Source organism: Panthera leo, chromosome B2 (assembly GCF_018350215.1).
Source record: "Panthera leo isolate Ple1 chromosome B2, P.leo_Ple1_pat1.1, whole genome shotgun sequence".
Classification (NCBI taxonomy): Eukaryota; Metazoa; Chordata; class Mammalia; order Carnivora; family Felidae; genus Panthera; species Panthera leo.
The window spans coordinates 32,149,911-32,210,858 of NC_056683.1; the positions used below are offsets into that span (position 1 = coordinate 32,149,911).

Consider the following 60,948-nt stretch of genomic DNA (forward strand, 5'->3'; position numbering starts at 1 on the left):
GGTGACAAGGGCCATCACTTCATATATATTACTAAGTTACTCTGGTTTCACTGAGAACATCCCAGAAAAGATTTTCCATATAGGCTAGGCAGTGGAAATCATTCTTTCTACCAAAAATGAATTGTGACAATTAACAGGACAGACTTTCAAAAAAGCTTTTTCAATGTGATCTGACCACTGTCAGAGGGTGCCAGTCACCTACCAACACCACTCTCTTCTTTCCTACTAACAGAAACACATTTGTATCCAGGGTGACAAAGTGCTCAGCTAAAAAGGCCACATCTTCCAGCCTCCCCCATAGCCAGGGCTGGTTGGTTACAGGAGAGTTCTGGCCAATGAAAGCCAGGAGTCACTAGACAAGGCTTCCAGAAAGCTCTTAAAAGTCCTGTTATTAAAAAATGTGACACTTTGTTAGAAATACGGAATATTGGGGCGGCGCCTGGGTGGCTCAGTCTGTTAAGCATCTAACTTCAGTTCAGGTCATGATCTCACAGTTCGTGAGTTCAAGCCCCATATTGGGCTCTGTGCTGACAGCTCGGAGCCTGGAGCCGGCTTCAGATTCTGTGTCTTCCTCTCTGCTCATGTTCTGTCTCTTTTTCTCTCTTTCTCTCTCAAAAATAAGTAAAACATTAAAAAAAGAAATATGGAATCTTGGGCCCTACAGAATTGGGATCTGCATTTTAACAAGATCCTCTGTTGATTCACATGTGCATTTAAAGTTCTGAGAAGTGCTACTTTAAGGGGAGTTTAGTTAGCCTCCTCTTTTTTCCAGCTTGGAATGTGAAGGTGGTGGCTGGAGCTACGGTGGCCATCTTTTGACCATGATGTGACCTCACAAAAGCCACATGCTAAGGAAGAGAGTGAAAAAAGCAGGAGGAGACTGAGGCACTGATGACATCATGATCATGGAGCCACCACACTGCCTGGAACTGCCTGCTCCAGATTTTTTTTTTTTTTAAGTAATCTCTACACACAACGTGGCACTCCAACTCACAACCCCAAGATCAAGAGTCCCATGCTCTGCTGACTGAGTCAGCCAGGCACCGCAGCTCCAGACCTCTTTAACACAAGGGGAGTAACCTCTACCGTGTGTACCTACTACTGACAAGGAACCACTCCAGATGTACAGACTAGAAGAGATATCAGAAAGCCCGAAGCAAGAAAAAGGCACAGTCAACCGTTACTGGATCATAAACCATATAGAATCTTTTCATTTCAAGTTAATATATACAGGCACATGTAAGTGTATGAAAATTTCCACAGGATGGAAGTATATACATCAACTGGGGAGCCTGGGTGTCTCAGTTGGTTAAGCATCCGACTTGACTCTTAATTTTGGCTCAGGTCATGATCTCACGGTTTGGGAGATTGAGGCCTGCATTGTGCTCTGCACCTGCTTGGGATGTTCTCTCTCCTCCTCCCCATACTCCTCTCTCTCTCTCTCTCTCTCTCTCTCTCTCTCTCTCTCAAAATAAACTTAAAAAAAAAAAAGTTCTCATCACAAGAAAAAAATTTAAAAAAAAGTATATGCATCAAAATGCTCAGAGTGTAGGTGGTGGAATTAGGAGTAAATTTAATTTTCCTTATACCTTCTGTTATTGACTGAATTTTTTACACTGTGCATGAATTTTATAATAAGAGACATTGTCTAGAAAATACATGTACCTTACACAAAAGGACACCTTAACATGAAAAAGGGTACAATATTGAACAGGATAAAGAACTGCCAGGGTGCGGCACCTGGCTAGCTCAGTCAGTGGAGCATGCGGCTCTTGATCTCCAGATTGTGAGTTTGAGTCCTACGCTGGGTGTAGAGTAACTTAAGAAATAAAATCTTAAAAAAAAAAAAAAAAAAAGAATTGCCAGGGTGCTTGGCTGGCTCAGTTGGAAGAGCATGCAGCCCTTGATCTTAGGTTGTGAGTTCAAACCCCACACTGGTGGCGGGGGCGGTGGGGAGTCGGGGGGTGGGGAGTTAGAGACTATTTAAATAAATAAATAAACCCCTAAAAAAAAAAAAAAAAAAAAAGAATTGCCTACTCTTGGGGGTGGGAATGGGCTACCAAGAAAATAGTGAATAAAGTGAGAGAGACCTTGCTTGACTAATAATGACAATGGGCTTCAAACTGAGTATAATTTGCACCCTCTCTACTCCTATGGGCCAAAAAACTCCCAGGTCACATCACATACATTTTTAAACTTTTTTTAACGTTTATTTATTTTTGAGAGAGACAAAGACAAAGCATGAGCAGGGGAGGGGCAGAGAGAGAGGGAGACACAGAATCCGAAGCAGGCTCCAGGCTCTGAGCTGTCAGCACAGAGCCCAACACAGGGCTCGAACCCACAAACTGAAAGATCATGACCTAAGCCAAAGTCAGACGCTCAACCGACTGAGCCACCCAGGTGCCCCACATCACGTATATTTTTGACTAAACATCTGTTCACCAGCTTGATTAATTCCTTGGTTTTCAGACTCTACTAAATTAACGTCTGGCTATATTTCAAAATAACATGATCCTCAAGAGGCAAAGAGCAGTCACACCTGAGGCCCACGTACATGTGTCCACTTCAGAGGCAGCTCAAAAAACTCTTGTACAAGCACAGTAAAACTAAACTAAGTACAGCTTTCCAGAATCCTCCCTTTAAGGGGAAAATGTTCAAACACACATTTAAGAAGCACTGAAGCATCTTATTTTGTGCACTTCCTTCTTACTGGACTCTCTACACTCTACATATAAGAACATTTCAAGAATTTAAAAACCCACTATTTAAGCTGTCTTTTGAATACAGCTAAGTTAAAATGTGAATACAACAATCCAAATAGGCAAAACTCACCCTAAACTAAAACTATAGCACAAGAGAGTGGCTCAGCAGAGATTACCATACTCATCCCACACAGTGAAATTCATTAATACCCAATACCCTACTTCACTAGCACAGAAACTCACAAGGGAAGGGATTTTTTTCTTATTTGTTCATTGATGATCTCAAGCATCTAGAACAGTACCTGTCACATATTAGGTGTGGGGGGGAAATGTGAATGACTGTATATAGCAATAAACAAAGTCTTCACTTAAATTAAAATATTACACACAGGGGTGTCTGGGTAGCTCAGTTGGTTAAGCATCCAACTTTTGATCTCAGCTCAGGTCATGATCTCACTGTTCCTGAGATCGAGCCCCAGCACAGAGCCTGCTTGGGATTCTCTCTCCCTCTCTCTCTCTCTCTCTCTGCCTCTCCTTCTCCTCTGCTTCTGCTCTCTCTCTCAAAATAAGTAAATTTTAAAAAATTACATTCAGACACACATTAAATCAATTTGCAAATGTCTCCAAGAGAAAAGGATGTTGAAGAGTTTCCCACTAATCTATGCATTCACCTAAGAATATAAAGCTAATACAATTTTGTTAATCAAATACTTAGGTGTTACAAACACATGGCAATGAGATGTAAATTATGGGGAAAAGAGGGCAAGGTAGCATGTATACATGATAGATATCCATGTTAGATGTTCAGGCCTCATCCATGGGGATGAGATGACAGGCACTTAGGTCCCTAGGAGTGGCAGGAGAGACAAGATAAATCACCTGCAGAACCCACACACCACAGGCTAGCTCTAAAGGTGAGGATGAGAAGACTGACACACATGATTTAGGCTTTGTGTTTAATGTAACTTGGAAAGCTATGATGCAGACAACCTGATTCAAACATCTTCAAATGTGTATTAACACACTACCACGTAGCTTGCTGATGCTGGTTATTAAGATCAATGCCCTTTTTTTGAATTCTATGACATAGTTTGACTTTCTATATCCTTTTTATAGGGAAAAGATGTGTGACCAACTTGCAGAAATAGTCTTGTTTGCTTGCCAGATATATTTCTCATTGTAAATTTGCATGCTGGCTAATTATAACAGCTTGAAAGTTACATAAATGTCCAACAATAGGGAATCAGTTAAGAATAAAATTCATTATAGTGCATATATATATATAAGACTACACAGCCATTAAAAAACATGATGTAAAAGTAGAGATTGCCATGGGAAAATGTCCACAAATAGAGGACATTTAGAAAATCAGGTTACAAAACAGATGTATCAAATAATCCCGGCTATGTTTAAAAAACTAAATAGGAGAGAAAAAAACCTGGCAGAACCTTACTAAGCATGGGGTTGTGTCTCAGGGTACAGCTAAAGACGCCTTGTTTTATACTGTAATTTTGTAAATTTAGGTCTCATTTTTCTGCATTTTCCAAACTTTCTATAATGAAAAATAATTGCTTCTATAATCAGAAAACAAGCAGCAATAATTTTGTTTTTCAATTTCATTCAGATGACCTTAGGCAAGTTAATCAACCTCTCTTTACCTATAAAAATGGGGATAAAAGGACTCCTGCCTTTAGGTTACCAGGACATGTAAATGCTTACAACAATCCCTGGCAAGTGGGAGTTGCTCAGTAAAGGTTAGCTATTAGCTCTGAAATTCTTGCGAGTATGCATGTGTACTGGAGGGCCAGGCCTGTCTCACGGGTAGGGTAGAGCCAGCCTGAGAAGCCAGCAGGCCTCTCCATCTAATTCCACAACAACTAACAAAGGTAGAAAGGGAAATTAAGGGCTGAGTTCACAAATTCCCAAGTCTTTAGACACCAGGGAAAAAAAGTAAATGTGAGTGAAGCAGCTGGGAGGCTGACAAGGAGCAGGGTGCTATGGCTCTGCAGAAGTGGCAGCGGGAGGGGGGATGCTCCTCAGAAGTACCTCAATTTGGCCTATTTTATTAATCTCTACAGCCAACATGAGGCTCGAACTTAGAACCCTGAGACAAAGAGCTGCATGCTCCTCCGACTGAGCCGGCCAGGAGCCCCATTCCACTTATTTTAAAAGCCTGCAGGGGTGCCTGACTGGCTCAGTCAGTTGAGCGTCTGATTCTCGATTTTGGCTCAGGTCATGACATCCTGGTTTGTGAGTTCAAACCTCACATTGGGCTCCACGCTGTCAGCGTGGAGCCCCTTGGGATTCTCTCTCTCTGCCCCTCCCCACTCCCATGCTCTTTCTCTCCCTCAAAAGAAATAAACTTAAAATTAATTTTTAAATAATAAATAAATAAATAGCCTGCACTGGCCTAACAGCCCCCATCTACCCTGTAGCTGCCCTGATTTGTGCATTAAAGTATCCACAGAAAAGACCAATTTAAAGTGATAGGAATTTACAGGTTGTTGTACGCCATCCCAGTCAATGCTCCTCTTTCTTCAGGGTGTTCACAACTGGGTTTCAAGTTGTCAGTGTTCCCTCAGGTAGGATGTTGTTAAAACACCAGCAATGAACAGGTTTGTTTGTTTAAGTAGGTTCCATGCACAACACGGGGCTTGAACTCATGAACCCAAAATCAAGTCACATGCTCTACCAGCCAGGCACCTCAACAATGAACAGTTTCTATGCTCACGTGTCAGTCGCTGTTATCAATGACGGAAACCAACTGTATAACCAACCTGTGGTAAGAAAGGGATTCCAGGGTTGGGGACGTCTGGCTGGCTCAGTCGGTGGCACATGCAACTCTGATCTTGGAATTTTGAGAGGTCCACGCTGGGTGTAGAGAGATTCCTTTAAAAAAAAAAATCTTAAAAAAAGAAAAAGAAAGGGATTCCAGGGTTACACAGTTGAGGGGTCCCGTAGGTAAGTTAGTCTGACTGCTTCCAGCCCAAATGACCAGGGAGGGAATTCAGAGAGTAGGAACTAATACTGGACCAAATGTAATCTGTCCTAGAATTTCAGGGACCACACGATTTATTGTCACAATGGGGATACTTTTTTTTTTTTTTTTAATTTTTTTTTTAATGTTTGTTTATTTCTGAGACAGAGACAGAGCACGAACAGGGGAGGGGCAGAGAGAGAGGAAGGCACAGAATCTGAAGCAGGCTCCAGGCTCTGAGCTGTCAGCACAGAGCCCGACGCGGGGCTCGAACTCAGACTGTGAGATCATGACCTGAGCCAAAGTCGGACGCTTAACTGACTGAGCCACCCAGGTGCCCCAACAATGGGGATACTTCTTACTTCTGAGACTGGAAAGGAATGCTATTAATAATTCCACCAGAGGGGTGCCTGGGTAGCTCAGTCTGTTAAGCGTCCAACTTAAGGCCAGGTCATGATCTCCCGGTTTGTGGATTTGAGCCCTGCGTGGGACTCTGGGCTGACAGCTCAGGGCCTGCTTTGGATTGTGCCTCCCTCTCTCTCTCTCTCTCTCTCTCTCTCTCTCTCTCTCTGTGCCCCTCCCTGGCTGATGTACTCTCTCTCAAGAATAATAAATATACTTTAAAAATAATAATTACACCAGAGGGCGCCTGGGTAGCTCAGTCAGTTGACTCTTGATTTTGACTCAGTTCTTGGGATCCACATCAGGCTCCATGCTGAGAGTAAAGCCTGCTTAAGACTCACTCTCTCTCCCTCTGCCCCTCTCCCCTGCTGGTGTTCTTTCTCTGTTAAAAAAGCAGGAGGGGGAAGAGGGCTGGCACCTGGGTGGCTCAGTCGACTATTGACTTCAGCTCAGATCATGATTTTATAGTTTGTGAGATCAAGCACTGTGTTGGGCTCTGCACTGACAGCGCTTCTCTCTTTCCCTCTCTCCTGCCCCTCCATTGCTCGCGTGCTCTCTCTCTTCGAATAAATAAACATTAAAAAAAAAAATTGGAGCAGGACATTGGGTCTTGACTAGAAATGTCTCAAACAAATTGGGACATGTGGCTACCCAATTAAAATCATAGTGTTCCCTAAGGCCTAGGGTAAATTCCACTCTTCACTTGAAAACTATCTACTTTTTTTTTTTAATGTTCATTTATTTTTGAGAGAGAGACAGATAGAGGGCGAGCTGGGGAGGGGCAGAGAGAGAGAGGGAGACACAGACTCCAAAGCAGGCTCCAGGCTCTGAGCTGTCAGCACAGAGACGGGGCTCAAATTCACGAACCACAAGATCATGACCCAAGCCCAAGTCAGATGCTTAACCCTGAGCCACCCAGGTGCCCTGAAAACAATCTACTTTCATGGCATTTAGAAACCACTCTCTTCAAACCACTGTGTACTAGTAAATAACCCAGTAGACTTATTTAAAGGGTTTACTACCCACAGAGGTTTGGGATCTTCCTTTCTGGAATGCTTGGATTGAAAGCCAAGAGGCTCTACAGCCAGAATGAGGACCCTGGGTCCCAGAGTTGATATACTGAAAAGCGTTTCAGAAGGCAGCAGTGATTAGTTGATCTCTCAGTTACTGGTCCCTCCCTAGATCCCTGACACCACATCAGCCTCAGGGAGGAGAGACTAAGAGGACTACTCTGAGCAGCAGCTCCACATGGACACAGCAGGGTCAGGAGCTGTCCCACCAGCCACGCTGTTCCCTTTTCCTTCTAGGGGTCATAGGTCGGCCACTGGCTCAGAAGCCACCAGTGCAGTAGTGACAGGAGACCGTGATTACAGGCCCAAGACCATGTCCATGGTTGAGACCAGCTAGGACTTATATTTCATGTGCGTTCTACCTAACAACTATCTTCCAGATTCTACTGGAAAACAGAACTACATTACATTCCCATGGTCTGTTTGATAATTATCCTATTCAGCTCTTTTCCTTTCTATGTTGTGAATTTTTAGCTTCTCAAGTTTGCTCTCTTTTCCCTCCTCCTTTACTAATTAACAGAATTCCAAGTCTGGCTTTGAAACTACAGACCTTCCCACCTACTGGTGAAAAAAGTCTCAGCTAGATCAAAGGAAAAAATATTTCTCTGTTCTCCTACAGCGGCAGAAAAGCACATACTATTCAATGTCGCAAAAGTGTTCTTGTTAAGGTTGTTTTTAAGGAGTCCTTCAAGACTCTTGGACTTCAGAGATTGCTACCACATCCTGGGAAAGCAGTCTTTAACTTTTAAAGTCTGTAATTCTGACGGACTTACTTAATTTGTAGTCTTGGTAGCACTATTTAAATAGATATGCTAGGTTTTTTGGCTCACTCATGACCACAAAGTGTGTGATTTTTCATTCTTAAACCAGGAGAGGATCATTATTAGCAACCTTCTCTACTCATAAGAGCATGGAAATAAAAATGAACAACAATGGCTTTATTGGATTTCGGTGTTTTGGTTTTTTTTTAATGTTTGTTTATTTTGAGAGAGAGCGGACGAGCTGGGGAGAGGCAGAAAGAAAGAGAAAGGGAGAGAATCTCAAGCAGGCTCCATGCTCAGCACGGACAAACCATGAGATCACGACCTGAGCTGAAATCGAGTGGAACACCTAACCGACTGAGCCACTCAGGCATCCCTTATTGGATTTCATTTTCAAATAGAATTTGACAATCAAATGTTTAAATTAATTTTATCAGCAATAAACCTCCAACTACTTAAATGTCTGGTGGTTGAAGTTACTCTTTTTGCCCTCAGCAAATCTCTAAGAGGAGTGACCCCAGCTGTCTGGATCGGAGGGAGTACATCAATCCTATACTAGGACCAGGGCTCACTCACTCAGCAACCAGGAGAGTAGAACAGGAATGGGCTCCTGGCCCTCCAAGCAACTAGGAAAGGTCTTCATCTTCTAGAGGCAAAATGGTCTGTCCTGTCAGCATAACTTTCCAGTCTTCTTCCTATTCCCTGGGATGAGAGGTCCCTATGATTTCACTAAGGGGACAGAGGGGAGAAAGCAGGGTTGGAGGTCCCATTGCCCATCACCCAGACACCTTTTCTCAGTCCAACCTCAAAAGAGGGGCCACTGGATTCAGACTGGGACTTATTTGAATATGAGGGTTCTGAGAATTTGAGGGGATCCAGATCCAAAGTCCTGTTTTCTACTCTGCCTCCATTTCCAAGCAAACATGAAGATGCAGATTCTAAATAGGACACATAAAAACTGTAAATGCTAGGGGTGCCCGGCCAGCTCAGTCAGAAGAGCATGTGACTCTTGATCTCAGGGTTGTGAGTTCGAGCCCCGCTTTGGGTATAGAGATTACTTAAAAAATAAAAAAATGATTAATTAATAACATAGGAAAAAAAAACAAACACCTGCAAATGTTACTACACTCTGCTCACTTAGAAATCCTAAGTCCACGGGGAACTGAGGAAGGTGGAAAGGAATCCATCTTAAGCCTTCCTTCACAGTACCTCTGAACCAGAGTTCAGACCTGGGAGAAAAGGCTGCATAACATTGGTAATAGTAAAATAAACCAAAAATAAATAAGATAAAGTAAGACAAAATAAAATTAAATTTAAAAATAAATAAATAAATAAATTAATTAATTAAATAAAATAAGGGGGCGCCTGGGTGGTTCAGTTAGTTAAACGTCAAACTTCAGCTCAGGTCATGATCTCACGGTTCATGAGTTGGTTCCTGAGTTGGAGACCCACATCAGGCTCTGTACTGACAGGGCAGAGACTGCTTCGGAACCTCTGTCTCCCTATCTCTCTGTCCCTCTCCCACTCTCGTTCCCTCTCTCTCTCAAAAAAAAAATTTAGAAAAAAATTAAATTAAAAAAATAAAATAAAACCAGGAGAGAACTTACTAGAATGAATCTATATTCTTAACAAAAGAATTCAAAAGCCTTTAGAATTACTATGTAACAGGTACAAGTTGCAGGCAGAGCAGGACAGGGGCTCCTAAGGCCTTCCTGCACTCACCACACTATGGTTCTTTATCCAGCCCAGATACACAAGACCTCCCCACTTTCCAAATGGCTTATCACTTCAGTTTTATAGACTGAAAATCCTATTCACAGGCAAGGGAAAAGAGTCAGCATGTTAAGGAATCAGGATATCAGGGCAATTCTTTGCTGATGAGCCCTCTAATTTCATGGCTGCAGTCAAGCTAACTGTCCTCCTCTGTTCCTGCCTCTTGGCTCCTTCCCACTGGCTCTAGATACTCCATTTGATTCCTTCTTTCCTCTCTTCTCATGACCAACTGTAGACTTTCCAGCTTTCCACTATCTTGCTGTCCACTCTAACCTAAAAAAAAGCTTAAAGGTTTTTCTGCTAAAAACCACAGAAATACAGAGAACCGGCAGTTAAAGCCTGGTCTGTGTTTCTGGTTTTCCTTTTTAGGTGATATTCTGGGAATCCCTTTTCTTTTCTTTTTAATATTTTAATTTTTGAGAGAGAGAGAGAAAGCTTGGGGGAAGGGCAGAGAGAGAGGGGACAGAGGATCTGAAGCAGGCTCTACACTGAAAGCAGAGAGCCCAATGCGGGGCTTGAACTCACAAGCTGTGAGATCATGACTTGAGCCAAAGTCAGATGCTTAACCAACTGAGCCACCCAGGCACCCCTGGGAATCTCTTTCCTACCACACTTTCATTATCAAGGGTGGATTTCAACTCCATCCCATTCATACATACTTTCTCCAACACTTATACTGGGGGCCTCCTTTTTTAACAAAATATGGGGGGCTGGCAAACTCCAGATTGGAGTCTTCCACCTTAATGCCCCCCCATTTAATATAATTAAATCATTCTGATACAGGGTTATAATGACAAAAGGAACTAGACTCATTTCACATATTTGGGGGAAGCTGGAGGAATATGCTCTCTCCGACAGACAGAACCTACTCTGAGGTGTGGATGGGCCCAGTGGGCAATTCCTTTTTGTGTGTCTGGGATGGAAAGATGACAGTGGCAGTGGGCATTCACCCTAGATACCTACCAGTCAGTCCCAGGCCTAAGATCCTGCTGTGGGAATGCTTACACAGAACTCCAGGCAGGAGAAAGGCAAGAACTGAGAACACTTAGAAAACTGCGCAATGTTAATGAATCTTGGGGTCCTGAGTTTCAGCCCCACATGGGGGTGGGGGGGGTAGATTTTACTTAAGACAAGAAAAGAAAAGAAAGAGAGAGAGAGAGAGGAGAGAAAAGAAAAAAGAGAAGAAAGACAGAAAGAAAGAAAAAGGAATCTCTTGCCTCAGGGCCCAGCAGCACGTCAAGGCTCTCTCTGTCAAAAACACTGGGAATTAGGACCTGTACAGCTCCATCCAGCAACACTTGCATCAAAAGAGGGCTTGGCATACCAATAAGGGACATTTCAAGCCTTCCGTCTGGCATAAACATAAATACTATAAATTAGAAATAAATAAATACTGACTAAAACCAAAACCCAAAACAGAAGAAGCTTGAGCTCAGCTATTCGGAAGGTGTGAAGCCCTGGAGGCTCTCCAGACCCTGAAGCGTTCCACCACACACGAGCGGGGAAATGTGGAGAAAGACGGAGCCACAGTTAGTGAGAAACTGCAGTTAAGCCTTCCAGTCAGACCAGTCGGGTCACAGGAAAGTCCTTACTCAGCGCGCTGGTGTTTCCCTTAATTCTTCAGCATCAGTCCGTGTAAAGAGCCTTCTGGGTGCAGTCCAGGCGATTCCACTCTTCGTTTCTGAAGCCCACGTCCACATCATCGAAGGTCACCGGCCCCTGCAACAGGAGGTTCGTGCACTATGGTCCGGGGTCATCCCAGCACCTGCTCCTCGAAGGAGAAGCAGGGCTGGGAACTTGAGAAGCGGGGAGAGACGCGCTGAGAAGAGGCGGTCGGGGGGCACCGAGAGTGGCAGGGCCCGACGACCCCGGGCAGGGGGAGAGACAATGCCGAAGTGGACCCCCGCGAGGGGGCTCGGGACCTGCACCCACTCACCTTGGGCGCTGGGGATAACAGAAAAGTAAAGTACACACCATCCACCCTCAGCAACAAGCTTCCGCCCCACACTCAGTAGAGCAGCAAAACTCCGCGCGCCCAGCCCTCCACGCATCCGCCTGAGCCTCGGGCCCCGCCCCTAGGCAACTTCGTGCCCTCTCTAGGCTGCGCGGAGGACCTTGCGTCTCGGTGGGCCGCTCCGTAGCTCGCTTGGGGAGCGCCGGTCCCGGCTTGGACCGGAAACATGGCGACCCGGGCCTCGGCGATTCTGTGAGGCTTGGTCCCCTCACTCTTCACGTTTCACGCGAATCATTTTTTTTTTTTTTTTAACTTTTTATTTATTTATTTATTTTTCGATGTTTATTTATTTTTGAGAGAGAGAGGGAGAGGGAGACACGGAAGCCAAAGCGGGCTCCAGGCTCCGGTCTCTGGAGTTGTCAGCACAGAACCAGATGCGGGGCTCCGACCCAGAAACCGTGAGACCATTACCTGGGGCGAAGTTGGCCGCTTAAGGGACTGAGGCACCCAGCCGCCCTGCGAATCGTCTGTAAAACTACTTTTCCCCATTGTATTTCCTAGTGGACCACTAAAGAGGAAAAAAAAAAAAAAAAGGCAGTGTCACCCCTAATATAAGGAAATGACCACTGTTACCATTTTAGAGACTTTTACTCCTATAATTTTCTACATATAGTTTAATATTTTTGTGTTTTTGTCATCTCCAATTTTCCTACTTGATTTTGTCACGTAAGCGCTCGCCCCTCCTTCCCACATTGTGATACCCGTTGTAATACTACGTTGACTGGATTATCATCGCTTATTTATTCATTCTGTATCAAATCACCCACACTGAGCCCAGGAATACCAGCCTTCCACTGAATAGCACCACCGAAGTGGGTCTCAGCCTGTCCTTAGGGAAGTGCTGTGAAGCTTGTTACCGTTTTCACCCCAGGGGCCGTGCTCTTGTTACACAGTCCCTCTCTATAATCACTCAAAGGAGGACATTTTTATGGTCTTGGTATCAAGAATAGAGCAACGGGTTAGTTTTGGCCTATGGACCCAGGGAGTTTTGAATTTGAATTGAGCTGGTTGTTAGAAAGCTAACAGCAAATCTTACCAAAGGATTAAGGGGACCAATAAATGCAAAGGTGACTTTCTACTCAAATCTGTTTATTCTCAGAATGCAGCCGGCTTCCATGTTTCTAGAGATAACATTCTTGCCTAGCCTAACAATAAGAAAATGTTGGTTTCCTTATTTTGCAGAATCAAGGTTTCAGTAGAAACCAGCCAGAACCGGTTAAGACAGCCAGCCTTCTCTTTGAGCATGCACCTGTGTCTGATGGATGAATATTTGATACAGAAGGGTCTAAAACCCCACCCTCGAATCATACCAAGGAGGCCATTCTCTGATCATAGAAGAGGCATACAGAAGATATGTGAAGGTACAGCCAATGAAATCACTTCAATCCTTCCCTTACTTAATAATTACCTTTAACTGATTTTGAAATCATGTAGCTCCTTTTCCCTATACCCAGATCCTTTTTCATTTACCTTTAAATATCCCTGACTCTCCCCCTTTGAGAAGAGGAATTTGAGGATTGCCCTCCCTTCTCCTTTGGTTGCCTCTTTTCTTTTCTTTTCTTTTCTTTTCTTCTTCTTCTTCTTCTTCTTCTTCTTCTTCTTCTTCTTCTTCTTCTTCTTCTTCCTCTCCTCCTCCTCCTCCTCCTCCTCCTTCTCCTCCTTCTTCCCTCCCCCTCCTCCTCCAACTCCTCCTTCTTTTTTTTCAAGTAAGCTGGATGCCTAACCAGGGGCTGGAACACACGATCCTAAGATCAAGAGTTGCAAGCTCCAGCTCATCCTGAATAAACCCTTTCCTTGCTGCATACTTGATGTCTCAGTTGATTGGCTCTGCTGCACATTGGTCCTATGAACCTGGGTTTGGTCACAAATTTGGTGAGCCAGCCAGGAACTCTTTGACCTTGGTTCAGTGGCCCCAGCTATTAATGGGAGTCTGGTGGTGAGTCTAAGCAGCTGCCTAGGCTCTTTGTCCTAGAGACCTTACTCTGGGGGCCCCACCCCACTTCAGCTCCACTGACCTTCAGGTGCTTAATTTAACTCTTGTGGCAAAGGAAACAGCTTTTGGTTTCAGTATGGACAGATATCTCTTTGGTGAGTAACCTCAGTTACTCAGGTCTTATTTCTTCCTCCTATTTGGTGGCCTCCAAATAAGGGGTTTTAGTTTGGCTCTCATAGCCTTTTTTTTGTTGCTTGATTAAGAAAAGGTTGACTGGGGGCGGGGGGGGGGGGGGGGGTCGGTGCCTGGGTGGCTCAATGTGGTTAAGTGTCCAAGTCTTGATTTTGGCTCAGGTCATGATCTCGCAGATGGTCATGAGATTGAGCCCTGTGTTGGGCTCTATACTTGATGTGGAGCCTACTTAAGATTCTCTCTCTCTCTCTCTCTCTCTCTCTCTCTCTCCCCCCTTCTGCTCCTCCCCCCCAAAAAAAAACAAAAACAAAAACAAGTGGAAAAGAAAACATTGGCTAGGAAGCCATTTGATTCAGTTGGTGAAGCCCTGACTTTTAGAGTGGAACTAGAGAACCTTTGTTCACAGAGGTACTCTTGGCTTCATTTGGCTCATTTGTTGCTGCAGCTTTTGGTATCTTTGCATTAAACTGGCTGTGTTCTAATTGGAAAATAAGAAATGACAATTTGATCCCTGCATGCAGCCCTTTGGGCTATATTCTCCAAAATTGGACAATGTTTAGTTATGAATCTATGAAAAGGAAAAAGATGATCTTTTGCAACAATGCTTGGCCACAATATTCATTAGACTCTGGAAAAAAATAGCCAATTAATGGATCCCGAAAGTGTAATACCATCTTGCAATTAGATTTGCTTTGTAAAAGGGAAGGTAAGTCTTTTTTTTGCTTTTGTATCAAAATAAGCCAGCTCAGAGAAGATGTAAAATTCTACTCCAACAAACCAGTAACAATAAAAAGACTGTGTTGCCTGATCCTCACCAGGGAGAGGAGGATGATTTATTGATTACTTGAATTAAACTCCTGTACAGCTCTTCCACCCTATGGGGGCACTGGAGCTACTGTCCCTTCTCAGCAGCCCCAGTCCCAACAGCCTGAGCCCCTACAGGGCCCTAAACCAGGACCCTCAGCCTTAGGGGGTCAACAGGTAGGAATGGTCTCCCCTTCTCATACCCTGACTCAATTTGTTCAGGGAGCCACTCGTTCCCAGGGAAGACAAAATCTGCTAAGGCAAGTCCCAATTGGAGGCTTAGATGCAGTGGGGATAACCTATAGGAATGATTTGGGTCCACTCTTCACTTGAAATTTTTTTTAATGTTTCTTTATTTGTTTTGAGAGAGAGAAAGGGAGAGCACAAAGAGAGGGACAGAGAGAAAGGGAAACAGAGAATCCCAAGGAGGCTCCGAGCTTTCAGCACAGAGCCCGACACAGGGCTCGAACTCACAAACCGTGAGATGATGACCTGAGCTGAAATCAAGTGTTGGACACTTAACTGACTGAGCTACCCAGGCACCCCTGAATTTGTTTAATTGGAAAAACAGCATGCCTACTTACAGAGATGACCCCAAGAGGATGGAAAATCTGTTCCCATCTATTTTTGTCACCCACAACCCCACTTGGACAGGTGTACAAAATTTGTTAAATATTCCCTCATTTCTGAGGAATGCCACATGATGCTAGGAAAGGCTAGGGAAGAAGTTAACTGGCTACATGCTAAAACTCTCATAACTTCCTAAGAGCTAATGCTATACTGCCCACTCCTACTGTGGATCCCAACTGGAACATCAAGGTGGAGACTGAGGTAAGCTTGAACACTATCACGGTGATATTTTAGGTGGATTAAGAAAAGGGGTCCCTACTCTGTGCAAAAGATTTTTTTTATTTTGGTGTAGTCCCAATAGTTTAATTTTACTTTTGTTTCCCTTGCCCGAGGAAAACATATCTAGAAAAATGTTTTTATGTCTGACGTCAAAGAAATTACTGCCTCTGTTTTCTTCATGTCTTATGGTTTCAGGTGTCACATTTAGGTCTTTAATCCATTTTGAGTTGTTTTTGTACAGTATAAGAAGGTGGGGGCACCTGGCTGGCTCAGTCGGTGGAGCATGTGACTCTTGATCTCGTGGGGAGTTCAAGCCCCACGTTGGGTGTAGAGATTACTTACAAAATAAAATCTTAAATAAAAAGAGGGGTGCCTGGGTGGCTCAGTCAGTTAAGCATCCAACTCTTAATTTTGGCTCAGGTTATGATCTCAGTCGTAGGATCAAGCCCTGTGTCGGGCTCTGTGCTGACAACCCACAGCCTACTTAGAATTCTGTCTCCCTCCCTTTCTCTCTCTCTCTCTCTCTCTCTCTCTCTCTCTCTGCCCCTCCCCAGTTCATTCTCTCTCTCTCTCAAAATAAATAAATAAACTTAAAAAAAAAAAAAAAAGGAAGAAAGCATAAATGGAATGAAGACCCTTCAGACTTTCTTGAAAGAATTTTTGAGATCCTGGGTCAGCGTAGCCATGGCGGCTGTGTCCTTTCCACTTGTGTCCGCCGACTGCCTGTGGCCTTTGTGCCGCTGCCCCGGGTCCCCATGCTGGCCGCAGTCCGGCTGCTCAGCAACACCCTGTACCCGCGGGGGCCCAGGGGAGGCCTAGGTTTCCGCGTCCTGCCTTGATGCCCTGCCTCAGTGCTCACACAGGTTCCAATAACACAGTTGTGCCGCCAGTAGAGCGATGCGCCCACTTTGACATTAGAGGGAAATCAAGGACCGTGTTCTTTACATCTGAAACTCTATGACAAGATCGACCCTGAAAAGTTCTCGGTAAATTCCCACTTTATGAAAGACCTGGGCTTAGACAGTTTGGACCCAGTGGAGATTATCATGGCCATAGAGAACGAATTTGGGTTTGAAATCCCTGATACAGATGCTGAGAAGTTAATGTGTCCACAAGAAATCGTAGATTACATTGCAGATGAGAAGGATGTTTATGAATAAAATATCAGACCCCGTTTTTTCACTGAGAGAAGACTCAGAAGATGCTGGCAAGTGTCTGGAAGTGAGAACGCATTTTGGCATTATTGCTGCCTTTGACAGAGTAATTCTGTTTAGACTTGTATTTAAATTGCCTGTTTTGCCCTTTGAAAATAAATCTATAAAACAAAAAAAAAAAAAAAAAGAATTTTTGAAAACATTCAATATGATGTTTTTTGGGCAAAATGCCCCAGCCATTCAAAAGAAACTCCAAAGGCTGGAGATGCATTAGGAATATCTGTGTCACAATTGGTTGAGGTTGCTTTAAAGTTTTTAACAGCAGAGACCAAGTGCAAGAAAGAAAAGAGCATTAGAAAATGAAATAGCAGGCTACCTTGCTGGCTGTTGCCCTAATTCAAGGGAAGCCAAGACCAGACTGAGGACCACGGAACAGGTCGAGGTCTACCCCAGAGAAGAAATTTGAGTTCCTTGGACCCTAAAGGATGCCCCAATTTGGGGCTTCAACAATGTGCCTATTGCAAAGAAGAGGGCCATTGGAAAGAGGAATGCCCCAAGCTCACAAGGTATCTTGAAGAGACAGAGCAACAAACCGCCTGTCAGATGCCTGAATTGGCTGGTGACCAAGAATGAAGGGGCCCAGGGGTTCCTTTGAAACTTGGAAACCTGGGGGCGCCTGGGTGGCTCAGTTGGTTAAGCGGCCGACTTCGGCTCAGGTCATGATCTCACGGTCCGTGAGTTTGAGCCCCGCGTCTGGCTCTGTGCTGACAGCTCAGAGCCTGGAGCCTGTTTCAGATTCTGTGTCTCCCTCTCTCTGACCCTCCCCCGTTCATGCTCGGTCTCTCTCTGTCTCAAAAATAAATAAACGTTAAAAAAAAAACAAAAACTTGGAAACCTGTCATCATTTCCCATGAGGAACCCTGGGTAACAATGGAGGTAGAAAAACAAATTTACAGACTTGTTGATTGATACTGGGGCCACATATTCAGTACTGAACTCCTGGCTCTCTCTGCTACCAAATCAAGCCATGGCTATAAAGCGAGTCTCTTACTAAACCTTCTTACAACCACTAGCCTGTCAAATGGGGCAAACTCACCTTAAACGTAGCTTTTTGTATATGCCTGAATGTCCCCCTTTTACTGGGATGCGACCTATTAACTAAATTGAATGCTGAATTTACTTTAGCACCTGCACATCGATGTAAAAGTACCACCAGAGCAAGCTTGTGCCTTTCAAGCAGAGGTACCACATCAAGGTGGAGAAGTCCTATAAGAGCTGCCTGAAGAAGTTATCCAAAAGATAAGAATCAGATGTTTGGATGGATGGGAAGCTGGGGCGAGCAAAATCAGTGACACTTGTGTATGTTAAATTTTGTGATGGGGTAAAGATTCTGAACTTCAGTACCTATCAAAGGAACAAGCCAAAAAGGGGCGTTCAGCCCATTCTCTGTGCCTTCTTGGAATTTGGCCTCATCAGCCCTTGCTAATCCCCATACAATTCACCTATTTTCCTTCTACAAAAATCAGGCATCCAAGACTGTTCACTTTGTGCAAGATTAAAGGGCCATGAAACAGACTGTGGAATATATCCACTCGGTGCTACCCAATCTATATACTCTCTTAAGAACCTCTCTCTCTACCCCCCTCTCTCTGCCCCTCCCACTCTCTTCCCTCTCAAAATAAATAAATAAACTTAAAAAAAAGTTTCTTAAAAAAAAAAAAAGGCGGAACTCATTGCCCTAACAAGGGCCCTTCATTTAGGTAAAGGAAAAAGGATAACTATACATACTGATTCTAAATACACTTTCTCAGTGATTCATGCACATGATACCTTATTGAAAGAAAAAGGGTTGTTAACTATAGGAAATAAAGAAATTAGACACACCCAAAAAGTTCTAAACTTAATAATTGCAGTAATGAAACTGAAAGAACGAGCAGTAGTTCATTGTCCAGGGCATCAGAAGCCAAGTAATTATATAGCTCAAGGAAATAATCAGGCTGATCAGGCCACCGACCTGGTAGCCCATATGAGGACTCCAAACCCTCTATGATGCCTTTAGTGGCAGACATAGACTTAACTAAATACCAACCAAAATATTCCTTGTAAGACCTAAGAAAAGCTAGGGAATGGGGGTTTGGGCAAAATGCTGGCATGAAAGTCAGCTGGAAATATAATGAAAAAGGAATATTCCTTATTCCAGAACATATTATGGAAAAAATAGTTATATTCACCAAAGCACCCATCATGGATGAGATGCTACTCTTCAGTGGATCCAAAGGTAAATTGTGGGCCCCAAACTCCAGATAATTATCCAAAAGATAGACTAGAAATGTGAAGTTTTGTGCTAAGGACACTCCTAGGACTGGGCCCCACCAGTTCTAAAAGATATAAAACTTGGGGGTGCTGACTGGCTCAGTCAGTAGAGCATCCCAGTCTTGATCTTGGGATTGTGAGTTTGTTGGGTGGACATTACTTTAAATACATATATACATTGGGGCGCCTGGGTGGCTCAGTCGGTTGAGTGTCCGACTTCGGCTCAGGTCATGATCTCGCAGTCCATGAGTTCGAGCCCCACGTCAGGCTCTGTGCTGACAGCTCAGAGCCTGGAGCCTGCTTCCGATTCTGTGTCTCCCTCTCACTGCCCCTTCCCCAGCTCATACTCTGTCTCTCTCTTTCAAAAACAAATTAACATTAAAAATAAATAAATAAATTACATACATACATACAAACATACAACTTAGAGGCAATGAACCTGGAGAGGACCAGCAGATATTCTTCACCATTATGCAGAGAGTAACAGATAATTTTCAATATTTGCTAATATTTGTTGAACTTTAGAAGTTGAGGCCTTTCTATGACATTCAGAGAAGGCCTCAGAAGTTGTCAAAACACATTTTTTTAAAAGTATGTATTTATTTAATCTCTACACCCAACGTGAGGTTTGAACTCATGCCCCCTAGATCAAGAGTCACATGCTAGCATGTATGGCTGTGAGTGAGCCAGCCAGGTGCCCCCTGTCAATACACTTTTAAACAAAATCATACCTAGGTCTGGATCACCACTGACAATTCAGAGTGACAATGGAGCAGCATTTGTGCAAAAGTCACACAAGCAGTGTCCAATGCCTTAGGCTTTCAATGGAAATTACGTGTTTCCTAGAGACCCCAATAGACTGGGAAAACGGAAAAAATAAACCACACATTTTAAAAGACTTTATCAGAGGTCTGCCAAGAAACCATCTTAACTTGGGAAAAAGTCTTGTCAGTTGCCCTACTTTGGGTAAGAGTGGCCCCTAGAAGTAGGCATGATTTAAGCCACTATGGAATGTTACATGGAAGACCCTTTCTACACTCTTTTCATGGCTTAGGAGTTCCTGATGTTGCTCACATTAAGCAATTGGATACTATCAGGTATGTCCCAGCTTTAGGAAATACTCTAACTGCTGTACAGATTTACTTCCAGCAGTTCGATGTATCCCACAGATGTGCCCTTATACCACCCGAAGCCTGGAGACGTAGGGTTGTTAAAACCTGGGAGAGCAAGCACCCGAAGGACCAGCTCCATCCTCAATGGACGGGACCTTAGCGGGTGGCGTTGACCACCCATTCTTCAGTGAAACTGAAGGGAAATTCAGCTGCAGATTCCCACACTCCCACTGAACTGGTTCCACAGGAATCCACAGGTCCCCCACACTCTGCCAGCAAGGAGAACATAGAGGAGAACCTTACTACCAGCAAGCTTCTGACAGACCTGAAATTGCTGCTTAGAAGAACTGGTCTGAGAAACCAATCAATAAGGAACAAATAGCCTGTGACCTGCTAATAGCTTATATGCTATGAATGTTATTCCTTTTTCCCTTCCATCTTTCTATTGTTCACAGCCTCTTAAGCTTGAAACAACAGTTCCATGATTAGGATTTTTCAAACGTTGGCCAAGGTTGGCAATCTTTTTCACTGCTCGATATGTTGCCCTAAGTCCCACTCAGTACATGACCACAGCAACCCAGTAGTAATGCCTATAACCAATCTTGCTCTGGTCATTAATTTTTTAACACATCTAAATCAACACACTCCATTAGCTTATAGAGTCAGGTTAATCAGGCCTGGCTCCCTAACTGCTCCCATCCCTTGTTTCTTCTTACCTATCCCAAAGCATGAGTATCTCACATTCAATGACTGGAACTCACCACAAGAAGCTTGCAGTTCCACTTATGCTTAAAATATAACCAGAACAATTATTCACCTCTTGTAAAATTAATTGAAACTTTTTCCTTTCACCACCTTCCAGAGACTTTTGGGAAATACGCTGTTTTCACAATAGTTACTCATCTTTTTCTACTCTTCTCTATACAATACTGAGAACAGAAAGAACTTGGCAATATGCACCCCCCGCCCGCCATTTCTCCCTGAATGCCCTCTTACCAGTTGCACTAACCTTAACCATACTTCTTATTTCAAACAATACCTTCAGTGACCCTGCAAAAATGAAAGTCCTGACTCCCATAAATTAACAGGAGTGCTATGTGTATCCCCAGGTTATTTGTCTGTGTGTGTATCACGGTTTCCCCTGGAGATAATGGTTGAATGGCTGGAGCATGGGAGGTATGTCTTTTAGGACTTTCGGTCACTTCTTATTCCATATATAATTCCAATGAAGTCAGTCATTGGACCAGTTCTCTCAAATTGTTCTATAGGTGAAAAAGGGAAGTCACAAGATATTCTGATTATCCTCCCCCAAATCAGGAAGATGTAATTCGGTACTTGTTTGAGAGAACCTTATTGCTATGGCGGGGAGTGGCCTTGCATGAACATATGATTGAAACGTTTCAATAACTTTAGGAATCCTATCAAATGAAACTGTCCAAGCCACACCAGCCCAATAAGAAGCCTTAGACCCTTTGGCAACAGTAATCTTAGATAACAGAATTGCTTTAGATTATATTTTAGCAAAACAGAAGGTGTTTATATGGTGGCTAATTCATCATGCTGCACATGTATTAATACCTCCATGGAAATTGAAGTTCATCTTGACAAAATAGGACAAGTTACTTGGCTACAACAAATCTGCCCTAAAGCCCTAGACTCAGATTTTGACTGTTTTTCAGGGTTATTTTTGCAGAACTCCCAAGGAATTAGATCAGTTTTACAAGGATTACTCAGATGTGGATTATCCATATTTATTTTTATTGTTTTTATTTTTAAGTAGGCTCCACACCAAGCATGGAGCTCAACTCAGAACTTGAACTCATGACCCTGAGATTAAGAGTTGGACACTAGGGGGGCACCGGGGTGGCTCAGTCGGTTGAGCGTCCGACTTCAGCTCAGGTCACGATCTCATGGTTCGTGAGTTCAAGCCCCGCATCAGGCTCTGGGCTGATGGCTCAGAGCCTGGAGCCTGCTTCCGATTCTGTGTCTCCCTCTCTCTCTGCCCCTCGCCCATTCATGCTCTGTCTCTGTCTCAAAAATAAATAAACATTAAAAAAAAAAAAAAAGAGTTGGACACTAGGGGCACCTGGGTGGCTCTGTCAGTTAAGTGTCTGGTTTGGTTTCAGCTCAGATCATGATCTCATGATTTGTGGGTTTGAGCTCCCCTTTGGGCTCTGTGCTGACAATGCAGAGCTTGCTTGGGATTTTCTCTCTGCCTGTCCCCTTCTCACTCCCTATCTCTCTTTCTCTCTCAAAATAAATAAATATTCCATAGGAATCTATCCCCAAAACCAAGATCACACTTTACCCGCTGTATGTTAGCCAATTTGACAATAAAAAATAAAAATAAAAATAAGTAAATATTTAAAAAAAACAAAAAACAGGGGCGCCTGGGTGGCTCAGTCGGTTAAGCATCCGACTTTGGCTCAGGTCATGATCTCGCGGTTCGTGGGTTTGAGCTCCGCATCGGGTTCTGTGCTCACGGCTCAGAGCCTGGAGCCTACTTCTCTGCTCCTCCCCTGCTCATGCTGTATCTCTGTCTCTCAAAAATAAATAAACGTTAAAAAAAAAAAAAGGAAAAAAAAAGAGTCAGACGCTTAACCGACCGAGTCACCTGGGCACTCCAGATTATCCATATTTCTAATTCTTTGCTACTTAATCATAAACTATGGTATAACATGTTGTACAAGAACTATTAACCAAAGTACAAACATTTTGGTAATGCAGAATGTTGGATTTCAACCTGAAACTAAGGGATATTTCAAATAAATGCAAAAGGTTTCCTTCTTCTAACCCTGATCTCTGCCCCATTTTAGCAAGAAGTAGCTAGAGCGGTTCTCATCCCAATTCCCTTGAGAGTGAGGAATGGTCAAAAGATAGTATTGAAACCAGTAACCAAAGGGATAATGGGACTCGTAAGTGCAACTGTTAGACTCTCTTAGATTCTTATTTCTTCTTCCTATTTGGTGGCCTCCAAATAGAGGGTTTTGGTTTGGCTCTCTTAGCCTTTTTTTTCTTGCCTGATTAATAAAAGTTTGACTAAGGGGCGCCTGGGTGGCGCAGTCGGTTAAGCGTCCGACTTCAGCCAGGTCACGATCTCGCGGTCTGTGAGTTCGAGCCCCGCGTCAGGCTCTGGGCTGATGGCTCGGAGCCTGGAGCCTGTTTCCGATTCTGTGTCTCCCTCTCTCTCTGCCCCTCCCCCGTTCATGCTCTGTCTCTCTCTGTCCCAAAAATAAATAAATAAAAAAAAAAACAAAACAAAACAAAAAAAAAAAAGTTGAAAAAAAAAATAAAAAATAAAAAATAAAAGTTTGACTAGGAAGCCATTTGGTTCAGCCTGTGGAGTTCTGACTTTTAGGGAGGAGCTAGCACTCTCAAAGGTTCTCTGGGCTTCATTTGGTTTGTTTGTTGCTGCAGCTTTTGGTATCTTTAAATAAAACTGGCCATGTTCTTTTCTTTTTTCTTTTGTTTTGGTTTTTTGTTTTGTGTTTTTAGAGAGAGAGAGAGAGAGAGGTAGAGAGAGAGAGAGCGAGCAAATCTTAAGCAGGCTCCATGCTCAATGCAGAGCCTGATTTGGGGCTGGATCCCATGGCCCTGGGATCATGACCTGAGCCGAAATCAAGAGTCTGACACTCAACTGACTGAGCTACGCAGGTGCCCCTTTTTCTTTTTTAAAAATATTTTTATATTATTTCTTGTTTTAGAGACAGTGCATGAGCAGGGAAGAGGGGCAGAGAGAGAGAGAGAGAGAGAGAGCACGAATCTTAAGCAGGCTTCACGCTTGGCAAGGGGCCCAGTGCGAAGCTCCCTCCCACCACCCTGGGATCATGACCTGAGCCAGAATCGAGAGCTGGATGCTCAACTGACTGAGCTACCCAGGCACCCCAAAACCAGCCATGTTCTCATTGGAAGATGGGAAATGAGAATTCGATTCCCACATGTAGCCCTTTGGGCTGTATTCTCTAAAACTGGGCAATGTTTAGTTATGAACCTATGAAAAGGGAAAAGATTATCTTTTTTTGCAATACTTGTTGGCCATAATACTCTTTAGACTCTGGAGAAAAATGGCCTGAAAATTGATCCTTGAATTATAATACCATCTTGCAATTAGATTTGTTTTGTAAAAGGGAGATGTTTGGAAATTAGGTTTTTAATGTCCTTTCCATAAAAATTAGTAAAGCAAAGACTATAAGATTCTGTTTGCGTCTTGGTTATGTATCTCTGTGTGTTCCTATATGTTGTAAATGTGAGATATTTTTTCTACCTCTGAATGGTATTGCTAAAATTAATTTGTAAAAGAGCTCTATTTAGCTGGTTTAAAGACAAGTGCTTGTAAGAATTAGGCATTCTAAAACTCAGAAAGATAGAAAGTAACCCAGGGCACCTGGGTGGATCAGTTGGTTAAGCATTTTTTTTTTTTAAGATTTTGTTTTTAATGTTTATTTGTTTTTGAGAGACAGAGCGTGAGTGGGGGAGGGGCAGAGAGAGAGAGAAGCACAGAATCCAAAGCAGGCTCCAGGCTCTGAGCTGTCAGCACAGAGCCCAATGTGGGGCTCAAACTCAGAGCAGTGAGATCATGACCTGAGCTGAAGTGGGATGCTTAACCAACTGAGCCACCCAGGCACCCCTAAGCATCTGACTTTCACTCAGGTCATGATCTCACGGTTCATGAGTTTGAGCCCCACTTCAGGTGAGCTCATGCCCCACTTTGGATGAGCCCTGCTTCTCTGTCTCTCTCCCTTTCTCACTCTGCCCCTCGCTCACTTGTGCCCTCTCTCTCTCTCTCAAAAACAAAACAAAACCAACTAACCAACCAACCAAACAACTAGCCCAAATGTTTTTCAAGTTCATGTGATCTGGGAAAATATCTGTTATTAAAGCTAACTTGAGGTTGTTAGTTTAATTAGACATATCTTTAGGGTTATCCACATTAAATATAAAACTTTTATGCTGCTGTATTTACTGAAAGTCAAAGTTCATGTTATCTCCGTTGCAACATTTGTCAGAAAAGAAAAAAAAACACTTAGAATCATGATTGACTTTGTCTAATGCGTCACAAAGTTTAACAGGTAATCTAAACATAAATGTTGAGAACAGATGAACAGATATAAATGAGATAAAAAGGTTTATAGGTAAACTTTTAGAAATGTATTTCTTTTCTTTTTTTAAGTTTATTTATTTATTTTGAGAGGGGAAGAAACAAAGAGAGAGGGAGAGAGAATCCCAAGCAGGCTCCTAGCTGCCAGCCCAGAGCCCAGTACAAGGCTTGATCCCATGAACTACAAAGATCATGACCTGAGCTGAAATCAGTCAGCTGCTCAACCACTGAGCCATCCAGGTGCCCCTATAGGTAAACTTTTAAATAGCTTCCAAAATCTTAGCTAACTTGAAACTTTAAGGTGTTGCTCAGTTAAATGATAAGTATAGTTAGATTCATTAAATACCCAGATCATTTCTAAATAAGATAAATTAATAAAACATAAGTTTATTAAAACATTGGTTTATCTGCTTTTGGCTTCCTATTACACAAAAACGAAAGATATTTGGGTCTATTACTAAACATGTTTTATGTCATGCTGAAAATTTACTATGAGAAGGTGCATTTTTTTTAATGTTTATTTATTTTTGACAGAGAGAGAGAAAGAGCGCACAAGCAGGCAGGGGCAGAGAGAAAGGGAGACAGAGGATCAGAAGTCAGCTCTGTGCTGAGAGGGGAGAGGGGGCTTGAACTCACCAACCATGAGGTCATGACCTGAGCCAAAGTGACATGCTGACTGAGCCACCCAGGCACCCGAAGAAGGTGCATGTTTCTAAAACTTATGAAATGTATCCATAGATTAGCCAGTCTAAAGAACTGGTAAAGAAAAAGAAAAAAAAAGAAAAGGGGAATATGAGGAATGGGAATACATTTATTTTTAATATTTTATTTTTAAGTAATCTCTACACCCAATGTGAGGCTCAAATTTACAACCCCGAGATCAAGAGTCATATGCTCTACCGACTAAGCCAGCCAGGTGCCTAGGAATAGGAATACATTTTTGTTGAGGGAAAAGAAAATAATTTTGTCCTAAAGTGAGACTGGTTATTAAAATTTTTTTTTTAATATTTATTTACTTTTGAGAGAGAGAGAGACAGAGAGACAGAGTGCGAGTGGGGGAGGGGCAGAGGGAGAGGGAGACACAGAATCCAAAGAAGGCTCCAGGCTCTGAGCTGTCAGCACAGAGCCTGACTCCGGGCTTGAATTCATGAACCCTGAGATCATGACCTGAGCTGAAGTTGGACGCTTACCTGACTGAGCCACCCAGGAGCGCCGAGACTGGTTATTTAAAGAGGGAAAACTAAGGACAAAATCTGAAAAAAAAAGAAAGTTGTAGAAAGTTTGGGAGAAGAGAATCTGTGGAAAACAATTTTACGTATGGTCAGGATTGACTGAGACTGGAGTGAATGAATTTTAATATTGGAAGTACACTGATATAAGATTAGAATTTGTTTTTCCTCTCTGTTAAAATGACAGACTTTTCTTGGGTTAGTTGTCTGTTCTTAATAAGGAATCATAAGGGCACCTGGCTGGCTAAGTCAGTGGAGCATGCAACTCTTGATCTTGGGTTGTGAGTTTGAGCTCCACATTGGGTATAGCGATTACTTAAAAAAAAAAAAAAAAAAAAAAAAAGTAAACAAAGATTTTTTTCTTTTAAAAAAATTTTTTTAATGTTTATTCTTGCGGGGGGAGGGGCAGGGAGAGAGGGAGACACAGAATCCAAAGCAGGCTCCAGTGGCTGGATGCTTAACCGACTGAGCCACCCAGGGGCCACAATTTTTTCTTTACCTTTAATGCAAGTGGTCTAGAAAAACAAAGTATGTTTTGTCTTCTATGTTCTGTGTTTGATCACTTAAGAAAGTTGAATCTTCTCAATATTAAAAGGGCTAAATGTTGATAACAACTATGTAACCTTCTGTATTTGCCTTTAGAATCTCTTATTGCCACCTTGGTTAAATAGATGATTAACTATTAAGTTTTGTAATGATCTGTAATCCTGTTTAGGCATGTGCCTAAAGCTAATATTTTTGAGATATTTCCCAAAATCCAAATTTTAAATGAAGTCTCCTTGACTAATTAGGCTTTTTTTTAAAAATTTTTTAAATGTTTTATTTATTTTTGAGAGAGGGAGAGACAGAGCATGAACAGGGGAGGGTCAGAGAGAGGGAGACACAGAATCTGAAACAGGCTCCAGGCTCTGAGCTGTCAGCACAGAGCCCGACGCGGGGCTCGAACTCACGGACTGCGAGATCATGACCTGAGCCGAAGTCGGCCGCTTAACCGACTGAGCCACCCAGGCGCCCCAGACTTTTTTTTTTTAATTTGGTATATCAAATTACATGGGAAGCATTGTCAAACACATGATAACAAACCTTCTTGGGTTATATGAATGAATGCTATAACAGTTCCAGAAATTATGTAACATTGCCAAGGTTTTGATATGTCCTGGTATAAAGTCATTACTTGTAATTCTAATTATTGAAGTGTTATGTGTCACAGAAATAGACAGATTTCCTTGTCACCTGAACCTGAACTCTCTTCAGATCTTTAACCACTTTAACCATTTTTGAGTCTTTTATCATTTATAGTTATTATTTTACTCTGATGCTCTTGCAAATGTATTCCAGCTGTGAGGAGATTCATGGAGAGGACTTTTGATAAATAAAGGTTTGTGATACCTTTGCAATTGTAAATGAAACTGAGTAAGAATTTCCAGAACTAATGGGAAAACTGCACTCAAACAGAACAAGAATTAATAACATGGGACTGAATGAATTGAGAAAGATGTTATATTTTTATGACTCTTATTTGAAACATTGCTGTTTCTCTAACGTTTGCTCTTCCACATATAAGGAAACTCTTTCTCTTATGACTTAGAGATATTTGGTAAAATATTCCTTTGTAAGCAAATATGAAACATTTTTCTCCCTTTCTGATCCCTCCAGAATTTGGGAACTCTCAATGAGTATTTTTACTTTCATGGCAATTACAGTTCAATAAGAAATTGTTCTCCTTGTAACAGGACACCAGTGGAAATATTGGTCATATTACTAAAGGTCTGACTGGAATGTCACATTTGAGGGAGACATGCATAGTCTCAGATATGTCCAAACAGCTTTAAGGAACTAAGATAAACTTTATGGAGCCATTGATGTACCCTTGAAAAAAATAGGGCTTGTACCTTGCTTACAGGGTTCCCAGTAGCTCTATGGGAAGTAGGGAAGATCACTTCTTGGCAAGCTCAGGAACCTCGGGATATTTTGGGGACCTCAAGAAGAGAGGAATTCACCCAAATCTATAGGTATTACAGGCAAAGTCTGATGGCAAATATTGGGCTTGGCTTCTTAGCCTCAAGAGGCTATTAAAAGTTCAATCTGAAATTTCTTATAAAAAGTTCCAGCAAAACAGATTTAAAAGAACCTATGTAGCTGGCCAATCACTATTGTTGCCGTATTTACATAAATAATTAGGCCAAGTTTGTTAAAACTGGACTAATTTTACAAATAAATTAGTCTTAATTTGGCCATCTTTAGTGGAAATGAGGGTGATTTTAGAGAGAAAAATTGTTTCAGTAACATGCCTTTGTGGATGTTAGATTCCAGTTCTAATTGTCTTTGAGTGTTTGTTAAACGACTGGGCTGGATACTGAATTCTTCTGGTTTCCTCAAATATCTGACTATGATTCTCCAAACCAAGGTTTCCTATTTTCTCCCATTCTCTTTAGTTGGAATCATTGAGAACTAAAACTGCCCTTTTTCCTAAAGTCTTGCAAATGAAGGCAAACAGCGTGATGTAAATTTTAGAGAAATTGCCACAACGGTGATGTGTAGATGACCTTAGTGCCTGTTGCTGTATGGGCCACTCAAGAAGACGACCAGAGGGACACCTGGGTGGCTCAGTCGGTTAAGCATCTGACCAGCTCAGATCATGATCTCGTGGTCCATCAGTTCAAACCCCACGTCGGGCTCTGTGCTGACAGCTTGGAGCCTGCTTCTGATTCTGTGTCTCCCACTCTCTGCCCCTCCCCCACTTGTGCTCTGTCTCTCTCACTTTCAAAAGTGAATAAATGTTAAAAAAAAAAATTTTTTTTTAAAAGAAGATAACCAGAGACTCCAAACTGTAAACCAGGAAAGTCTATCAGACAGTCACCGCCTGCCCTCATTCCATCTGAAGATGCTTGAAGCCTGACATCTAGAAATCTTCCCACTGGCTTCTCACTGTCAGGACTGAGACACTGGATTTATAATTTGCCCCAACCATTAACCTGTGTTTTTCTTTTGTTTCCATAGAAATACTTCTTCTTTTTTTTTTATTCTTTAAGTTTATTTATTTATTTTGAGAGAGCAAAAGAGAGAACCAGCAGGGGAGGTGAAGAGAGAGAGGGAGACAGAGGGTCTGAAGCAGGCTCTGTGCTGTCAGCACATCGGGGCTCAAACTCACAAACTGTGAGATCATGACCAGAGCCGAAGTCAGAGCTTAACTGAGACCACCCAGACGCCCTCCACAGAAATGCTGCTTATTCATTACCTGATTGCCTCCATAATATAGGCCTGAGAGCCCCCACCTGCAGGACCACCTCCTGAAGTAAGACAGCTGTTTAACCGAACTAACCCCTATTCTCAAAACTAAGACTGGTTCGTGAGATATGGGTCAGACTTTGTACGTAAGGTCCAGAACAGAGCAGTTAAACTCTGGCTATGAGGGAATGTAAGGGTTAAATTGTAGTGTAGGGCTAATGCTTAGCTTGAAAAATAACAGCTTTGTGTTGACACTGAAGGTTAAGAGATAACAGCCTTGCTTTGCTCTGGTAAATTACGCCTCATACCCTTGTAAATTAGGCTTCACCAATTAAGGAAACAAAAGTTCAAAGAAAAGAGCATCAGAGGCAGGGTCAAGGAGATCCACTGGTTGCAACTTAGAGGCAGAAAGTCTAAAGTAAACACCTCATTAGGCAACTATTTCTAACTCATCTGGAACCTGTTTCTTTGTTCTGTTCCCAGGTGATGATAAAACCATGTGATCGGTTATAAAAACTCTGTACCCGGGCTGTTCGAGGCTGCACTCTTATTAAGAGTGTTGGTCCCGATGGGTCGGCCTTGCCTCTCATTGTAATAAACTTTGTTGTGACTGTCACTGGTGCCCGTAGCATTCTGTTTCAGGAGTCGTGTGGATGCAACAGGAATAATGTTGATCTGTGATGCTTTTCTAAGAAGAAAATCTTGGTCAAACAGGGGATCTTGCCATTACTTCTAACCAGCTCTGGGCTTGTCTATGTCTTGGCAGTTGGAGAGTAGGAGAGGTCTACTTGCTAGGGAATTTGGTTCCCCCTCACTCTGTTTACAATTCCAGTGAACTTTTAAACTTTTTATGAAGCAAAAAGGAAATCAACACCAGATAGGGATTACTTGCCTGGTTATCAAAAGGATGGATCTTGGTATTCATTTGGGAGAACATTTTTAGTTGGCCAACAAAACTGTTCTTGCCATTGTTGCCCAACAAGAAGAAAGTAAATCTGTTAGCCAAGGTAGTGCTTGCTAAACACATTGCTTTGGACCATATTCTTCCAGAACAGGGTAGAATGCCACTGCTAACACAACTTGCTGTGTTTATATTAATGCTTCTGAAGTTTTATTTATTTTTGAGAGAGAGAGAGAAGAAACTGTGTGTGAGTGGGGGAGGGGCAGAGAGAGAGGGACACACAGAATCCAAAGCAGGCTCCAGGCTCCCAGCTGTCAGCACAGAGCCTGATGTGGGGCTCGAACTCACGACTCGTGAGATCACGACCTGAGCCGAAGTCGATGCTCAATGGACTGAGCCACCCAGGTGCCCCAGAAAAGGTGATTTTATTAAAGCATGGGGACAGGACCCATGGGCAGAAAGAACTGCACTAGGGTTGTGAAGATTGGCTATACACTGTGGAGGTGGGGGAAGTAAAGTTAAGAGGAAGTTTCTTAAAGCGATTTCCATATGCTAAAGAAGACTCACAGATTACTGGAGGTCTAGCTATTGTCAAGCTAAGGTTGTTTTTCCCTCTAGCAAAGCATTATTCTTCAAACAGTAGAAAGTTCCTGGAGATTCGGCTGTTGATAAAATTGCCCTTTTCTTGTAATATTACTAAGATATTTGTAAACTGATGGAGACTCTTTAACCGTTTGTTTTCTGTCCTTTCCTTTGTTCTTGGGCAGCTAGGAGTGCCTGAGGAATGTCACTCATATGGGGGTGGGGGGGGGGGTGGTTGCTAGCATATGCTTTGTCCTCAGCTTGCCCTCATCACTTTTCATTTATTAATTGGACTAATCAAGTGTGGTTTCCAATGTTGCTCCAAAATGTCCAAAGAAGGAACTAATATCTTGGTCATGCAGAATGTACATATTAAGCCAAGTACCAGGGAATATTTCCAACAAAGTACAAAGTTGTTTCATCCCTCAGACCCTGAAACTGCACACTTTTCCAGCAGGAAGTAGCCAAAGCGATCGTTGTCCCAATTCCTTCAAGAATGAGGAATGATCATAACTCGGGGGGAATAAAAATGTGCCCCATAGGATTAATGAGGTTAAGACTAACAGGAAATTTAAAGCTTGTTTTTCAGAGACCTGTCTCTCCCTAATCAGCTATTATTTCTTTACAGATCCCACTAACAAACCCACTAGCTGTGTCCATAGAGGGCTGGACTGACATAAATGAAGGTCACTGATACGGTTCTAGCCTGCATTCTGTCCCTGAGATAATAAGCCCAAGATCCCATCCAGTGTATACCGGCTTTCAGAGCATGTGCATAACCCCTCTTGTCCTACAGATGACCTCCTGACATCAGGGGCCAAATTTTGCTTCATTGTAATGTTACATTTCCACCCCAAAGTGAACATGGGATGTATGTTACATGTACGTGTGCTCAGTGCACATGCTCCATCTTTCCTCATGAATACTCATGAGTTTACCTGCTGTTTGCATCGATATGTATGTAATCCCAACCCCTAAGATTATAAAAATTTATTCTACTCTGACTTGAAGGAGGCAGATTTGAGCCAGTCTCTTCTGTCTCCTCCTTTTGCTGCCTCTCAAGCCATTTCCTTGCTGCGTACTGGACGTCTCAGTGCTTGGCTTTGCTACGCATCAGGCAGATGAACTTGGGTTCAGTTATACTATTTGCAGTTGCTTATGTTTAAATCAATTTTCAATTAATTAAAGTTGTAAATTTACAAACAGATTTTCTTTAAGTTTTTAAGTTTAACTTGCATAACTTGGATGTTCTATTTAGAAATCTTGTAATTTTTGTATAAAAATAAAAGCAATAACTTGTTCCTTGATTAATGTTCAATTAGCCCATGGGCTTGACATATTAAATTTGCTTGAACATTACTCTTGCCACTTACAAAGCTAGCTAATTAAATTCTCCTACATATTTAAACTACATTTATAAATTTAATATACTGGATTTTTTCAAGCAACTCAAATTCCTCATAGGGCAAATTTACAAGTCAAACAAGAAAAAACCTTAAGCATGTAAATGACTCTCATAAGCCTAATAATTCAAGCTTCTAAATGTAGCAAATCAAGTTATCTTAAAGATTTCAATACTGTTTACAAACATAATCAAATTACTGATACCTTTCAGCTTCAAATTACAAGTCTAAGATAAATTACATAATTCAATTTGAAATCACAAGACTAATCTATCAGATTCTCTAACATGCCAACTTCTTTTAAATATTATACACATATTAAAAAAACACACAGACTGTCTCAGTCTTCAAAAATCTTTTTCCTGACCTTACACAAATGAAGTAACATTATGGACTTACTTTACTTTTTTTTTATTTAAAAAAAATTTTTGTTAATGTTTATTTATTTCTGAGACAGAGACAGAGCATGAGTGGGGGGGGGGGGTGGGCAGCGAGGGAGGGGGACACAGAATCCGAAGCAGGCTCCAGGCTCTAAGCTGTCAGCACAGAGCCCGACGCAGGGTTCAAACTCACAGACTGCGAGATCATGACCTGAGCTGAAGCAGCCGCTCAACCGACTGAGCCACGCAGGCGCCCCTGGACTTACTTTTAGTCATTTCTATTTTCCTCCTGGAGGTGGTGGTAGAATAAAGTGTTTTCTGTTCCTATTTTTCTTGCCATAATTCTACAATCATCTTATTGATTTTTCCCTATAACTAAAGAAAAGTCTGATAATTGTCCTTCTAAATGTAAAACTTGGTTTAAACAAAACTAATAAATGTATTAATTTATATTATTTATCTATGCAAAGTAACAAAAATAACACTTATGTTAGAGTGAATGATGCAACTAACCATTACTTTATACCATCCTGTTCTTCCTTTAGTATACTTTTTTTCTTCATCTGTAAAATGGGAATAGTAATTTCTGTCTTAGAGAGCTATACAGCCAAACGAGACATCTGTCATAAGTATAATAACTCAACACATGTTCATTTCCTCCTTTCTCCTTTTTTGCCACTACAGCATTTCCCGAAAACTCAGATTAATGTGGAGAAATCCCAGGGTCTCTCTTTCTTCTAAGTGTAATGGGTACGGGGCATATCCAGGAGGCGTTTTGTGAGACGGAAGACAAACGACTTTCTCTGGAGAGGAATCCCTCTCCTCACTCTGATCCCTCCACTGTCCACAATGGGGTTTTGAGATGATTTAATGTTTTAAAAAATAGAAATAGGGGTGCCTGGCTGGCTCAGTTGGTGGAGCAGTGACTCTTGATCTTGGGGTTGTGGGTTTGAGCCCCACGTCGGGCATAGAGATATCTTTTAAAAAATGGAAATAATGTGGATACGGTATTTATATCTTTGTTTAAAGGATGTGTTAAGGATTCTAAGTCCATATGAAGACAGTCTCTTCTATTACACTACATGTTATACTATACACTATACTATACATATACTATATACATATATACTATATACATATATACTATATACATATATACTATATACTATACATATACTATACACTACATGTTATACACTATATTACATATCACTATATAATGGGGGGGGGGCGGGGAGGAGGGATTTCCCCACACCCTCACTAGGGTAGCACTTTGCTCTGAACCTACACAGAACTCTTCTCTCACACAGGCCAGCAGCATTGTTACTCAGGCTCCTAGAAACCTCGTTCTTTTTCAGTAAACACGGGAACCCATATCTCTAAGCCCAACCCAGAACTTCCCTTGCACTCTGATTCACAACACCCCCAATTCAGAGATGCTGGACGGTGCCAAATTCACCCCATCTTTCCCTGGTGTGGTCCACCTGAGAATTTTACCAAGAAAATGATCCCATTCTAGAGGAAGCCTCACTGCCTGCTAGACATGAATTGGAGAAGTTGCTCTCAGTAAAGTCAGAGGTCAGGTGAGAAAGGGGTCAGATCCAAACATGAGAAGGTTGGTGAGTGCAGCCTGTGTGGGGCCAATCATCACAGAAGTCTGAATGTTGCGAAGTAGTTTCACTGTGTGATGTGATGAAGCAGGCAACTTTAAAGAACTGTCTTCCTGCTGTGTTCTTAGACAAAGCTGGGAAAAGTTGAAGCATTAGGCACCAGGAATGATTCCAAGATTGCAAAGCAAGAGTTGAGATAAGTGGAGCAGAGAGTTCTTCTGATTTGCATGTTGATTTCAACAATGGACGCCTACTCAAATGTTACTCTTCAGATGTCACTTGCACACCTTCATGCTCTCCCCTCCATTTGGTTGCCAAATCCCATACTCCAGGTGGAGGGAGATTCTGTGGCTTTAGCCCCTTCAGCTATTAAGTGACTTTCTCAGAAAAGTCTGTTTTCTGCTCATATTAGTTCATCACCTGACCTTGGTCTTGTGACGCTGCCCCTCTACTGGATCATTCATACAGTTTGCTGGGGATCTGCTACCTGTCCTATGCTCAATAGGCCAGATCACTGCTTTTTGTTCCCTTATTATCCGGTGGGCTGAATTTCCCCTCCCCCTCATCTTTGATATGCCATAGTCTGGTGTTTACCTTTTTAACATGTCCAGCAATTGGTGAACATGCCCCAGAAGCTGGGTTTGCTGGTTTTCTGGTTCCTGACCTTTGGACACTTCCAGCAATCTTTGGTAATTCCATTCCATCTCTCCCTCTCTGTCAGGCACGCGCGCGCGCGCGCGCACACGCGCGCACACACACACACACACACACACACACAGGATTAGAGATTGAATTAAATCCATATTTTACAAGTGTCTTTGATCGGGGCCTTTACATCTGAGGTGGGTACAACTGGAGCAGAATATGGTGGTGGTTTTATTTTAATTAATGAATTAATTTTAATTTATTTCAAAGCTATTCAGATGGTTAGGTCATAAAAACTTATTCAGTTCACTGAGTGGTTTGGGCAAAGGAAGGATTTTGTCTGGATGGACACCTAGTGACCTGAAATAAACTTTTTTCAGACGAGGTAAACTAGCAGACACATGAAGGTAAACTGTGGGGTGGGGCGGGGAGGCAGGGAAATGCTGGGTACAAGGCAAGGTGGATTTCATACCCACACCGCACAACTGAGCAGAGGACACCCAAACACGCTTCTCTCCCGGGGCTGGACTGCCCCAAATCACTGGCCCCAAAGACTCAGGAATCTAGACCTCTTTGATGGAAACGAAGCTACGATTTCAGAAGAACCACCATTTTGAGAATTTAACTTCCTTAATATCTGCGGAATCCATCTGCTCCCCTGCACCCCCATAAACCCCTGCCTTATCCTATGCCTCCCAACTTCTCACGCCTTCCTTTCGGCAACCCCGGAATGCACTTAGATTTCGGTTTTGGAAACTTCATTCTGGCGGAATAAAGGGTGGAGTGGAGGGGACCAGGGTAGACTCCAGCCAAACGTTTTGGGGCTCCTCATGCCTTACAGGATAGAATTCCAACTCCTTCCTTACAGGGGCAGAGACCACCACAGCTCGCGCCACTGCCAGCCCGCCTTCTTCCAATGAAAGTCTTCCAGCGGTTCTCAAAACCCAGTGGGGAGGTGCGCCCGGGGGCCCCGCCCACCAGAGGGCACGCTGGCGTGCTCGGTGCGGCGACGGCCATCTTGAATCCGGGCAGCCCGCCCACCTCCGCGGTCTGCTGAGCCCTGGGGCGGTGGTGCGGCGGCTGCGCGCGGGGGTTAGAGGGGAAGGCTATACCCCCTCCCCGCTGACCCCTTGGCGGGCCTGTGCTGCAGACCAACGGCCCCGTTCCCCACCTGGGCGGCTTCTACGTAAAACTTCGAGCCAGTACCCTGGTGGCAAGTGCCAGCTCCCGCCCGTTCTACCTGGTGACTCTGGGCAGGTACCTCAGTTTCCTTTATATAACTGTAAAGTTGGGAGTTTAAAGCCCCAGCCCCACCTCCCAATCCCCCAGGTCACCAGCTATAAAATCTACTGATTGGGCGTGGATGATAAATTCTCCGCATAAGGCTTGGCTCGTAGTATGTGTTCGGTGTAGGTTGTCTGTGAACTTTCCCTGCAGATTGCAGGCTGCTTTGTAGCCACCACCCTTCCAGCTGCAGGGAGGCGGGATATCCAAGGGTGCAGTCTGTACTTGGACTGTTTGAAGACCAAGTCCGAAGGGAGAGGGGATTGGCAAGACCCCCTCAGGGAGTGCAAGTGAAGCCCCTAAATCCTTTAGGACTTGCACGTGACCATTTTGGAAAGGTGTCAGAAACACAGACCAGGGTGCCCAGGACTGGAAAGACTTTGGAACATTTGAACGCCCCCGTGCTTGTTATTTTTATTACTCCTAGCTGCCTTTTCCCATAGGGACTCCTATGTAGCACAAAATTCCTGGAATCAAAAGCCCTGTGTGTGCTGGTTGTGGGGGACATGGGGAAGAGAGGACTGGGACACTGTGTCCCAGGCAGAGCCAGGTGTGGGGGTGAAGGGCTTTTTGGGCCAGCATGGATGGAGGCCCCAGGGAGAGGCATTCAAAGCAAGCCTAAGGTGGCCTCTAGGAGTCCCCAGGCATATGCCAGAGGCTCTACCAGCCAGAGCCCAGCAACTTGGAGTCTCCCAACTTCCTAAAAGGTGGGAAACTTGCCTGGGACACAAAGAGATGAGAAGTGCCTGGAGAAGGGGCTAGGAAAGGTGGGGAGGGGCCTAGGCCTTGTAGGGGGCTGGGGCCTGGGAAAACCACACCCAGCCCTCTACCTGATTCTGGAGGCCTAATATGAGCTTTTATCCAGTAATAAACCAGGTAAGTGTGAGGCTCGCCCAGGCTCCCCCAATCCAGCCTGGCGGAGGGACGGGTAGCAGAGGATATAAAAATTACCAAATGGGAATCAGAGATTGCAGTTTATTTCAGACACACTCAGAAGGTGGGGGCTGGCCAGTGGGTTCCGTCTGCATCCCCTCCCTGCATTTGGCTTAATCTACCCCCAAACCCCTAGACTGTGCAAGATAGACAAGGCATTCCCACCCCACCCACAGGAGGGGCTTAGGCAGGTGAGGAGTGTGGAGAGTGGGGGGTCAGGGGGGTGTAGAGTTCAAGTATTCACAGTTTCCCCATCCACACCCCCGGATTACACTGTGCCCAGGCCGTGAGGGAAGATCCCAACCCCAGGGTTCCTAGTGGCATTAACAACTCTTTTCTCAGAAACCTCAAGACGAGTTCCTTACCCCCTTTCCCTGACAATAACAAACCAGTCCTAAATTCTGTAGTCTGGGCAAGGAGGGAACCTCAGCACTCCACTTACCCAAGACCCCTCCTTCCTTATTTGGAGTGATGGGGGCAGGGTGGGCTTCACTTGTAGTGAATAGGTTGGGTTTAAGTGGTAATATGTGAGGGGAGGGGAGAGAACTGAGGATCTTGGGAGGGGGGCTTGGGGGCTGCTGATGAGGTTCTGACAGCTCTGGTCTGCACCCCCAACTCCATCTCTACCCCACACTGAGGCCCAGAATCCCTGAGAGTCCACTGCAACGGTGATATGGGGTGGGGGGGAGTGGAGCAGCGGGAGAGCTTAGGAAGGGCCAGGGCTGGGCTCCAGGCCCAGCAATCAAGCTCTGACCTTCTAGAACACCTAGCTGAATCCTGGGGAACACAGGGTCTACTAACTCCCACACCCAGACTTCCTGGCGTGGGGAGAGTGGTGGGAATGGGTGGGGGGAGGGTCCTTCCAAGGGTATTACATAAAGATATAACCATTAAAAATTTTGAGGGGAGAGTGACTCTTAGCCTCTTGCTTCCCCAAGATGTGAATCTCCCCAGTGCCCAATAGATAGGGCTGAGGGTGTCCCAGAGAGCTGAGGAAGAAGGCTATAGCCCCTCTCTGACAGGATGGGGCCCAGAGAGGGGGCCCATTAGCACCATGCAATGTTGGGGCACCCCTGGCAGCCTAACTGACCCCCATGCAGGGGCCCTCCCAAAGCTGGAGTGTCCACTTGCTAAAGCTTCTGTATTCTTGAGGGGGGACCCCTGTAGAGAAGGGGGGGATGGGAGACGGCTTGGCTGAAGCCCAGGCAGGGGTCTCAGCTAGGACCCCAAAGGGCCCCTCTGGGAGTCATGATTTGAAGAATCTTCGTACCACAAACTGGCCCAACAGAACCACAGACAGAACTATCAGCACGTTCACGATGGGGCCATTTCCCAAGTTCAGGGCTGCCACCTGCCAAGAGACAGAGATAGAGGGCTGACGGCACATACAGGCACTCCAGGGCTGGGGTGGGGCTGGGAGAGAGGCAGCCCCAGCAGCAGGGAGGAGGCTGCCGACACTTGGGCACTTACCCAGCCGCCCCTCTGCGCAATCCACCGGGCAATGCAGTGACGCAGCATGACGTCGACCACCAGTTTGGTCACCTGGCCCAGGAAGCCGGTCAGGCCGTGCTGGTAGATGTGTAGAGCCAGGCGGTAGCCAAAGCCCAGGAGAGCCACCACTCGGCCCCAGTTGATGCCGCTCTCAAATAGACTGCAGGTAGAGTGTTGATATCGTCAGTGGAGACCCCCAGAGGGCCCTTCAGCCTGCTTCTCCTCTCCCACCGTCCGGTGGCAACCCCCCCCACTCCCAGCTGGAAAGCAAAATGGCTTAGCTGTGACTCAAGGTGGCAGAGGTTGCCCCAGCCTGGCCTCAGTTTGGGAAGAACCTGCATCTCTGTGAAAGGAGGAAACTCAGAGGGCGTCTGAGCGGGGTGCTGCCGCCAGGTTGTGGCCCCAGCGCCGCAAGTGCAGAGGGGCAGAGAGCAGTGAGGGCAGAGCAAGCGGACGGAAGCAGCAGGGAGATTACCTGTGGGTGTTGCTGCTGGCCTGGCAGCCCGAGAGACGGCAGAGAGAAAAGGACAAAGAGGAGGTTAGGACAGGACCTGGAATCAGAGTGGAGTGGGGGAGGCCTCGAAGGACAGGGGCAGGATGTTTCAGCTCTGGGCGCTAATCCTAGATCAGTCGCCTCCTCCTACCTTCACCCCAGCTTCAGTCACCTCGACGCTGACTCCTAACCCAGACGTAACAGCAGATGACACCTTTAAGTCCGGACACTGTTCTAAGCGTCTTTCCTCTATTTTACAGACGTGGGGACTGAGGGCCATAGATTCACAAAGCCAGTAAGTGGCAAAGCTGAGATTTGACCCAGGCATGTGGGCTCTCTAACCACACCAGATGGCCTTTCGGACGCCACCCTGTAGCAAAGGGAAGCCATTTCCAGGACATTAGCAATCTGACCATTTTTGGTATGAAATATGGTTCCAGATCAGAAGGCCAGCTGTGTCTCAGCTGGGCTGGGGAGCTCTGGGGACATCCCTACTCCGGCATCTCTATAGTCCTGATCTATCTGGTACAGTCCCGAGTGCCCAAGCTCACAAGAGCTGTGAGCTTGTATACCAAAGAGGAGCTGGGGCCCAGAGTCTGGGGCCCAGGAGTCTGGGGCCCAGAGAGAGAAAGACAGGGCCCGAGGCCATGTGTGAGTCAACAGCAGACAAGGGGTGGTGCACATGTCTCTTGACACTGACAGAGAAGCGTGTATCTCCCATCCCACTGGCAGGGCACAGTGCGGGGGTGACAGCACAGCACAGAGGCCGGGGCCAGGGCTACCTCGAGGCAATCTTGGTGAAAAGTTCATAGGCGTTCTCTGCTGTGGGTTGCAGGCGCTGCAGCATGGCCTGGAACTCTGAATCATAGCGCTGGTTGATGTTGTCCCCAATGATAGCGAGCTGCCGACCCACCTGCCCCATGGTGCTGGAGAAAAGAGGCAGGTAGGTGAGCAGGCAGAGGGCGGGCAGGGCTGGGGCCTGGACTCGGGGAGAAGGGGTTCTGCCCAAGATGCCCCTGGCCTTGTGGACCCCTCCTTGGAAATTCCTGACCGTGTTCTTAGACATGAGGGCAGAGCACAGGATCACAGGACAGGCATATTCTATAAAGGGTCCAAGATCCCTGATCGGTGGGGGGGGAGGGGGGGGGCAGGGGCAGGGGGAGCCCCAAATAAAAAGGGTCTCCCCAGTTCCCAGGACCTGCACAGCAGCCCCATGTGAGCCTCCGCCTCCCTGAAGATATCCCCGTGGGCCCAGAGGGCCATTGCTCACCTGCTAGGTTCTAGGGGCAATGTGACTATTTCTGGGTCAGTAGGCGCAGCTGCCCCCTCAGCCTCCTGCTCCTGCTGATAACGGTGAAAAACATAGCTGCGGAAAACCTCCTCGGTGTCCCGGGCTACCTGCTCCTCTGAGGATCAAAGCCAGGAGTCAGGGAGGAAGGGCTGGACGGCCCCATGCTTTGTGGATGGGTCTTTCTTCCTCAAGGCCTCGGCTGTCCTCACCCGTGAACAGAAGTGTCCCTACTCCAGCCCTTAGTTAACAACTAGTGCTTATCGCGTATAGGATATTTTTCTAGCACGTTTCACTGAAGCCTCATAATAGCCTTCTGAAGCAGACGAACACCCCAGTGTACAGGTGGGGAGCTGAGGCACGGGGTGTTTACATAACTTGTACAAGGTCACACAGTCAAGAATGAGCAGTGGAGCCAGGACATAATCCCAGGCATGTGGGCCCCTGAGTTTTAGTGTGTACAGGCTGGGTAGCCCTTATGGCTCGGGGAATGTGGGAAACAAAATTTAGAATTGCAGCTTTGGGTCCAGAAGAGTTACATAGGGACACGGTGACATACAGGGGACTGAACCCAAAGCCCAGGGAGCAGTCTGTAGTGGGCTGGGAATCGCAGCCCTTTGATGGTCCCCTTGGAAAAGGGAAGAAAGGCAGCCATCTTACTTCCTCCCCAAAGTCATAACAATCGCTTTCACCAGTCAGCAGGGCTGCCGGGGTGATAAGCCTAGGAACTTCCTTCTTTCTCCTACGGTAGGAATAGAATAGCCACGCCCCACTCTTCATTCTTCTCCTCACCCCCCTCCTGCCTCTCCCTTGAGATGGCGTGGTGCCCACCTCATGCTCACTCCCAGGCCTCTCCTAGCCTCTGCCCCCCAACCCCAGGCCCAGACTCCTCCCCACTCCCAGGGCTTAACCTGGACTGCACTCCAGCTTCTGAGGTCACCTGCACACACCGGCACTGGGTGGGGAGATGCTTTCTGCTTTACCCAAGGTGAGTGAACGGGGGCAGGAGAGCCTGCCTGTAAGTCTGGCCTGGCCCTGTCCACTCCTGCTCTCTCCATCCTCTCAGACAGCCCTGGTGGCTGTGGGATGGGGGAGGAGGGCAGAAAGACCCTTACCGGAAGTAGCAGACGGGGCAGGCTCTTCACACTCCTGCCTGGGAGGACCTGGGCCTTGCCCGGATGCCATTTCTCAGGTCCCAGTGGAGGGCAGCGCTAGCCTGTGGGGACGAGTGAGAGACAGCAGAGATGGGGACGGGCAGGGGCTGTTGATGAGGGGGAGGGTCCCCCACTCCCCCAAAAGACCCCTCCATCCTAGCTCCAGCCAAGTCTCATTTCACCACCTTGGGTCCCTGTGGAGTCTGTCGGCAGAATCAGAACTTACTGAGCATTTCACTAGCAAGAGAGAGCAAGAAAGGCAAGGCAGTCAGGATTTGTACCTAGGGACCTGGACCCCGAAGCCAGGGCCCTGGGGAGGGGTGGTTGGAGTAGTGCCCTCGTGGGTCTCAAGTCCTCTTCCACCTCGCTCCTGGGTAAATGAGGCTGGTTGCAGAGGCTGGGGTTCCTTCTGCTGCTCCTGGGGCCTCCTGCACCCTCTCTAGCACACCCTTACCACAGGATTACCACCTTCTAGCCAATGACCCGTGAAACTTGTGCTCGGAGGTCCCACTTCCCCTTGGCTGGTCAGTGCACCCCTGTTTTCCAACTCAGGCCTGTTAGCTACGAACACTTCCTGAGCACCTATGGTATACTTCTACTGCTCCCCCAGGGGTGTCAGACACTGAAAATGCACATTAACCCAGCAAGGTAAGCATCATCATGCCCCTTTTACAGGTGGGAAAAGTGAGGCACCAAGAAGTTGGGGCCCGAGGCCACATAGCCACTCAGGGAGTCAGGGTGGTAATCTGAATTTCCATGAGTTCATACGCTCAATACTCGCATAAGATTTACTTTCCAGTTTGTGGACCTCAGAGGGTACCCTTTCAAGACAAGATCACCTGTTTACATCCTACCTTGGCTCTTCCCATTCCTGCCTTGCCGTGAGCTGAGGAAGTCTTCTCCACAGCTCTCCCACCCCGCCCCCCACCTGACATGTACCCCCACCACATACCTGCTGTCCTGTCCCTGGCCCCAGTTTTCCTCTTTGCTCAATCCTGGCCACAGCCCTGATCTGCTCTGTGAACCCGCAACAGAGGGAGTATTTCCTGGACGTGAGCTGTTTCACTTTCAGTTCTCACCCCTTCATACCCACCCCAAAGCTGCCTCCATCACTCTTTGGGGGAAGTGGCCTTCCTCCTACCTCGGGGGAAGGCCCGGTCCCACCCTGGGCCGAGCACAGCCACCTCCTCCTCCCAGGGAGGACCTGACTACCCTCCTCCCCGCCCTATCCTCCTGCCTCTCGGGCCTGGGGCCATTTTCGAAAGTGCCCCAAGGCAAGAGCTCTCCGGAAGGTGTGGAGGAAGGCTCTCCACCCCTCCACTTACTGGGGGCAGGGATAGGGAGAAGCCCGACCCTCCCTTCCTCTGTCCCTGGGCGCCAGCTTGAAACAGATCTTTGCCTGGCACGCCCCCATCCCTGCTCCTTCCGGAAGATGCCGTTCCCTCTCCCCTGGTCCCTGAACGAAACCTGGAACCCCCAGGACAGCAGGACAGGAGATTGCTGATTGCACCACCAACTCTCTCTGCCGCTACCCCAGGGGCTCACTGCTGGGGAGTAGGTGAAACATCAGAATGGCCCCCAGGGCCAGAGGCCTATGCCGACCTGGGCCTACCCTTGCCCTCATCCAAGTGGCCTGACTTCCTGGTAAGGGGAGTCCATTGCTCTCTACTTGCTGGGCTTAGAATATTCCCCAGGGGGAGATGCCTGGTTGGGCTGCAGACCCAGTCTAGGGCTCCTAGGGCAGCAGGAAGCACCAGGAAAGTTCTCTCCCTGACCTTGACCTTGGCTCCGATCTCCACTTCCACCCCCCACCCCACCCCGCCCCAGACTGCTAAAGGACCTGGTTCTTTGGCACCCGATTTGACAGGAAGGGCAATGGGGGAGCTGTCTGAGGGGAAGCCAGAGGGAGCCCCGGCTGGATCAGGCCCCCAGCAGACATTGGCGGAGCTGCCCAGGCAAGTCTCCAGGCCTCCCTGTCCCCACCTGGCTGCCTGCAGGCTCCTTGTACCCCCTGGGCCTGGGGCTGCCGAAAGCCGGGAGGATGGGCAAGACCCTCCCACCTTACCTGCCAGGACCCTCGCCCAGGCCCGGGATGGCTCACAGGGCCGAGGCCAGAGATCCTGAGGGGCCAGCGGCTGCTCCTGGGGGTCGGGTGCCCAGGCCCAGCTTCCTGGAACAGGCGTCAGTACAGTCCCGATGTCTGGACGCGGCTTCTGCTTGCCCCAGCTTGGCCCTAGGGACCCGCGAGGCTGCCCGGATCCTAGACGTGCCGGCTCTTCCCGGCTCCAATTAGCTCCCTCTAGAGGAAGTCGCTGTGTGGCCGCCGGATGCTGATGAAGGGCCTATAGCCTGAGGGTCGGTCTGGGCTAGTCCGCAGAGGAGGTGCTCCACCCTTTACACTTGGCCCCGGTCAGGTGGCAAGGCTCCCCTTCTCCCACTTCTGATTCCCAGTCCCGGTCTTTGATCTTTACCCTCTTTCATGAATCAATACCAATAAAAAAGGCAGGATGGCTTAAGCACCACAGTGTGCCTTGCACTTTAGTTACCATTCTCTCATTGAATCTTTTTTTTTTTTTTAAACGTATGGTACTAGCTTTATTAATTTATTTGGGGGGGGGTGTGCATGCACGCGCGTGCACACACACACACACTCACACGCAAGCAGGGGAGAGACAGAGGGTGAAGGAGAGAAAGAATCTTAAGCAGGCTGCACACTCAGCGTGGAGCCCAATGTGGGGCTGCATCTCACTACTGTGAGATCATGACCTGAACCGAAATCAAGAGTTGGATGCCTAACCCATCAGGCCACTCAGGTGCTCTTACTGAATCTTTTCAATAACTCTTGGAAGTAGACGCTGTCCACTGCACCCGTTTTACAGACGAACAAACTGAGGCTCAGTGGGCTTAAGGAACTCACAGGGTCACTAAGCTGGGTTTATAATCAAGTCTATAGGTGTCGTGGGAAATAATAATACTAACTTGAGATTCAACGTGCAATTAAGACGGGCACACAGGCACCCTGGTGGTCTCTAGAGATTTGAAATCCTAAAGGTGACAGGCAAATAAACAGAGATGAAAACAGGGGTGCATGGGTACCACCTGAGGATGTGCAAGTGGATGCTGAGAGGCAAGAAAAGAGGGAGGATAGACACTGTCTGGCTGTGAGGAGTGGATTTGAAAGACAAGCCAGGTGGAGAGAGTTGTGTGCAGAGGCCCCAAAAGCCCCTGCCCCATTCCCAGTCCAAGGACCCCCAGCTTCCTCTGCCTGCTCCCCACCCCCATGCCTTCTGGAGCCTCATTAGCCACCTCATTAGCCTCCAGTCTGCCTTCCCGTACCTTTTCCCCCTGCCTCATCGACCTCCTGCCCTCTCTGCCCCCAACGAATCCCCTCTACCATGTCTTCTTCCCAGACTCCCCATCACTCCCCTGCCCTCCCCCCGCCACCCCCGGCCTTTGCCTTCTAGAACTCTTGGAAGTTTCCAACTGGAAGTTTTAATTTGAAAACTCCTCCTGTTCTTAAGCAGTTGGTGGGGTGGCTGTGACGGCCCCACCCTTCGAGTCAGGGTCTCTCTCGGGATGGAGGCCCCAGCTCCAAACCGTCAATCCCGAATTTTGGGCCGTTCCTCCGTGTTCCGCTTTTTCCGTAGCCTGGTGGGGAACAAGGGCAGCCCAAAGAGCTCTGACAAGACCCCGATAGGGAGTCGGACATGCCCCTTGCGAGAGCAAGCCGCCACTCCATTGGTGATGAACCGCCATGGAGGGGTGGGGAGGAAGGAGCCAAAGCCATCCACCACACTACCCTACATGCTGTCTGTGGCCTTGCCACGGCAGGACCCCTTGGGGCTAGGGATGGGGGACACAGGGGCCCAGACCCCTACCCCCATGGAAGTCCTGAGGGTGGGGGCCCAGGGTGTAGAGGTGAAGCCTGTCCTGCCCAGGAGAAGCCAGGAGGTGCTGGGCAACCTGTCTGGAAAAGAGGAAACGGAAGAAGAGAAGGAGGAGGCGGTAGGGGAGGCCTCCGGGGATACAGAGACCTCAGACAGGTGAGGGACCGGGCTGTGGATGGCGGGCGGGAGCCTGGGATGGGGGTACTGGGGCAAGGATATGGGAGGACCCCAATTGAGGAAGGCCCGGGAATGTGGGTCTTCAGATGGGTAGAGGACTGGAATAAGGCACGGGGGTTGATGGAGGGACAGATATATCAAGGATGGGAAGGAGCCTGGGGGTGAGAGTATTGGGCGGGGGGCAGAGATGGGGTGGGTCTTCCCACCAGTCAGGGGATGTGGGTGGAGGCCAAAGATAGAAGAAAGACAGGCTGGGGACTGGGACGAGAGAGTGCCAAGGTGAGCCAGGCCACCATGGCTTCCCAGCTCCTTCCTGGTCCTCACTCCACCCTGCCTTCCCTCCCCACTCTCTCCCTCCTCATTCCCACTCCCGTGTGGACCTGGCACCACTCCCTGTGAGGAAAGGGCCCACCTCCCCCTCTGCTCCCCACCTTCCTCCTCACTCTACCTTCAAGGGAAGATAGCCCCCTGTACGATGAGGACCCCAAAAGGCCCAGCAGGGAACTGTTGGAGGCAGGAGGGTGGAGGGGGCTGAGCAGGGCCTATAGGAGGGCCCTTGGGGACTTTGGGGGGTTTAGGGAGCCTTTGCCACATGTCTGGGCTCCACCTGCTACCCCCATCTGACTATGCTTTGGGATCAGGGGCCACTTTGCCCAAGCTTTGGAGTTGGAGCAAGGATGCCTGCAGAGGGCCATGGGGCCACTGGAGGTCGGCCCCGAGACCTTCACCAGGGAGGAGGAGAAGGAGTGTCTGCTTGATGGTGAGTGTGGTGGCCACAGGTGTCAGGCCAGTGCCAGAAATAGATCCTGTACCTCAGACTCCTCAGGGGTGTGGGGCCTGGAAGGACACAGGATAGTCTGAGGGAATGCTGAGGGCAGGCTGCGTGGATCGGAGTCCATTCCATTCCCCTATGCCAAGTCGTGTGATAGTGGCAAGTTGCTCCCCGCTTCTGTGTCTCAGTTTCCTCATCTGAGAGGAATGAGACCATAACAGTATCTATCTCAGAGGGCAGTTGCAATGAGTCAATGAACTGTCTTTTGCAAAGTGCCTGGTACTGTGCTGAGCACATAGTAGGTGTTTGCTAAAGAAAATGAGGGAACCTCCCCCTCACTTCAGCCTGCTCAGTGCCCTTGCCCTCCTCGGCCTGGGCCTGGGCCTGGACCTGGGCTGCCCCTTGTTCCTGTCAGCCTGTCAGTGACACTGCACCTTCATAGGAGACCTCAGGCTGGCCTCTTCGAAGGTGGGGACAACTCCTTGGAACCGCCGCCTCCTCACCTTGTACAAGCAGCTTCAGAAATCAGCCGTCGCCAAGGTCTGTAGAACCAGGCTGGGGCAGTGGGGGGTGGGTGAAGCCTGGTTGGGGCTCCTCCTCGCATTTGGCTGGGCCCCAGGATTTGGGGCTTGGGCAAACCCCTCGTAACCTGGTGGGTTCCCTCCTGCTTTTTGTTTTATCTGGGGGTGGGGCTGCACGCTTGGGTCCCTGTCATCCTCACCTGCTCAGTGGCCCGGCATGCCCTCAGTTTCCTCTCAAGGAAGGCTTGCCTGATGAGGAGAAAGGCAAGGAAGAGGAAATGGAGGAAGAGGACAGCTCATTCAAGGTCTGTGTCCCAGGCATTGTCACCCTGCAGTCACCGCTGCATAAGACTTTTAGGTCAACAGATACAGTGGGTAAGTGTGGCGCCCAACCTGCCCTCCTCAGGCCAAGGGGGCTCCACTCTGGCCCTGACTCATAGGTGTGATACCAGTTCTTACCACCAGGTGGTACCAGAGGACCTAAGATGACCACTGGAGAAGGGGTTGCAGGGGGACCAGTGGGTGGCTCAGCAGGAGCTGCAGGCTAGGTCTAGCTAGAGTCCTCCTTTCTCAAGGTTTGGGGGGGCAGTGAGGTGGGGATTGTGACTACGGCTTGCGCTCCAGAAGCATCACCCACTCCCAACCCAGAATTCTAACTTGTTCAGTGGGCATCTCCATCCCCGATTTTCCCATCACACCCTGCTGTTGACGGTGCCCCAGCGCTACCCAGACATTGTGAACAGATGACTCAGTGGTAGTGATATGACATGATAACATCACATGATCATTGTTGACATTCACATAGCCATTACTATGGGCCAGACCCCCTTCTGAGCACTTTTCGTGAAATACCACTTCGCAACTCTGAGGTAGGTCCTATTTTAATCTCTATTTCGTTGTGAGGAAACTGAGGCACAGAGAGGTTAAGTAACTTGTCCAAGGTCACACAGTAGTAGGTGGCAGAGCTGGGATTTGAACCTAGGCAGTTTGGGTAGTTCCAGATCCTTGCTCTTGAGTCTGTGGCTGGTGGAGAGTGGAGGCAGATGTCTGCCCCTTGCACGCTCTCCCCACGAGGGGAAGAAACTCACACTCATGCAGGTGGGAGGGAGCGCTTGGCAAGTGAGTTTGCTGGCAAAGTCAGGGAGGTGGGCGGGTAGTATCTGGCTGGTTCCAGCTAATGGAAAACATAAGGGCTGGGGCTGGGGGTGACCAGGGACTGCACACGGCTGGGATGAGGTCTGGAGAGCCGGAGCCGCCTGCCTGTCCCATGCCCATCTCTCTGACTCTCAGGTTTCGTGGAGTCGGAGTTAAAGAAGCTTTTGGTAGTACAACGGGAGTCCCGCCTCTGGAAGATGGGCAGTCATGAGGGCCGGGAGCTGCTGACCCAGCCAGAGATCACCCTGGAGGAGGCAGGCATTGTGGACGGCCAGGTAGGCCTGGCCTGTCCCGACCATCACCCCCTGTGTGAAGGCACTAGAGAGAGCGGGGCCTCCCACTCCATCGGCTCCTGGCCCTGACTCCAGCCTCCCACTGTCTGGGTAGGGAAGGCACAATCCCTTCTTGGTGGTGGTATTTCTGAGTAGGACCTTGAAGCCCTGTGCATACACACACTTCTCCGTCAGTCTCTCTCCATCAGTCTCATCAGAGAGAGAGTCCCAAAATCCATTAAAATTAAAAAAATAAATTTTAATGTTTATTCATTTTTTGAGAGAGAGAGATAGACAGACAGAGAGACAGAGTGCCAGCGAGGGAGGGGCAGAGAGAGAGAGGAAGACACAGAATCCAAAGCAGGCTCCGGGGTCTGAGCTGTCAGCACAGAGTCTGACAGGGGGCTTGAACTCACAAACCATGAGACCGTGACCTGAGCCAAAGTTGGACGCTTAACCCGACTGAGCCACCTAGGTGCCCCCACTAAAAAAAATTTTTTTAATGTTTATTTATTTTTGAGAGAGAAAAGAGAAAGAGTATAAGCGGGGGAGGGGTAGAGAGAGAGGGAGGCACAGAATCCAAAGCAGGCTCCAGGCTCCGAGCTATCAGCACAGAGCCCGACACAGGGCTTAAATCCACAAACCATGAGATTATGCTTGAGATGAAGTTGGACACTTAACTGACTGAGCCACCCAGGCACCCCTAAAAGTCCATTTTTTTTTTTTTTTGAGTCTTAACTTTGCCGTTCACTTGCTGTGTGGCCTTGGGCAAGTCTCTTCCCCTCTCTGAGCCTCAGTTTCCTCATCTGTACGATGAGGCGTTTTGTCTAGGTGGCTTTAAGTCTTCCTTGTACATCTGTAATTCACATAATGTTGCCCTTATTATATTGCTTTCTCTCCCATTCACGCCCACACTTACTCCCACAAACACACATATAGGTTACCTGTCTGTGTCACACCGAGGACCACCCACTGCCCACCTTCCTTGACACTGGCCTTCGAGGTCAGGCCTGTCCCAGACTCTCCTGAGTGCACATGGATGAATCTGTTGTGGAAAAAAATGTGTCCATGTCCTTTTTGAGTTAATTTTCATTCATTCATCAACCCGTTCTTTCATTCGGTGGACATAGGCCCCTGATGGTCTGTGTCGTTTACTTTTGTGGGAAAGTAAAGGAAAGAGAGTCAGGTTCAGAGGCCAAAGCCTTTAGCTGAAGCCCTGCTCCAGCACTGACTTGCTCTGTGACTTTGAATGCAGGCTTTGGCTTCCTGTAAGGAAGGGGACACTGGTGGAAGGATCAGACAAGATGGAGAGGGGCTGCCTGCCAGCCGCCAAGGGCACTCCAGTGTTACGGATATGACTTACCTCCTTGGGGGAATGAATACCAGAAGCGCATGCCCACCAGGCACTGAGGGGCAGCCCTCTCACTGTCCTAAGCCCGCATGCCTGAGTTACAGGAGCCCCTGTGTGCTGTGGGGAACAAGGCCGCGCATCTCACCCTAAAGTACACAGCTGGTCAGCTCTGGCAGGGGCTCTTGCTTTCGCCTTTTCATACTAAAGGGATCTCATCACCTTTCCCGCCCCTTTCTCCTCCCTCTCCCTTCCAGAACCACCCCTGAGCCAGGAGCCACAGTCCAGGGGGTAGCCTGAGCAGAATTGGGGGGCCCTAGGGAGTTTCTGGGTGGTGGCAAGTTGGGTCCCAGCTCAGTCCTCGCTTTGGGGACAGAGCTGCCCCAGGAATATCTTCCTCCTGTGGGTGTTTCAAGGGTCCTATCCTCATCACCGTCCCCCACTCTCTCCTTATCTGTCCTCAGGGACACCAAGCCGAGGGGGAAGGAAGCCGCCCCCCAGCCTTTGGGGAATGCTGGGGACCTAGGGGAGGGGTGCTGAGGCAGCTGAAGCACCACCCTAGGCTGGAGGGAAGGGTGCAGCCCCCCCTTGGTGTGGTGTCCAGGACAGAGGTGAGGGAAGGGAGAGGTTCGCTGGGGTGCCTGACTTCTGGGGCTTCCAAGGATCCCCCCCAAGTTGGAGGGAGAAGGGTCCCTTATTCAGTGGGAGGGAGGTGGCTCAGGGCTGGCGGACTAGGGGCCAGCTGGGCGAATATGAGGGAGGGCCTGGCATGGCCTCAGGGTGCTTATCTCTGGGGATATGAAGGAATGTTCTGGGGGTACAGAGCAGGAAGGGAGAGCCCAAAGATGCTGAGGCACCTTTTCTCACCCACTTCTGCCCCCTAGCACCTGCTCCTGGAGGAGATGGACGAGATGGGAAACTGGCCTCCAGAGTGAAGCTGGTGCTGGCCCCGAGTCTGCCCTGCTCCCGGATCCCTTCAACCCGAATACAGCTTTAGCCTCCCTCTTCTGACCGCACATCCAAGGAGCCCCTGGGGCCAAGGGGTCTTGATATAAATGGAATCCATGTGTCTGCAGGGTGGGCCTGCCCAGCAGAATGTTCCTACCCATCAGACTCAGGCCTGTGATAGTAATAAAACCCACTTTGACTTTTTGGCTTCCTTGGCTATGTGTGGAACCCTCCCCCCCCCCCCTCCCGCCTCATCCTCAAGCTAGGAGCAAGCTCACAAGCTCAAGGCTATCCAGGGTCTCAGTCTAGTCCCCAGTGTGGCAGCCCCAACTGCAGAGTCCTGGGTTCCAGTGGAGGGGCCCCAGTGGGGCATGTGAGCTGGAGGGCAAGAGGTTTGGCGCACCTGCCCTGGGGGTGGGGAAGGACTGGTGGCCCAGAATGCCAGGAGAGCCCCTGCTCCCACAAGACCAGACCCTGTTAGTAGGAGCATCCCTGACTTCCCTCCCTCCTAAGTTCCCAGGCCAGGCTTGTGGCCTCATGGGGAGGATCCGGGAATTCTCCAGCAGGAACTTCCTGCCCAACCAGCACAGGGACAAAGCCAGGAAAGCGGCCCTGGGACCACGGGGACCTGCTTGGAGGGCTGGCTGGGGGACAGGTAGGAGGCCCTGGGATGATGCCGGAGGGCCCCTGCTACAGGGGTGGGGGGTAGGGCCTCAACCTGCTGCCCCTGGTCATGGCCCCTCTGTGCCATGCTCACTGCCAGGTGCCTCTGGGGATCCTGGTCAGAGGGAGGTCCCGACATCTAGAAGACCCAACTCTAAATCCCAGAAGCAAGGATAGGCTTGAGTTGGGGGTGCACGATCCTGTGCCCTTACCGGCCATGGAAGGGCACACCCTCATACCTGGCTTTTCAGGGATACAGCATCAGGGAGGGCGAAGCCCAGTTTGGATACCAGGAGGTGTTGCTCACCTGGAATCCTTGACTCAGGCTCTGGGCTGGGGAAGATCCTGGTGGAAAAGCCCATCTGACTGCCCCTGAGTCAGCCAGGAAGCAGCCTTGTGACCCTATGACTCACCTATGCCCTAATTATTTCCTCCAGAGTCTTGGCTATGGGGAAGGGTGGGGGCCTTAGACAGTGGCCTGTGGGGGTCCCCTGGTTCCACCTGGACCCCCAATCTCCCCCCGGCACAGATGTAGCACTCCTCACGGACCCCACGGAGAGGATATTTCCTCTCCCTCCCCCATCCTAACAGGCCATGACCTTGTTCCAGGCCATGCCCAGGCTTGAGTGGGGAATCCCAGGGCCCAGAGCACTGCAGGACAGAGCTCCTGCCCTCCCCCGTTGCCCTGTGGGTAGGGCCAGCCAGTGGAGTACACAGGCAGCCCCACATTCGGTTGGGGTAGGCTGGGTCCCCACTGGCAGCTCAGGCTCCTTAGCTGCCTGTGTGAGCCAAGTGTCCACTCATAGGTCACCTGTGCTCCTGGGGAGGGAGCATTTCCTTCTCAGTCCCCACAAGGATATGGCTGCCGGGGATTGAGGCGGCAGGAATCTTGATTTAGTATGGGAGACTCTTAGGTGATGGCTCCCCTCTCTGCTTCTCTCTTGCCATTTCTGCTGAGGGAGGGTCATGCCCCCACCCCCCGGGGCAGGGGCGAAATTCCTATGAACTACAGAGAAGAAGGTCTATGAAGCTAGGAGGTGGCCTATGCGAGCAAGAAGAGGGTCTGTGCACTGGCACAGGCATGAGGGCCTTGTCCTGGCCCCTGGGAGTCCTGGGCTGGTTTCTGTGGGTGGGACTGGTTTAGGCAGGGGTGACATGGCCCAAGGACCTGCTGTTAGGGAAGGGCCAGTGGGGAAGTGCAGAGGGCTGGGTTCAGGCTTATGGCCCACGGGGAGAGATCCTGAAGTGTCTGAGAGGCTTCCAGGGACCACTGTATGGACGCATCTGCGGGTCAAACCTGAGGACCCGGTGTCATTGAAATTTGCCTTCCCTCCTTGGGCAGACGGCAAGGGAGGGCTGCTCTGCACTGCTCTGTGGGTTGGGCCCTGTACCAGTCTGCTTGGCTCAAGGGCCAGAGGGCTCTGGAACTCGACCAGGGTGCATCTCTCTAATTCACTCAAAAGGCCCTGTTGGGTTGGCAGTGGCCCTGGGTTGGCCTGCGGGTTTGAGTGGAGCCATTATTTTGGAACTTGTCAGGTCTCTGCTCTTTTGGGTTTCTCATCTTTCCCATCTTCTCCTGTCTCTCTCCTGTCTCTGCATGTGTATCTCTGACTTGTGCTCCGCCACTCCCCCACCACGCTTTCTTTCTGTGTCACTGTCTCTATCTCGCTGTATCTCTGGGGGGATAAAGGTAAGAAAAGCAGCCCCCAGATTATTCTGAGGGTATTTTGGGGGCCCACAGGTGGCTGAAAAGAAGGGGAGAGGAGGTAACTGGGGGAGAAGGTTAACAGATGGTCCCAGGGAAAAGTGGTCAGGTCAAGCTGGGCCTGCCTTCCTGGGGAGCTGGGGAGGGGGGGGCCTCTCTCCCTGTGGGCTCCTGGGCAGGTCCTTTGAGGAGAATGCTGCCTTGGGCTCTGAGTCACTGGTTGTCAGTCTTGCCTATCCTGGGACAAGAGAAGGGTGAAACCACCTGTATTCTTTTCCAGGTGGGAAATGAAATGGAGAACAGAGAGGCAGAGAAGAGAGACTCACTGGGTTGGAGCCTGGAGCCCCAACTCCAGCGCTGGCAAGCTCACGTGACAGGTCCCATACCCCTCTGAATCTCAGTTTCCAATTTGCGCAATGGGCAAATCACAGGGCTTCTCTTGTGGGCCGAATGAAGTGCTATTTGGCACAGAACAAATATTTATTAAGCTTCTACTACATCCCATTCCTATTGTAGGCACTGGGGAATAGAGCACAGAACAAGATGTACAAAACCTTTTTTTTTTTTTTTTTTGAGCATTTATTATATTGCTAGTAGGAGAGACAATAAACAGATAACACATTAGGGAGCGACAAGTACTGTGAAGAAAGATGACCCTGGGAGCTGGGGAATGGGATGCTGTTTTAGATAAGAGTGTTGGGATGGGAAAGGCAGTTCTGAGGGGATCACGTAGAAGCAGGGGCCAGGAGGAAGTGAGGAAGAGGGAGCCATGGGGGGGTGGGGGTGGGGAAAGGGCATTACAGCAGGGGGAACAGCAAGTGCAAGTGCCCTGAGGCAGGAGCAGGCACAGGTGACCCTTGTGGCTGAGCCTGAGAGGAGTGAGTGGGAGGGGGAGTAAGAGGTGAGGTCAGGAGTTAAGGAAGTATTTTGCCCATCTGGGTTTTTAGGGCTTATTTGGTCAGAGCAAGGAGTGACATGATATGGTTTACAGTTTATAATTTATTTATTTTTATTTATTTTTTAACGTTTATTTATTTTTGAGAGAGACAGAGACATAATGCGAGTGGCTTAAGGGGCAGAGAGAGAGGAAGACACAGAATCCAAAGCAGGCTCCAGGCTCCGAGCTGTCAGCAAAGAGCCCGATGCGGGGCTCGAACCCATGAGCTGTGAGATCATGACCTGAGCTGAAGTCGGACGCTCAACCAACTGAGCCACCCAGGCGCCCCTATAATTTATTTTTTAACATTTATTCAGTTTTGAGAGACACAGAGAGACAGAGCGTGAGCGATGGAGAGGGAGGAGCAGAGATTGAAGGAGATACAGAATCCGAAGCAGGCTCCAGGCTCTGAGCTGTCAGCACAGAGCCCGACTCCGGGCTTGAACCCACAAACCATGAGATCATGACCTGGGCTGAAGTCCCCCGCTTAACCAACTGAGCCACCCAGGTGCCCCAATGTGGTTTACAGTTTTTAAAAGTCTTCCTTGGCTGCTGAGGGGGGAAGAGACTATAGGGGGCAGGGACTGAAGCTGGGAGGCCACTTAGGTCGTGAGGCAGGTGGCCTCACCGGCTGCTGTAATTATTACAAGGGTCCTGGGCGTCGCTGGGGGTGGGGGTGTGTGTGTGGGGGGATCTTTCTCACCAGGGAGCGCCCCCTGGCCCGCACCTCCGTGCAGTGCTCAGCCAGTGGCTCCCGCGGTGGCACCTCCCAGCCCCGCCCCAGAGGGCGGAGAGGGGCGGCCCGGGCAAGGATCCGGGAAGGGCCTGCGGAAGGCACGGAGGCGGCCCCAGTCACGTGTGGGCGATTGCAGCGCTAGGGCGGGAGGAGTCCGTTGGCGCGGGCCGCGCGTTCGCGCACCGAGGCGCGGCAAATGCAGCCCGGCCACGATACCCCTGCCTTCCGGAGGCCCCGCGGCGCGCCGACCGTGCGCACCTGGGCCAGCGCGGGAGCCACTGAACCGCAGGGTGTTTCCGCTCCCTGAGGCCTCGAGGCCTGTCCGGGCTACCTCTGCTGAAGGCAGTTTTGATTTAATTCATCTGGAGACCAAGGATAAAAGACACCTCCCTGGGGCGCCTCGGTGCCTCAGTCGGTTGAGCGTCCCTCTTTGGCTCAGGGCTTGATCTCACGGCTTGGGAGTTCGAGCCCCGCAAGGGGGCTCTCTGCTGTCAGCGCAGAGCCGCTTGGGATCCTCTTGTCTCCCCTTTCTCTCTGCCCCTCCCCCACTCGTGTGCTCTCGCTCGCTCGCGCTCTCTCTCTCTCCCTCTCTGTCTCAAAAATAAATATAAAAACAAATCACTGTAAAGAAGATGCATAATTAATAGGTAAAGGACTATATCTTGGAGAAACTTAAGAAGAAAAAAGACACCTCCCTGCCTACATGAAATTCACAGTCGGAAGTGTGGGGTAACATCGGACCCCTGCCATAAAATCAGATGATAATATTCCTATAATACCAGGTTTGGAGAGCACAGAGGAGGGAGATCGTAATTCCAGCAGGGAGGAATACAGAAGGCTTCAAGGAGGCGGCAACCATTTGTGATTTGGGCTTGCAAGAGGAGGCGAAATTAGATAAAGAGGGGAAGGGCATGCCTGCCAGGAGAACCCTGTGGTGAGGGGAAGGTGTTCAGCCTGCACCACAACCCTGCTTTCCACCTCCCGGAACCACCCTGGACTGCTCTCCTGGGCCTCCTTGTTTGGTCCACCTGTTCATGCTTAGTCCTTTGTTCCTCGCCATCCATCCCTCCTCACACTGGCTCTCTCAGGGCCTTTCCTGGGGCCCCACATCACAGACACATCTTCCCCATCCTCTCAAAGCTTCTGCCCCACCACTGCTGGGTCTTCTCTGCTTCCTCTTGACAACTCCTGCCCATCCTGTACAGCTCAGCTCCAACACCTCTTCTCCTGGAGCGCTCACATCTCCCTGGCCAGGGACAAACAGGACCCGCGAGTTCACCTGCTCTCCCCAACCCTGGACACATATACAGTGAAGGCAGGGGTCTGGTCTCCCTGTCAGCAGTGCCCACCATGGTGGCTGGCACACAGTAGGCTCAACACACGCTGCTAGACTGAATGGTGGGGGCCGGTGGGAAGAGAGGGTTCAAGGGTATTGCCAGAGAGATAGGCAGGAGCCAGATTATATAGGACCATGAATACCATCCTAAATGGCTTGGCGTTTATCCTCAGGGCACTGGGATTCATAGATCGCTGAAAGCTGGGAGAGTGGTATGGCAAGATGCACCGTGGGGGATGGAGTGGAGAGGACAGGGGACCGCCTGGCCAATTAGGAAGCTGTCACAATCGTCATAGTGAGAGGGGTGTGGGCCTGAGCTGGGACAGTGGCAGATGGGGTGGACAGGAGGACACTTGGGTAGTCGTTCTGGGTTGGGGGCAATGCTGTCTGCCAGGAACCATTTGGCAATGTCCAGAGACGTTTTTGGTTTGTCACCAGTTGGAGGAGGGTGCTACTAACATCTAGTGCGTGGAGAACTCTCTCTGGTCAGTTTCCTCATCTTTAATAAAGGTTATTAGGATTAAATGGGCTAATACACGTTTGGTGTTTAGAAAAGTGGCTGATACATATTAGACACTATGTAGCATGAGCTATTGTTATTTTGAAAGGTAAATCCTCTGTACGGAGCCCTGCACTGGCTCACCATCACCTGAGTGTGAGCCAGAGTCCTTTCCCCAGGCCTATAAGGCCCCTCCTCATCCGGCTGTCTGTCGGTCTCTGACCCCATCTCCTGCTGCCCTCCTTGCCCTATGTGCTCGGGACTCACTGGTCTCTTTGCTGTGCCTTGCGCAAAATCATCCCGCTCTGGCTTCAGGGCCTTTGCATTTGCTATTCCCGATGCCTTGGAGGACCTGCCTCAAGGAATTTAGGTGAGGAACTTCCTTACATCCTTGAGGTCTTTGCGTAGCTGTCACCTTCTCAGGGGATATTTCTTTTAAAAAAAATTTTTTTTTAAACATTTTATTTATTATTGAGAGACAGAGAGAGACGGAGCATGAGCATGGGAGGGGCAGAGAAAGGTGGAGACGCAGAATCTGAAGCAGGCGCCAGGCTCTGAGCTGTCAGCACAGAGCCTGACACGGGGCTCGAGCTCATGAACTGTGAGATCATGACCTGGGCCAAAGTTGGTCACCCAACCGACTAAGCCACCCAGGTGCCCCAGGGGGAGGGAGGGAGGGATATTTCTTAACCACCATATGTTGAAAAAAAAATCATCTGTTCCCCTTCATCCCCGGCACCTGGCTCTCTCCCTGTGCTCCTGCCCTGCTTTATTTTCTTCAGAGCATCTTCATCATCTAACATATCACATATTTCATTTATCTTTGTGCTTATTGTCTCTCAACTGGGATGTAAGCTTCATGAGGCATGGTTGCCTGTTTTGCTGGCTGCCATGTCCCCAGGGTCTAGAACCTTACTAGCACCTTCCAAATCGTCCTTAAATGTTGCTTAAATGAACGAATGGAGCGAGTAAGTGAAAAATGTAATCAGGAGTCAGAGAGGTAGGAGACAAATGGAGAGAAGGTAGAATTGCAGAGGGGAGGGGAGGGCCTGAGTGGACCTCTGAGAGGGGCCCGAGGTCCTGGCATGGCCTGGGGCACAGAGCCTTGTGAATCTGCCCTCTCCAGGCCTTCCATCCCCATCTGTTTGCTGGGATCTGACTACAGGGAGTGCCTTGCTCTGCCTGCCAGGCCTGAACAAGGCGCCCCCAGCCCAGGCAGATGGCCAGGCCTGAACAAAGTGTCCTTTCCTCTCTGATAAGCTGCCTCCTTCCAGAGGCCTGTAGGGCCGAACATGTCTGCCGCCTGGGAAGTGGCTGAGGACCTGGGTGGGTCTCTGGAGTGGGCTAGGGAGCGGCCGCAGCAGCCACCCTGCCTGGAGGCTGAGCCAAGGAGCAAGGGCCAGGGGCCAGGGCAGACCCCAGCCCCACACCAACTCCAGCATGCACCCACTCCCCATTCAATCAACAAAAGTCTGTTGAGAGCCTGTCGGGAGTCTGGCTGTGGACAAGTCCCTGCCCTGGAGGCAATGAAAGAGACTGGGTGACAGGCTGCCACACACTGGGACACTGGTCTGCCTTGGCTGCTTCGCCTTGGGCTACTGTGGTATGGGCTACTGGAGGCCTAGAGCAGCTTTGGGGACAGGCAGGGTACTGAAGAGGTGTCTCACCTCTTGGCCTCAGGGTGGGGGCTGAGGACCATAGGCTTCTCCAGGCCTCCCTGATCCCTCAAGTCTCCACCCTCTCCCAGCAGGTGCTCCCCTGTGCTGCCAGGAAACTGTCAAGGGTTTCTGATGATTAGCTGTTGTCAGCTTCTTGGGAGCCCTGAACCCCGAGACCCCAGGACCAGAGTCCTAGCCCCTCTGACCCCCACAGGCCTCTTTCTTGCCCAGCACACTCTCTTGACTTGGCCCCTTCCTCCTGAAGCCCTTTCCTCCCTATGGTCCTGCCTCACCTTTTCCACTGCACTGCAAAATCTGGGTCCCTAGAAGAGGGGAGTTTGCTAACAAGGCACAATAGTAAGTAGGTGGAGTGATCCTCCCCTGTTCATCCACACATGCCAGTGCTTGTACACACACATGCACACACTTACATACCCCTTGGACATACACATTCCCCCACAAGCCTCTCCAAATCCCTGACTGGGCCTGGGCCTCAGGACCTGAGCACTCATTGACCTTCACTGTCAGAGACAGGCAGGATGGGACCAAGGCACATGCTGAGAGCCAAGCTCTGCACTCCCAGGACCCCAGTCTTCAAATCTGTAGGATGGGTGCTGGCCTAAGGTCTCTTGCTATCCCTCAGGGCCTATAACCTGTGAGGTCCCAGTTAGCACAGGGAGAGGACCCATTCTGAGATGTTACCTCTAGTAGTTTAAAAGCATGGTCCCTTTAAGAAACAAAACAGATGAATACATGGGAAGGCGGAGAGAAGTGGAGGCTCTTAAAGATAGACAACAAACGCAGGGTTGACAGAGGGAGGGAGGTAGGTAGGTGGGAGAAGGACGAGATGGGTGATGGGTACTAAGGAGGACACTTGTGATGAGCACTGGGTGTTGCATGTAAGTGATGAATCACTGGAGTCTACTCCTGAAACCAATATTGCACTGTATGTTAACTAAAATTTAAATTAAAAAATAAATAGGGGCACTTGGGTAGCTCAGCTGGTTAAGCAGCTGGCTTCGGCTCAGGTCGTGATCTCACAGTTCGTGGGTTTGAACCCTGCATCGGACTCTTTGCTATCAGCTTGGAACCCACTCTGGATCCTCTGTCTCCCTCTCTGCCCCTTCATTGCTTACACTTGCATGCATGCTCTCTCTCTCTCTCTCAAAAAAAAAAAAAAAAAAAAAGGCATGGTCCCAACGTCCTTTGGCACTCTTCCCAGGGAGTGGTGGGACCTATGTCCTTCTCCCTTTGAATCTGGGAGGGCTGTGGCTGCTTCCCCCAATAAAACACAGTGGAAGTGCTGCTCTGTGACTGTGGGAGCTACGTTATAAAAGGCCACCTAGGTTCCTCCTGCTTCTCTTAGGACAGTTGCTCTGGGATAAGCCAGAACCCATGTGAGAAGTCAGACCACCCTAAGACTGCCAATGTGGCTGGAGAGGCCACATGGCAGTAGCCTCATCCACAGCCCCAGCTGAGCTCCCAGCCATGGGAGGGAACTGTCCTGCTCAGCCAGCCCAGCTGAGCCTTTCAGATGCCTCCAGCCCCAGCCAACATCTGATAGCAATCATATGAGACCCTAAGTGAGAGCTGCCTAGCAGGCCTTTCCCAAATTCCCGACTCATAAAACTCTGAGCAAAATAAAGTGGTGGTTTTTTCATGCTACGAAGTTTAGGATAATTTGTTACGCAGCAATAGTAATCCAAACGTTACCCTTAAATTGTTCCTGATCCTTCTCTTAGTCCCCTTCCCACCTTGTCACCCAGACTGAGCTCCTCCTCCACTAGACCCAAAGCCAGGAGGTAACTCCCTGGGCTCTCAGAATGCACTGGGGAAGCTGAGACAGGATGGCACCCCCTCCCTCTGGCCCCAAGAGGTAAATAGGAACTACTTGGCTTAACCTCATGGCCATGACCAACCAAGCACCTGACAGATGAGCTGCTGGGTGTCCCCTCCACCCTGGTCCCTATATGGCCAGGGCCAGGGTATCCTTGGTGCCTGCCTCAGCTGGGCCCTGCCCTCAGCCCTCGGCACTCCATGTCTCCAAGACCCAACCTCCTGATCCCCCTTCTGTTGGCCGAGCAAGTCTGGAGCTGGATGAAGACAAGAGAGCCTGTTACCAGAGCTCAGAGCTGCAGGAAGCTGGGGCCTTGGACATGAGTCAAGGGTACATCAGAGATGTCTGTCATCTTGGTGAATGCTCACCACCATCCCCTATGGTTGGTACTTCATTATCCCCACTTGACAGATAGGGGAACTGAGGTTTAGGGAAGTTGTCTATTCAAGGTGGAGAGCTAGGAGGTGGCAGGTTGCCCTGGAGAGCCTGGTGGTGGTCCTTGTGCATTGACTGCCGCGCGGAGAGCAGAGGTCCTTGGTGTGACCTGTTGGGGAGGGGGACACTTAAGCTGAGCCCTGAAGGATGAACAGACATTGGGAAGATGGAGAGTTCTGGAAAAGGCCTTGGGCCTTGGTTTCCTCGCCTTTTAGGTGGACATGATAGCAGTGCCCCTTCCCTAGGGCCACTTGAAGATCAAATGCATTGATAGAGGCATAGAGGGA

At 48.1% G+C, this 60,948-nt stretch overlaps 2 protein-coding genes, 2 long non-coding RNA genes and 1 pseudogene across 7 annotated transcripts; 3 read left to right on the forward strand and 2 right to left on the reverse strand.

The window, feature by feature from the left end:
- Positions 1-5,107: 5,107 nt before the first annotated feature.
- On the reverse strand, positions 5,108-11,743 carry LOC122219781. Its single transcript, XR_006202540.1, has 3 exons — positions 11,622-11,743; positions 11,278-11,404; positions 5,108-5,607 (listed from the first exon to the last, which is right to left on the reverse strand). It is a non-coding gene; the product is annotated as an uncharacterized LOC122219781 (long non-coding RNA).
- A 122-nt stretch (positions 11,744-11,865) lies between these two features.
- LOC122220667 lies at positions 11,866-16,831 on the forward strand (annotated as a pseudogene).
- Positions 16,832-36,181: 19,350 nt separating this feature from the next.
- On the forward strand, positions 36,182-43,634 carry LOC122219785. Its single transcript, XR_006202541.1, has 3 exons — positions 36,182-36,389; positions 40,169-40,276; positions 42,328-43,634. It is a non-coding gene; the product is annotated as an uncharacterized LOC122219785 (long non-coding RNA).
- Positions 37,372-44,350, reverse strand: BAK1 (BCL2 antagonist/killer 1). Of its 2 annotated transcripts, none has more exons than XM_042938473.1 (6): positions 43,841-44,350; positions 41,737-41,837; positions 40,604-40,739; positions 40,116-40,259; positions 38,820-39,000; positions 37,372-38,700 (listed from the first exon to the last, which is right to left on the reverse strand). In XM_042938473.1, the coding sequence occupies exons 2-6, from the start codon at positions 41,804-41,806 to the stop codon at positions 38,596-38,598; spliced, it is 636 nt and encodes a 211-aa protein (XP_042794407.1). In that variant the 5' UTR covers positions 41,807-41,837; positions 43,841-44,350; the 3' UTR covers positions 37,372-38,595. The 2 variants fall into 2 exon arrangements, with proteins under 2 accessions (XP_042794407.1, XP_042794406.1); XM_042938472.1 differs by lacking the exon at positions 43,841-44,350 and adding an exon at positions 42,728-42,830.
- Positions 44,351-44,531: 181 nt separating this feature from the next.
- On the forward strand, positions 44,532-51,059 carry LOC122219782 (gametogenetin-binding protein 1-like). 3 transcript variants are annotated; one of them, XM_042938468.1, is made up of 7 exons: positions 44,532-45,818; positions 46,481-46,599; positions 47,054-47,151; positions 47,360-47,507; positions 48,423-48,562; positions 50,372-50,518; positions 50,792-51,059. In XM_042938468.1, the coding sequence occupies exons 1-7, from the start codon at positions 45,352-45,354 to the stop codon at positions 50,840-50,842; spliced, it is 1,170 nt and encodes a 389-aa protein (XP_042794402.1). In that variant the 5' UTR covers positions 44,532-45,351; the 3' UTR covers positions 50,843-51,059. The 3 variants fall into 3 exon arrangements, with proteins under 3 accessions (XP_042794402.1, XP_042794404.1, XP_042794403.1); XM_042938469.1 differs by lacking the exon at positions 50,372-50,518 and having other exon boundaries at positions 45,229-45,818; XM_042938470.1 differs by lacking the exons at positions 48,423-48,562; positions 50,372-50,518 and having other exon boundaries at positions 45,205-45,818.
- Positions 51,060-60,948: the final 9,889 nt, after the last annotated feature.

Coding starts and splice junctions, on each gene's coding strand:
- BAK1 (XM_042938473.1), bottom strand. CDS start 41,806: ATGGCATCCGGGCAAGGCCCAGGTCCTCCCAGGCAGGAGTGTGAAGAG. Junction 39,001..40,115: donor TTCACCAAGATTGCCTCGAG/GTAGCCCTGGCC, acceptor CTCTACCTGCAG/TCTATTTGAGAGCGGCATCA. Junction 38,701..38,819: donor TTGCGCAGAGGGGCGGCTGG/GTAAGTGCCCAA, acceptor GTCTCTTGGCAG/GTGGCAGCCCTGAACTTGGG.
- LOC122219782 (XM_042938468.1), top strand. CDS start 45,352: ATGGAGGCCCCAGCTCCAAACCGTCAATCCCGAATTTTGGGCCGTTCC. Junction 47,508..48,422: donor TAGGTCAACAGATACAGTGG/GTAAGTGTGGCG, acceptor TCTGACTCTCAG/GTTTCGTGGAGTCGGAGTTA. Junction 48,563..50,371: donor CAGGCATTGTGGACGGCCAG/GTAGGCCTGGCC, acceptor ATCTGTCCTCAG/GGACACCAAGCCGAGGGGGA.